We start from the raw sequence: 72,089 nt of genomic DNA, 5'->3' as shown, positions 1-72,089 counted from the left end.
AATAATATGATAATCCCAATAGATGCAGAAATAAGCTTTTTGACAAACTACAGCACCTATTCCTATTAAAAACACTAGAAAGCATAGGGATGAAAGGAGCTTTCCTTAAAATAAATGCTATCTATCCAAAATCTACCACAGGCGATATCTGCAATGGAGAGAAGCTGGATACATTCCCAATATGATCAGGGGTGTAACAAAGGATGCACATTATCACCACTATTATTCAACACTGAACTAGAAATGTTGGTTTTAGTTATAAGAAAAGAAAAAAAAAATAGAATAGGTAATGAAGAAATAAAATGATTATCTATGGCGATGATATAATGATATACAAAAAGAAAGTAAGAAAAAAACCTATTGGAAACAATTCACAGCTTTAGCAAAGCAGTAGCAGTAGTATATAAAAGAAACTCAGACACATCATCAGCATTTCTATATATTGCTGGCAAAGCCCATCAGCAAGAGATAGAGAAATTCCATTTAGAATTGCTATAGATAAAATAAAATACTTGGGAATCTATCTGTCAAGACAAACCCAAGGACTATATGAACATAATTACAAAACATTTCTCACACAAATAGCATCTGATCTAAACAATTGGAAAAAAATATATCAATTGTTCATGACCACGATGGGCTAATGTAATAAAAATGACAATTATGCTTAAATTTATCTACTTGTTTAGTGCTATACCAATCAAACTGCCAAATATTATTTTTTAGAACTAGAAAAAAATAATACCAAAATTCATCTGGAAGAATAAAAGGTCAAGAATATAAAGGGAAGTAATAAAAAATACAAAGGATGATGACTTAGCAGTAGCAAATGTAAAACTATATTATAAAGTAGCAGTCATCAAAACCAATAGGTCGTGGATAAGAAATAGAGTAGTGTATCAGTGGAATGGAATAGATACACATGACACAATAATCAAGATCTATAGCAATCTAATATTTGATGAAGTCCCAAACTCCAGCTTCTATAATAATTCAGCATTTGACAAAATTTTCTGGAAAAACTGGAAAATAATATGTGAGAAACTAAGCATAGAGATCTCACACCCCATACCAAAAATGTCAAAATGGGTACATGATTTGGGCATAAATGATGATACCATCAGCAAACTAAAGAAGAAGAGATAGTTTATCTATGAGATCTTTGGATAAAGGAAGGAATTCATGACCAAAGAAGAACTAGATAACATTATGAAAGGTAAAATGGACAACTTTTTCAATTAAAAAGTTTTGTACAAACAAAAAAAAGCAAAAAAGAAACAATATTTAAAATGATGTGCAAAGCTGGGCAAGTCTTTACAGCCAGCATTTCTGATAATGGTCTCATTTCTAAAATGTATAAGGAACTGTGTCAAATTCATGAAAATATAAGTCATTCCCCAATTGGTAAAAAGTTAAAGTATATGAAAAGACAATTTTCAGATGACAACATTAAAGCTAGCTATAGTTATATGGGAAAATTGCTCTAAATCAATATTGATTAGAGAAATGCAAATTAAAACAACTTTGAGTTACCACCTTACACTTCTCAGACTGGATAATGTGACAGGAAAAACTACTAAGAAATGTTGGAGGCATGTGGGAAAACTGAGACACTAATGCATTGTTGCTGGAATCATGAACTAATTCAAACATTCTGGAGAACAATCTGGAACTATGCCCAAAGGACTATAAAACCATGTGTATCTGCAGTACTGTTATTAGTTCTGTATACCAAGAAAATCTTAAAGGAGGGAAAAAGACTCAGATGTCCAAAAAAAATTTGTAGCATCTCATTTTGTGGTAGCAAAAAATTAGAAAATGAAGAGATGTCCAACCAGAAGAAGTTGTAATACATGAAGGTTATTATATATTGGCTATAAAATATGATGAACAAGCTGATTTTAGAAAGGCCTGGGAAGATTTACATGAATTGAGCAAAACAAGTAGAATTAGGTATACATTATACACAATAATAGCAAGAATGTGCAGTGATCAACTTTTGAAAGGCTTTGTCTTTTCAGTGATTCAGTAATCCAAAGCAGTCCCAGCAGACTTTGGACAGGAAATGTCATCCAGAAAAAGAACAAAGGTGATTGATTGTAAACCAACACATGCTATGTTTACTTCTTTTTTCTTCTTTTCTTTTTAATATCTCTCCCAGAGTTTTTCCCTTTTTGCTCTGATTTTTCTCTCCCAACATTATTCATAAAATAATATATGTTAAAATAAATAAATAAATGATCATAGCAATAATGCTAAAATAAATAAATAAATGAAATAACTTTCCTTCTTTTTTTTCCCCTTTCAAGCTAGAGAAGATAGTAGAGAGAAATCTGACAACTATGAGACATTACACTATCTCAGCCTACATAAGAGGTGCTCAAGGACAATAAACTTAGAAGCAACAAAGAAAAGATAAATTCCAATGAGCTTATCAACCATCATCAATAGATATTTTCATCAGCCCATCAGCAAATAAATGCTACTTTTCCAGTCAGCAGATAGACTCCAAAAAGAATCCTTCCTCTCAATGTAATCCCTTATTTTTTTTTTCACAAACTATGAGTGTGTGTGTTTGTGTGTGTATATATATGATATTTTTTCATATCGCAAATAATTCTATTTAGTGCTTTTTGATAGTCAGTGACTCACATTCGCCTTATGAAGTAAAATATGAACCATAGATCTTTCTTTCAATTATGAACTTAGTAGTTTTCATTTGCTCTCCATTTTCAAAGTTATTCATTTTAGAATTTTGTTAGCTATAATCTTTAAGGTTTTAAATAAGCATTTACATGTAAATGAGCCAATGAATAACAATGTCTTATAATCACCAGTGACCCAGTTATTTATGTCTCTTCAAATAAATAATCTTAGTAGCCTTCAATTACAGCTTTTGTCCCTTCTTACCACCTTATCTGTGATATTCACTAGTGGAATTTATTCATTTTTTAGACCTTTCACCACAAGCAAATCACATATAAATGGTGTATGTCTTTAAGGTTTTTGTTTTCTTCTCTTGTGGAGTAGGCCTGAGATAAAATTTTAAAGAAAAAAAAATAATTTAAAAGAGAAGAATCACTGAATAATGTATAAAATTCTAGCCTTAGAACCTGGAGGGTTTGAATCCCAACTCAGATTTATATTAGCTATGACATTTTGGGAAACTTCTTTTTTTAAAACTTCTTGACAAATCATAGGTTAAATTCTTATTTCACAAGCATAATTAGAGGAAAAAAGTTGCAAAATTTAATGAACTATGTAAATATCAATTATTATTATTATGTTCCTAGATCCATACATACCTGGTAATCCAATTCTTTCATGTTCTGTTCTTGCTACCTCTAGGCCTATATTTGGCTGTCCTTATTTAAGTCTTTTCTCTTCCAAAAAGCTTTAATAGCTTTGGCATTGAATCATAGATACAGAGTTAAAAGACAACTCAGGAAAATCCTTTTTTTTACCCCTGATTTTATAGGTAAGAAAAGTCAAGCACAATAACTAGTCCATATCATGGAGATAATATGCACCAAGACAGGGATTCATATTGAGATCATCTAATTGTTGACTAAGTACTTTTTTGAGGAAGAATATTGAATTTGCTGAATAGCAACATGGGTTCAAATTCTGAATCTTATTAGAGGTCACATCAAAACAATATTTCCTATAGTATGAAAAGCAGGAATAAGTATTAGAGTTATAATAATAGATATCTTAGAATTATGATTGAGAGCCCCTAAAAGTTATCTTTTTTATTTTTTCAAATAATAGCTTTTTATTTTTTAAATATATGCCAAGATTGTTTTCAACATTTTTTATTGGCCAGAACTCCAAAACAAGAATTCTCACGAGGTGTTAAGTCTGTGGAATTGATGATACAATGGTTATCTAGTTTAGCATGGTGATTAGTAGTTCTCTAAGTTCCGTGTGATTGATTTAGTCTTTCCTAGTGATATAATGATTGGTTTATACTCAGTGTAGAGCATGTAAGCTGGGAAACTCAGCCAGAGTCAGAGCCAGAAAAAACAAAGGATTGGAGGTGGGACCTCAAGCTCTCAGAGCCAAGGAGAGTGATTCATTTCTTCTTCTGTTGTGACTCTCCTGGAGGACCAAGAGACTCAGAGACAGATTCCTTCATCCCATCTCACACACTGTGGTGGTAAGACTGTCCTCCTGCATTTTCTCCACTGAAATGAAGTCCCCTCTGAAGGCCACATGAAAGCTAGCTAAGCATTAGGTGAAGGAGACAATAAAGGCTTTTGGACTTTAACTCCTGACTAGTCTTGTGGCGATTACTGAAGTGAAGGCTGCTTCAGAGACCTCCAGAAAACCAAGAACACTGCAAACATTAATCCTTGCAAAATCTTATGTTTTAAATTTTTCTCCCTCACCTTCTCTAGTTAGCAAATAATCCGATATTTTTGATCATGTACATTCTTCTGTACATATTTTCACATTTATCATGCTGCACAAGAAAAATCAGATTCAAATGGGGCAAAAAAAGGTGGATAAAGGAGAAAAAACAAAAAAGCAAGCAAACCACAACAAAAAGGTGAAAATACTATGTTTTAGTTTATATTCAGTCCTTAGTCTTCTTTCTGTAGGCAAGTGGCTCTCTCCATCACAAATTTATTGGAATTGGCCTGAATCATCTCATTGATGAAAAGAGCCAAATTCATCACAGTTGATCATCACGTAATTTTGTTGCCACTGTGTACAATGCTCTCTTGGTTCTATTCACTTCATTCAGCATCAGTTCATGTAAGTCTCCTCAAGTCTTTCTGAAATCTTCATGCTGATCATTTTTTTAATAAAACAATAATATTCAGTAGCAGTCTTATACCATAATTTATTCAATCATTCTCCAACTGATGGAAATTCATTCATTTCTAGTTGCTTGCCCCTACAAAAAAGGCTGATACAAACATTTTTGTTCATGTGGACTCTCCCCCTTTTTAGTGATCTCTTTGGGATATAGGCTTAGTGGAAAAATTGCTGGATGAAAGGGTATGGACAGTTTGTATCAAACTGTGCCCTTAGGGCATAGTTCAAAATTGCCCTACAGAATGATTGGATCAGTTTGCAATGCTACCCACAATGTATTAGTGTCCCAATTTTCCCACATACTCTTCAACAATTAAAAAAAAACACACAAATAATTACCTAAATAAGATATCCTTGAAATTCATTGGAAAAGGTCTGTTTTTGCTTGAGGGTGAGAACAGTTAGATCAGGCACAAACTGAAGATAGGCAGCAGCAGCACAGCAGACAAAGTAAGGCAGGCAGCTCACAGCTGAGCAGACCAGAGAGGGGTGTAGTGTGATCTCAGTCCTTTCTGTGGGGAGAGCTTTACTACAGTATTGGCTACTTTGCCCTGGCAGCAAGCCAGTAGACAAGCAGAGAAGCTAAAAAGACAGGGGGTAAAGACTATAACCCCAAAAAGCAAGTGTCTCTTGGTACCTGGCCACACCCACCTGCAGTGTCTCAGCATGCTCTCAAAATCTCAGAGGTCAGAAGCAGCACAGCCATGGCTGTCCTGCTAATGCCTTGCTGCTGCCCCCTGCAGTCTGTAGAGGAATTTCGGTAATACCATCCAGCAAATCCCGCCCCCCCACCTCCGAAAAACAAACAAAAACAAAAAAGACTGCATTTGTTTTTCTTGTTTTCTTTAATTCTTCTTTGACAAAATGAGCAAAAAATTTAAACGAAATCTTAACTATTGATAGCCTCTCTATGGATAGAGAGCAGTTTTTAAACCCTGAGGAGACTAAAAACAGACTGTCTCCAGATGAATCCAAAGGGGGATATGATCTGGTCCTCAACACACAAGAGTCTCATAGAAGAAATTTAAAAGGCTTTCACAAGAGAGGTAGAAGCAAAATGGGCAAAAGAAAGGGAAGCTAGGGAAGAGAGTCTGGAGAAGTAATCCCACTCATTTAAAGATGGAGTGGATAAAAAAATCAAATCCTTGAAAAACAGAATTAGTGAGTCAGAAAAAGAAAATAGCTCTTTAAAAAATAAAATTGGCAAAATAGAAAAAAGTTCCATAGAACAAAGCAACTCACTTAAAAACTCAATTGGACAATTAGAAAAAAAGATATAAAAAAATGAGTGAATAAAATAACTCATTAAAAATCAGAATCAAACAAATGGAAATGGATGATTCGAGGAGACACCAAGAATCAAAAGCAAAACCAAAAAAAATGAAACAATGGAAAAAATGTCAAATATCTTCTTGGGAAAACAACAGACCTTAAAAATAGAACTAGGAGAGACAATCTTAGAATTATTGGACTTTCTGAAAAATATGATAAAAAAAGAACCTGGACACTATTTTCCAGCAAATTATCAAAAAGAACTGCCCAGATGTTATAGAAACAGAGGGTAAAATAGACATTGAAAGAATTCATCAATCACCTACTGAAAGGTACCCTAAAATCCAAACCCAAGAAATAGAGTGGCCAAATTCCAGAACTATCAAATGAAGCAAAAAATACTGCACACTGCTAGAAAAAATCAATTCAAAAATAGAGGAGCCACAATAAAGATTATTCAGGATCTAGTAGCATCCACATTAAAGGTTCAAGGGCCTGGAATATGATATTCTGAAAGGCTAAGGAACTTGGTATGCAGCCAAAAATAACTTACCCAGCCAAAATGAGCATCTTTTTCCAGGGAAGAAGATGGACATTCAACTAAATAAGAGAATTTCATCTATTTTTGATGAAAAAAATGGAAGTAAACAAAATCTTTGATCTACAACTATAGAACTCAAGAGAAACCTTAAAAGGTAAAAAGAAATCTTGGTAACTATTTTTCTGTTATAAAGATATGTAAAGAACAAATGTATACTTTGTTCTAGAAACTAAAGGTGGAAAGGAAATTGTACCAGGAAAAGGGTAAAGTGGGGCTACTACATCTCAGGAAGATACAAAGGAAACCTATTATATATGAGAGAAAGAATGCAGGGGGATGAACATAGCCTGTAGCTTTACTGCCATCAGAATTGGCTTAAAGAGAAAAATATTAGACATATTTGATTTTTGGTGAAACTTCTCCGACCTCATTGAAAAGTAGGAGGGGCAAAGTGAAAAGGGAAGGAGTAAGATAAGTGGAAGGAAATACAGAAATTGTGAGGAAAAGGGGTAAGATGGGGGAGGAATTCTAAAGTAGAGGGAGGGATACTAAAAAGGAGGACGGTGAGAAGCAAGTAGTGCTCATAAGTTTAATATTGGGGAGGGGGGAAAGGGAGAAGGAAAGGAGAAAAGCATATGCAGAGGTTAACAAGATGGCACATAATACAGAATTGGAAATTTTAACCATAAATGTGAATGGAGTAAACTCCCCCATAAAGAGAAAATGGTTATCAGACTGGATGAAAAGACAGAATCCTACAATGTGTTGTTTATAGGAAACACACTTGAAGCAGGGCGATACATACAGAGTAAAAATATAAGGTTGGAGCAGAACCTACTATTCTTCATGTGAAGTCAAAAAAGCAGGTGTAGCCATCCTGATTTCAGATCAAACAAAAATAAAAATTAACCTACTTAAAAGAGATAAGGAAGGCCACTATATGTTGCTAAAGGGTAGCATAGACAATGAAGCAATAATCAATATTAAACATGTTCTTGAAAGAGAAATTAAGAGAGCTGCAAGAAGAAATAGACAGCAAAACTATAATGATGGGAGATCTCAACATTGCACTCTCAAAATTAGATAAATCAAACTAAATAAATAAGATAAATCAAACAAAATAAATAAGAAAGAAGACAAAGAGGTAAATAGATTACTAGAAAAGTTAGATATGATAGAACTTTGCAGAAAACTAAATGGAGACAGAAAGGAGTACACTTTCTTCTCAGCAGTTCATTGAACCTATACAAAAATTGACCATATATTAGAACATAAAAACCTCAAACTCAAATGCAGTAAGGCATAAATAGTAAATGCATCCTTTTCAGACCACAATGCAATGAAAATTAAATTCAATAAAAAGCCAAGGGAAATAGATCAAAAACAATTGGAAACTAAATAAGCTCAAACTAAAGAATGAGTGGGTGAAATAGCAAATCATAGACATAATTAATAACTTCACCAAAGAAAATGACAATAATGAGATGTCATACCAAAATGTGTGGGATGCAGCCAAAGTGGTAATAAGGGGAAATTTTATATCTCTACAGGCCTACTTGCATAAAATAGAGAAAGAGAAAATCAATGAATTAGGCTTGCAACTAAAAATGATAGAAAAGGAACAAATGAAAAAAAAAAAACCAGTCAAACACTAAACTTGAAATTCTAAAAGTAAAAGGAGAGATTAACAAAATTGAAAGTTAAAAAAAATATTCAATTAATAAAACTAAGAGTTGCTTTTATAAAAAGCGAAAAAATAATAGATAAAACTTTAGTAAATCTGATTTAAAAAAGGAAAGAGGAAAATCAAATTATTAGTCTTAAAAATGAAAAAGGAGAAATTGCCACTAATCAAGAGCAAATTAGAGCAATAATTAGGAATTACTTTACCCAGCTTTTGCCAATATATTCGATAACTTAAATGAAATGGAAGAATAGCTGCAAAAATATAGCTTGCCCAGATTAACAGAGGATCAAGTAAATTGGTTAAACAGTTCCATCTTAGAAAAAGAAATAGAACAAGCTATTAATCAACTCCCTAAGAAAAAATCCCCAGAACCAGATGGCTTTGCGTGTGAATTCTACCAAACATTTAAAGAACAATGAATCCCAATGCTATATAAACTATTTGAAAAAATGAGGATTGGAAAAGTCCTACCAAATTCTTTTTATGACACAGACATAGTACTGATACCTAAACCAGGCAGGCTAAAAGCAGAGAAACAAAATTATAGACCAATCTCTCTAATGAATGTCAATGCTAAAATCTTAAATAAAATATTAGCAAAAAAATTACATAAAATAATTCCCAGGATAATATACTATGACCAAGTAGGATTTATACCAGGAATGAAGGGCTGGTTCAACATTAGGGAAACTATGAGCATAATTGACTATATCAATAACCAAATTAGCAAAAAACATATGATCATCTCATTAGATGCAGAAAAAAGCATTTGACAAAATCCAACATCCATTCCTAATAAAAAACATTTGAGAGTATAGGAATAAATTGACTTTTCTTTAAAATAGTCAGGAGTATATATTTAAAACCGTCATTAAGCATCATATGTAATGGGGATAAACTGGAACCATCCCCAGTAAGATCAGGAGCGAAGCAAGGGTGCCCATTATCACCATTATTTTTCAATATTGTATTAGAAATGCTAGCCTCAGCAATAAGAATTGAGAAAGAGATTAAAGGAATTAGAGTAGATGATGAGGAAACCAAATTTTCACTCTTTGCAGATGATATGATTTTATACTTAGAGAAACCCAGAGGTTCTACTAAAACAATTTAGAAATACTTCACAACTTTAGCAAAGTTTCAGTATAAAAATAAATCCACATAAATCCTCAGCATTTTTATACATAACTAACAAAATAGAACAGCAGGAGATACAAAGAGAAATTCCATTCAAAATAACTGTCAATAGCATAAAATATTTGGGAATCTGTCTACCAAAGGCAAGTCAGGAATTATATGAGCAAAATTACAAAACACTTTCCACACAAATAAAGTCAGATTTAAATAATTGGAAAAAAGTATTAAATGCTCTTGCATAGGCCGAGCGAATATATTAAAGATGACAATACTTCCTAAACTAATTTCTTTAGTGCTATATCAATCAGTCTCAAGAAACTATTTTAATGACCTAGAAAAAAAGAAGAACAGAATTCATATGGAAGAACAAGAGGTCAAGAATTTCAAGGGAATTAATGAAAAAAAAAAATCAAATGAAGGTGGCCTAGCTGTACCTAATCTAAAACTATATTATAAAGCAGCAATCACCAAAACCATTTGGTATTGGTTAAGAAATAGATTAATTGATCAGAAGAATAGATTAGATTCATAGGGCAAAATAGACAATACGTATATAAATCTAGTGTTTGACAAACCCAAAGATCCCACCTTTTGGGATAAGAATTCATTATTTGACAAAAATGTCTGGGAAAACTGGAAATTAGTATGGCAGAAATTAGGCATGGTCCCACACTTAACACCATACACCAAGATAAGATCAAAATGGGTCCATGATTTAGGCATAAAGAACAAGATTATAAATTACAGGAACATAGGATAGTTTACCTCTCAGACTTGTGAAAGAGGAAGAAATATGTGACCAAAGATGAACTAGAGACCATTATTGATCACAAAATAGAAAATTTTGATTACATCAAATTAAAAAGCTTTTGTACAAACAAAACTAATGCATACAAGATTAGAAGGGAAGCAACAAACTAGGAAAACATTTTTACAGTGAAAGGTTCTGATAAAGCCCTCATTTCCAAAATATAGAGAGAACTAACTCTTATTTATAAGAAATCAAGCCATTCCCCAATTGATAAATGGTTAAAGGATATGAACAGATAATTTTCATATGATGAAATTGAAACTATTTCCACTCATATGAAAGAGTGTTCCAAATTACTATTGATCAGAGAAATACAAATTAAGACAACTCTGATATACCACTATATACCTGTCAGATTGGCTAAGATGACATGAAAAAATAATGATGAATTTTGGAGGGGATGCGGGAAAACTGGGACACTGATGCATTATTGGTTGATTTTGTGAATGAATCCAACCATTCTGGAGAGCAATCTGGAATTATGCTCAAAAAGTTATCAATCCGTGCATCCAATTTCATCCTTGAGTAGTAAGTAGTGTTACTACTGGGCTTATATCCCAAAGAGATACTAAAGAAGGGAAAGGGACCTCTTTGTGATAAAATGTTTGCGAAAGCCCTTTTTGTGGTGGCTAGAAATTGGAGAATGAATGGATGTCCATAAACTGGAGAATGGTTGGGTAAATTGTGGTATATGAATGTTATGGAATATTATTGTTCTGTAAGAAATGTCCATCAGGATGAATACAGAGATACTTGGAAAGACTTACATGAAGTGATGCTAAGTGAAATGAGCAGAACCAGTCATTATACACTTCAACAACTATACTGTATGAAGATGTATTCTGATGAAAGTGGATATCTTCAACAAAGAGAAGATCTAATTCATTTCCAATTGATCAATAATGGACAGAATCAGCTACACCCAGAGAAGGAACATTGGGAAATGAGTATGAACTGTTTGCGTTTTTGTTTTTCTTCTCAGGTTATTTTTACCTTCTGAATCCAATTCTTCCTGTGCAACAAAAGAACTGTTCAGTTCTGCACACATATATTGTATCTAGGATATATTGTAACATATTTAACATGTATAAGACTGATTGCCATCCACGGGAGGGGATGGAGGAAGGGAAGGAAAAATTTGGAACAGAAGTGAGTGCAAGGGATAATGTTGTAAAAAAAAAATTCCCATGAATAAGTACTGACTGGAATCATTTATTGATGCTGACCAAAACAAGCAGAACCAGAAATGCACTGTACAAAATAACAGCAAGAATGTGCAATGATAAAATATGGAAGACTTGGTTCTTTTCACTGATGCAATTATTCAAAGCAATCCTAAAAGACTTTGTACAGGAAATGGCATCTATATCCAGAAAAAGACCTAAGGAAACAAATGCTATGTTCTCTTTCTTTGTTTTTTTGTCTTTCCCATGTCTTTTTTTCTCTTGTTCTGATTTTCCTCTCCCAACATGATTCATAAATCAATATGTGCTTAAAATAAATAAATTTGCTAGAAAACTTAAAAATAAACCAAATGGAGTTCATTGGCAGGTTTGATTTGATTTTAATTTTTTTCAAAAAACAATTTTTTTTTGAATTCTCTCCAAACTTGTGCTGTACCATGAATATAATATTGGAGTCTTAAGAGTGATGTCTGTCAGTTTAACACAGGGCACAGTAGTTAGTTGTAGACTCAAATGAACAAATGCAGTGTTGTACAACAATAGCTGCAATTATTTTCTGTTTCATTATTGACGATACTATGATGCCTTAACTTTCCCTCCAAATTAGCAAAAAAATTGTTCCCACTCAGGGAAGCACTCTAATCTGTTGACATTAAATTTTCTGGTAGTATTTTTTTCCTTGGGAGTCACTGCTTTGGTTGAATGATTATTTGGCTTGGAGAGCACAAGTCTGTGATTAGTACAGTACTTTGTGCCATATATTGCATTAGTCACTTAGTGATTTCTCCTTACCATGACATTGTCTATTAAATGTCAATGTTTTCTCTGATGATGTATCCATGAAGTTTTATTGTGTTTATCTAAATGGAAGACAGTTTTGATGATGAGCTCATTATACCTACATTAGGAAGTAACTATCACTGTTGCTATTTGCAACTCCATTCCTCCTTTGACTGCATCATGATTTGTCATAGTACTAACATAATCATTGTTGATAATGGCATAATGTTTTCATCTAACTGGCAATTACATTATCATGAACCTGCTGTTTATGCCATTTGGTAGGCATATAAATTTGGCAACCAGATTAATTTTGATCACCAAACCTATACTAACTTCATGACATTCCCCCTCACTATTGCCACTCCAGAAAAACAAAAACAAAAACAAAACAAACAACATATCTATAGCTCCAACTTTAGCAAACTAGTCTCCATTTGTCAACCCTGTTTCACTCAGAATTGCCATTTGGATGTCACATCTGCTGAGTTAGCTCACAGCAATAGCTGTTCATTTTTCCGAGCTAGTCTATTTTGTTTTATCTATAAGGGCACACACATACCATATGCATATGGTGACTGGAAGCATCTTTTTAGAAGTTTTTGTACTTTGTTTTGTGCTTCAACTTTAGAGTAGGATTGCCCTATTGCCATAAAAATCAGGTCAAAAATTAGCCAGGCAGATACATTTTAAAGACCCTTTTTAGCCCCTTTCTCAAACCAGGAAGAGATCAATGAAATGTTTCAAAGGCTGTTCAGACTGCCAGGGAGCTGCCAATCACCATTACTCTTTTCAGGGAGAAAATGATCTTATAGCCTGGGATGCCTATCTACAGGATTGTGACTATAACTATCAGTGTACCTATGCCTTTTCTTGCATATAACCATAGGACTTTGAGATAGATAGAAATATTAAAATGATAGGGGTGATATCTTTTAACCCATGCTTAAATTGACTTTTATAGGAGAAGTGTTTCACAAAGCCCATGGCCTCACTTTCTCTTTCAAAATCATCCAGTGACAGGAAATAGTCAAAGTGATTGCTTATGACTCAAGATGCTGGGGATGGCCTTGTCATATTCAAAATCTATCCAAGCTTTCAGTACTCAACAGTATCTGCTTCAGATGCCTTCTTGGTTGTTGGAACAAATTGTACTCTTTGGCCTATTCTACCAATGTAGGTCTTCACATGCTTGAAAAAGGCATCCTCCTTACTCACTGAAGGATTTTAGAAGACTCATTTACCCTAAACCTAGTTCAACTAATCTGCTGACTTTTACTAGTTTTACCAGAGTATGGCCATTGTGCTTGCTACACATTCTTGAAGCCACAAGAAAGAATTAGGTGGATCATGTAGACATCAAATGTGGAAACCATTCCTAAAAATGGTGTCCCAGCCATTACAAGAAAGATACTAGATTTAACTAAAAACACTTCAAATACCATCATGTATTTATACTATATGAGTTAAATTTAAACTGTTTTCTGAAGAAAAAAGTCATGATTGAAACTCTGGGCTCAATTTTCTATTTTGTTGTTCTTGATCAACCAAATATAATATGAGACAATGTAATTTGCACCAGTAAAGTTTAAGAAAAGTGAAGAGTTTAAAAAAAATCTATGAAAGTAAAGATTATTAAGAGAGAAATCTACATTACAATAATCCAGAAGTTTTAATGGAGTGGAAATTAACTGAGACCAGAATGTGACATGACATCTAAAAACAGTTCATGAGAACTTTGCAATATGAAAGACTATCCCAAATTAGGGAATTAATGGTTGTGTCACGTTCTACATTGGTTAAACCATGTTGATTCTAGTAATAATAATAATAATGTATGAATAAGCTTTAACATGCCTGGAGGAAGAAATTTAGGGCATATGAGAAATCATCAAATTAAAATATTACTTACAAAAACTTGAAGTAACCATTTGAGATAGGGGAAGACATGAGAAGGGACATGATACTTCTCTTCAAGCTTTTAATAGGATTGTATAATCTGAAGTTGAAAGGGATGTTAGAAAACATGAAATTCACCTTGTTTTTTGTTTAAATTGAGGAAAAAAATTCACAGAGAATTTAAATTATTTTCCAAAGATCAAAAAAAAATTGATAACAGAGCCAATATTTAAAGCCACATTTGCTCATTTTAAATTCATCTTTTTGCTTTGCCTCCTTTCTTTCTATCATGAATCCATGATAATCTTTAGTCACTAAGCCTTAATTAAATATCTACTGGCTAATAATATTGTATTAGATATCATGAGGTATGCTGCAAAATAATAGGTATGCCCTTGAAAACTTATACATATGCTCCAAAAGTTATCAAACTGTCCATACCCTTTGCTCCAGCAGTGTTACTACTGGGCTTATATCCCAAAGAGATCTTAAAGAAGGGAAAGGGACCTATATGTGCAAAATGTTTGTGGCAGCCCTCTTTGTAGTGGCTAGAAACTGGAAACTGAATGGATACCCATCAATTGGAGAACGGCTAATAAGTTGTGGTATATGAATGTTATGGAATATTATTGTTCTGTAAACCAGCAGGATGACTTCAGTAAGGTCTGGAGAGACTTACATGAACTCATGCTGAGTGAAGTGAGCAGGACAACAATATTTTATGATGATTAATTCTGATGGACCTGGCTTTCTTCAACAATGAGATGAACCAAATCAGTTCCATTTGTTCAATAATGAAAAGAACCAGCTACACCCAGAGAAAGAACTATGGGAAAGGTGTATTAACCACAACATAGCATTTCCACTTCTTCTGTTTTTGTCCACTTGCATTTTTTTATTTCCTTCTCAGCTTATTTTTATTTTATTCTTAGTCTGATTTTTCTTGTGCAGCAAAATAACTGCATGGATATGTAAACATATATTATATTTAACATATACTTTAACATATTTAACACTTATGGGTCTACCTGCCATCAGGAGAGGGGGTGGGGGGAAGCTGGAACAGAAAGTTTTTCAAGGGTCAATGGTGAAAAATTACCCATGAATATATCTTGTAAATAAAAAGCTATAATAATAAAAAATAAATTAAAATAAAAAAATGGATGACCTTTAAATGTTCCTTCAAGCTCTAATTCTGTTATTTATGATTTGTGTAACTGCTGCTGGAAAAACACACCTCTTTCTTCTGTATAATCATAGTTTTATTAATAAACAACTTGCTTCTATTGAAACAGAAAGAAAGGTGCGGTGAGAATCAAAAAAGAAAAAAACTTATACAGATAAATGAATACAAAACACATAAAATGTGTCCAGAACATCAAAGTTCATAGATAACTTTATTTCTGCTCTCATTATATGCAAAAAAATTGTCTTTGACATTGTGGCCAGATTATTCAAACTGTCAAAGGGGCATTTTATCCAAAGAAAGATCAATTCAAGAGCTAATTTGCTTTTAAAGAAGTCATATTTTAATGAAAATAAAATACATAGCAGGTTTGAATAGCAAATTAGATGGAAATATCCCCATGGTATTATAATTCAACTTTTGAAACCAGTAGAATATACCTTCTTTAAGGTTGTTTCAAGTTATAAAATCAAAATAATTCTTATTGGTAAATGACATGAGAATGATAAAGATATTAATAAAAATCACTTTCTTTTCTGAATCTTCAGTAGTAAAATATCTGCTGAAGTGGTCTAGAGGCTTTGTATCCATAGAGGCTGCTTTCCAAATTAAAGATTGTGGATTTGACCTGGAAGCCAGATTCTGTTCTTAGTTGAGAGTTAAATGTAGTTAAATGCTCATAAATGGGACTGACAGTGATATGTGTGTGTATTTTATTTTGAGTGAAAAAGTGACGTGCAATGACATAAAATAATTTAATTGTATACATACGATAGATATTAAAGTAGGTTATTCTACTCTTGTTACAAAGTGTGTTCTTATTTCAAATTTGAATCTACTAACTTTTATGAACTTTCATATACTTTGTGTAAGTTACATAACTATCCAGCTTTGTTTTTGTTTTTGTTTTTTGCATCTTTTAAAATGACATTAGAATAAATTATTATTAAAGTTATTTCCAGTTCTTAATTATGTAATCACTATTCAAATTCTTTTATTTTACATATAAGGACATGTTAACTGATATTTATTTTCTTCTTTATGGTAAGTATGCATAGAGGCACTATAAGAGATAGAAATATTAGTTATAAAAAGAGCTCTAAGTATTCTAGGTAGCATAGTGGCACAGTGGAAAGATTTCTGCAATCAATGGAACTCAATTCAAATCACACCTATGAGAGTTAACATATCTGTGAAATTTATACAAGTCATTCCCTAAGTCATGGTGTTTTTTGTATAAAATGAGGAGATTGGACTGTATGGTCACTATAGATCCTTAGAGGTCTGGATTGATGCAGCACTGACATATAGCTAACTATACTGCATATCAAGTTAATTAAAGATGATCCCTAAAACATGCTTAGTGAATTCAACTCTCCTCAACATATTTTGTGAGGGTACATTTTATTCTATTCACCTATGATCCTAGTAGAGCTAGAAGAGCTAGAAAGATGATCCAACCCCAGGTTTTTCAGATTATACATGAAGAAATAGCCCAGAATGTTAAATGACTTGCTGAATGTCACCTTGATGATAAATAGAAGATTTAGAATTTGAAACCCACATTTATTGTTTTTTTTTTTCACTATTTCATCTGACTTTTCAAATGGTGAATTGAAAAGCTATATCTCTTATAAAAAAGATTTCTCAGATCAATGTGTAAACTTTGGGGGTGGCATTTTGTTAATGTAGAGGACCAGGTTCATGGAAGAAGTTTCCTGTATTCACTTCAGACAAGGAGACTAGAATAGACTATTAGCCAAAAAAAAGCAATTAGGATTATATGGATAGTAAAACAGCAGTAAAAACATAATTGAGTGGGATCAAAAGATCTGATTCCTATTTGAATCCATTATTCTGAGGCATAATATTTTCAGAGGACAACATTTTAGCATATCTTTGTGAAAGGCCAGGGACCAAGAAATACAGCTTTTAATAATACTTGAAAATAGCTTCACATGTTTGACCTTTCTCAAAGTTACTTCGAACATTCAACATTCAGCAACTGCAACATAATGATAAGAAACCATAGCAAAGAGACTTGGGAAAAGGAGATTATCAAATACCCAACAGTTAATTTGAGTACTCCCCTCCAACTCAGTAGGCAGCATTGATTTGAGTCTAAAGTTCTTTAAATTTGTGGGAAGAAAAAATAACTTAAAATTTGGATTTTCAGTGGTTACACATATGAGAAATTAAGAATAGGGCAATATAAGTTATTTACTTTTTTGAAATAATTTGCCCTTTTGAGATTTAAGGGCAGCTAGGTGGCATCTAGAGTTAGGAAGACTCATTTTCCTGTGTTCAAATATGACCTTAGAAACTTTCTAGTTATGTCATCTTCAGTAATTTTCTTAAGCCTGTTTGGCTCATCTCTTCATCTGGAGATGGAAAATGATCTGGAGAAGGAAATGGCTATCCATTCCAGAATTTTTGCCAAGAAAACCCCTAATGAGATTACAAAAACTCAGGCATTACTGCCCAATTCAACAAAAATCACAATGACTTTTCTCATGCCATCTAGTTTCACAGCAAAATTAGTGTAAAGCAAGAAATTTGAGAAGATAGGCAAATTAGTTAAGCACTTAGTCAATAAATTAAAAAAGAAACAAAAAAAAACTTTTAAATTTTCTGAAGTCAAGAATTGAGAAAACATTACGTGGTTATTCATGATCCTTTTGAAAATCTAATGTTGATATCATTTCAGTGAATGCAATTTTCTCAAAGGTCTGAGATTAACTATTTCTTTCATGGGGTAAAGTTTTGTAGTACTCTGCATAGAGCACTAAAATTGGAGTCAGGAAAACATGAATTCAAATCCAATTTTAGAAATGTATTATTTAGTCAGCTCCAAGCAAGTCACTTTGACTCTGATTCTTTTTCTGTAACTGTAACATAGACATTGAAATTGCCCCTACTTTGAAATTATATCTGGAAAGCAATCAGCACACTCCCTGGCAAATAGTAAGTAATGAATAAATGATGGCTTCTCTATGTGTGACCCAGGAGCTGAAAGATATATTGTGTTAGTTTTCTGCTCCACTGGAAACTATGAATAGGACAACACATTCTGAAAAGAAGTGTTTTGAATTAAGATAAAATAATCCATCAATGGAAAGTTAAGTCATTTTCCTCTGTCCCTAGTAGGTGACTTCATTCTCTACCAAGCTCTGCTTATAGTACACATTCAGATTTATCTATGTGCCTTAATCAGTAATTTATGAAAAAAAAAGATCAAGTACAGGAATGTGGATATGAGAATGATAAATTCCTTTAAGTGGATTCTATGGCAATTTGAAGAAGGAAACTTAAATCGCTTTTGGAAATTTATCTAACACATAGCCAAGAGAAGAATTAATTGTTTCATGCAGATGCACTACATCCATCAGGCAAAATTTTGATCATTGGTGAACACCAAATCATTGCATCACACCCCCGTAGTCCAAAAAGGCCTACACTACAGCATAGTCCTTTTCATTACATCAGAAGTTTTCTTTTTCGTAGGCTTTTTCTGAGCTTTTTACCACTCAAGCCTCTCCCCAGCTCTAGAACTAGGAGGTTGTTGACCTCCTGTAGGAATCCACCTCCTGAACCCACTAGAAGTCCCACTGTAAAACATAGCCATTCTTCTAGCCTCAGGCATCTCTATTACCTGAGCACACCATAGCCTAATAGAAGGTAACCATAAACAAATAATCCAGGCCCTAACAATTATTATTGCCTTAGGTTTATACTTCACAATGCTCCAAGCCACAGAATACTATGAAGCCCCTTTTACTATCTCTGATGGCATTTACAACTCAACATTCTTTGTAGCAACAGGCTTCCACAGTCTACATGTAATCATTGGATCTTTATTCTTAATTGTTTTACTCCTTCGACAACTCTTCTACCACTTCACATCTACACACCACTTTGGTTTTGAAGCTGCAGCCTGATATTGACACTTCGTAGATGTTGTATGACTATTTCTGTATGTCTCCATCTACTGATGAGGCTCCTATTTTTCTAGTATAATTAGTACTATTGATTTCCAATCATTAAGTTCTGGGTAAAACCAGAGAAAAATAATTAACCTAATATTGACTCTCCTAATCAACTCTGCTCTAGCAACCATCATAGTTCTTATTGCTTTCTGACTACCACAACTATATTTATACCTAGAAAAATCTAGCCCTTATGAATGCGACTTTGATCCCCTAGGCTCCGCCCATCTTCCTTTCTCAATAAAATTCTTCCTAGTTACCATCACATTCCTCCTATTTGACCTAGAAATCGCCCTCCTCCTACCCCTACCCTGAGCCATCCAACTATCTACTACCAACACCATACTTATCTTAGCATATTCCATTATCATCCTACTCATAGGAGGTCTCGCATATGAGTGGTTTCAAAAAGGCCTTGAATGAACCGAATAGGTTTTTAATCTAATTAAGATAATTGATTTTGACTCAATAAATCATGGTTCTACCCCATGAATACCTTATGCTCCCCATTAACCTAAACCTAATCGTAGCCTTCCTGTTAGCCCTTATAGGAGTTCTAATCTACCGATCACACCTAATATCCACTCTCCTATGCCTGAAAGGGATAATATTATCCTTGTTCATCCTTATAACCCTCCTAATTACCCACTTCCACATATTCTCAATATCTATAACCCCTTTAATTCTACTAGTCTTCTCAGCTTGATACCTCCTCAAAGCCATGCCTCAATTAGAAACATCAGCATGATTTCACGTTGCCAGCCTAACCATCATTAACATTTTCTGCTTATTCCAACTACAACTCACCGGTATTGAAATAATTTATATTTATCCTCCAGAAGAAATCCTCAAACTCCCAGAAATTCCGTTTCCTTGAGAGAAAAAATGAACGAAAATCTATTTGCCCCTTTCATCTGCCCTACTATTATATTATGTAAAACTATATTATAAAGCAGCAGTCACCAAAACTATTTGGTATTGGCTAAGAAATAGATTAGTTGATCAGTGGAACAGGTTAGGTTCACAAGACAGAATAGTCAACTATAGCAATTTAGTGCTTGACAAACCCAAAGATCCTTACTTTTGGGATAAGAATTCATTATTTGACAAAAACTGCTGGGATAACTGGAAATTAGTATGGCAGAAATTAGGCATGGACCCACACTTAACACCGTATACCAAGACAAGATCAAAATGGGTCCATGATTTAGACATAAAGAACGAGATTATAAGCAATTGGAGGAACATAGGATAGTTTATCTCTCAGACTTGTGGAGGATGAAGAAATTTGTGACTAAAGACGAACTAGATTATTGATCACAAAATAGAAAATTTTGATTACATCAAATTAAAAAGCTTCTGTACAAACAAAACCAATGTAAACAAGATTAGAAGGGAAGCAACAAACTGGGAAAACATCTTCACAGTTAAAGGTTCTGATAAAGGCCTCATTTCCAAAATATATAGAGAACTGACTCTAATTTATAAGAAACCAAGCCATTCTCCAATTGATAAATGATCAAAGGATATGAACAGACAATTTTCAGATGATGAAATTGAAATTATTACCATTCATATGAAAGAGTGTTCCAAATCATTATTAATCAGAGAAATGCAAGTTAAGACAACTCTGAGATACCACTACACACCTGTCAGATTGGCTAAGGTGACAGGAAAAAATAATGATAATTATTGGAGGGGATGCGGGAAAACTGGCACACTGATACATTGTTGGTGCAGCTGTGAAGGAATCCAACCATTCTGGAGAGAAATCTGGAATTATGCCAAAAAAGTTATCAAACTGTGCATACCCTTTGATCTAGCAGTGTTTCTACTGGGCTTATACCCCAAGGAGATACTAAAGAAGGGAAAGGGAACAGTATGTGCCAAAATGTTTGTGGCAGCCCTGTTTGTAGTGTCTAGAAGCTGGAAACTGAGTGGATGCCCATCAATTGGAGAATGGTTGGGTAAATTGTGGTATATGAATGTTATGGAATATTATTGCTCTGTAAGAAATGACCAGCAGGATGAATACAGAGAGGCTTAGAGAGAATTATATGAACTGATGCTAAGTGAAATGAGCAGAACCAAGAGATCATTATATACATCAACAACGATACTGTATGAAGATGTTATCTGATGGAAGTGGATTTCTTTGACAAAGAATCCCAATTCAGTTTCAATTGATCAATGATGGACAGAAGCAGCTACACCCAAAGAAAAAACACTGGGAAATGAATGTAAACTGTTTGTATTTTTGTTTTTCTTCCCATGTTATTTTTATCTTCTGAATCCAATTCTTCCTGTGCAACAAGAAAACTGTTTGGATCTGCACACATACATTGTATCTAAGATATACTAGGACATATTCAACATATATAGGACTGCTTGCCATCTAGGGGAGGGGGTGGAGGGTGGGAGGGAAAAATCGGAACAGAAGTGGGTGCAAGGGATAATGTTGTAAAAAAAATTACCCTGGCATGGATTCTGTCAATAAAAAGTTACTATAATAATTAAAAAAAAGAAAAACTATCAATGCATATGTTCTGAAAATAAAAAGCTGTAATAAAAAAAGTTCAGAGGAAAAAAAAAAAGAAAATCTATTTGCCCCTTTCATCTGCCCTACTATTATAGGCATCTCTACCCTACCCATTATCATACTTTTCCCTTGTCTTGTTTTTACAACACCCAAAGGTTGACTCCCCAATCGAATCCAAATTCTACAAATCTGGCTCATCCGACTCATTATCAAACAAATAATAACAATACATAATAATCTTGGTCGAACATGAGCCCTTATTTTCATAACTCTTATCCTATTTATTGCTACCACAAACCTTCTAGGACTCCTCCCTTACTCATTCACCCCCACAATACAACTCTCCATAAACATCAGCATATCCATCCCCCTTTGAATAGGCACTGTGGTTTTAGGCTTTTGCAATAAACCAAAAGCTTCACTTGCTCACTTCCTACCACAAGGAACTCCAACATCTCTTATCCCTATACTAATTATCATTGAAACAATTAGCCTCCCCATCCAACCACTAGCATTAGCAGTACGACTAACAGCCAACATCACTGCCAGCCACCTATGAATTCACCTAATCAGCTCTGCCGCTCTAGCACTCATATCCATTAACATCGTACTATCCTCAATTACACTCATCATCCTTTTCCTCCTTACCATTTTAGAACTTGCTGTAGCTATGATCCAGGCCTATGTCTTTACCCTACTAGTAAGCTTGTACTTACACGATAATACATAATCATATAATAAAATCATAGCTATATGATGACACCTAATGACCCACCAAACCCATGCTTACCACATAGTAAACCCTAGTCCATGACCACTAACAGGAGCAATATCAGCACTCCTCCTTACTTCAGGAATAATTAATAATTTCACTTCCACTCCACCCTACTCCTCTTCATAGGGATTACAGTGATATCCTAACAATATTCCAATGATGATGAGATATCGTACAAGAAACTTATAGGAACCAAAAATTTTGGTGCAACTCCAAATAAAAGTAATTAACTATTTATTAATTTTTTCCCTACTCCTAGCCATTATTATACTTACTTTCCCTCTAATCTACAACATGCTTCTCCTACACAAAACCAGCAATTTACCACTATTATGTAAAAACACAGTCAAACTGGCCTTCTTTACTAGCCTCATCCCATTAGCCCTCTTCATCCACTCTGGACAAGAAGCCACAATTACAAACTGACAGTGATTCTCAATAAATACATTCAACCTAACAATAAGCTTTAAGCTAGATTACTTCTCCATCATCTTTATCCCTATTGCATTATACATCACATGATCCATTCTAGAATTCTCAATATGATATATGCACAAAGACCCAAACATACAGCGCATTTTAAAATACTTAATTATCTTCTTATTTACCAAAATCATCCTTGTATCCGCAAATAACCTATTTCAGCTATTCATTGGATGAGAAGGTATAGGCATCATATGATTTATGCTCATCAGATGATGATTCGGACGAACCGATGCAAACACTGCTGCCCTCCAAGCCGTCCTATACAACAGAATTGGAGACATTGGATTCATGATAGCCATAGCATGCCTGATAATCAATAGTAACTCCTGGGACATCCAACACATCTTCATAACAAATATCGATACCCTAGCCCTGCTTGGACTAATCCTTGCTGCAACTGGGAAATCAGCCCAATTCGGCCTACATCCATGACTACCTTCAGCCATAGAAGGCCCTACTCCCATATCAGCATTACTCCATTCTAATACCATAGTTGTTGCAGGCATCTTTCTATTAATCCAATTTAACCCTGTTATACAAAACAACCAAACAGCCTTAACTACTATACTTTGCCTAGGAGGAATCACAACTCTATTTACTGCCATCTGCACTATCACTCAAAATGACATCAAAAAAATCGTAGCTTTTTCCACATCAAGCCAACTAGGCCTAATAATGGTAGCACTAGGCTTAAATCAACTTCACCTGGCCTTCTTACATATCTGCACACACGCCTTCTTTAAAGCAATACTATTCCTATGCTCCGGCTCCACCTCAATGACGAACAAGATATTCATGAAATAGGAGGACTACTTATACTTCTCCCAACCACATCCTCCACAATCATACTAGGCAGCTTAGCTCTCATAGGAACCCCTTTTCTAGCAGGATTCTACTCAAAAGACACAATCATTGAAGCCATAAACACATCACACTCAAACACTTGAGCCCTATGCATAACTCTTATTGCCACTATACTTACAGCCTTCTATAGCATGCGAATAATCCACTTTGCCCTTCTAAAAGAACCCCGATTCCTACCTTTATCTCCAATAACCAAAGATATCCCAAACATGACTAACCCTATTATACGACTAGCCCTTGGAAGTATCTTCCCAGGCTTCCTCCTCACAGCTAACATCCCCCCCACCACAATAATTCCAATAACAATACCCACCTTAACAAAACTCTCAGCCCTAATAGTAACTATCATGGGCATCCTAATCGCAACAGAACTTAACACACTGACAAACAAAATACCAGTCACATCTCTAATCCATACACACAACTTTTCATACACACATCTTCCACCGACTAAACTCCCTAGCAAGTCTACAAATAGGTCCACACATTGCTACCATACTAATTGATCTAGGATAATATGAAAAGACCAGGCCAAAAGGCCAAGCCAATTTACACAGTTCCATATCTTCTGCCACTACTTCTATTCAAAAAGGACTTATTAAATCTTACTTCCTCTCCTTCATAATCTCCATAACATTAATTCTCCTAATCTTATAACTAAAGACCACAAATAACTTCCAAAACTACTAAAATAATAATAAATGAAATCCAACCTAATAATACCATTGCCCAACCCCCACAACCATACAACAAAGACACCCTATTCCAATCCTGACCTACAAAATAATTACCCAATGAGTCAAACCATTCAACAGCTGTGACCACCTCAACCTCACCCGACACCATAAATCAAATTATCTCCATTAACCAACTAAGGAACAACATACTAAAAGCGACCATATTACCCACCCAACTCTCAGGATATTCCTCCGTAGCCATAGCAGCTGTATAACCAAACACCACTAACATTCCTCCCAAATAGACCAAAAATATAATTAACCCCCAAAACATGCTATTTAAACTCACAATAATCACACAACCCAGTCCCCCACTAACCACAAGACTTAAACCCCCGTATGCGGGAGAAGGCTTAGAAGCAAAAGCCACAAACTCAAAAATTAATAACAATCATTGATTGATTGATTGAAAAAACAATGATACTCAAGTGTACATACACTTTATTGTCTAGAGAAGGCAATGAACTGTTTCTTAACCATAAGGAATGTGTAATAGAGACCTTCTGCTGTTTGGCATAAATATAGAAATGCCTCTGGAAATGTTAAGGCTTTTTATGTTATCAATTTCTGCAGACATTTTAAATAACTTTTGAAGCTCAAATTCTCTTTTTAATTTTTTTTAAATTAAAGTGTTTTTATTCTGAAAACATATGCATACAAAAGTTTCAAAATCTTGGTTTCCATATTTTTCTCTCTTCCTTTCCTTCCTTCCCTAGTCAGCAAGTAATCCAAAATGTGTTAAACACATTCAATTCTTCTATATATATTTCCACAATTATCATGCTGTGCAAGAAATATCAGATCAAAAAAATGAGAAAGAAAACAAAATGCAAACAAATAACAACAAAAAATTTAAAATATCATATTGTGTGCCACAACACAGTCTCCACAGTCCTCTCTTTAGGTGCAGATGGTTCTTGTCATTATAAGACCATTAGAACTGACCTAAATCACTTCATTTAGGTCAATTTCTTTAATGAATATTGATGCAAAATGTTGAACAAAATATTAGCAAGGAAATTATAGCAATATATCACAATGATTATACACTATGATCAAGTGGGATTTATTATGGGAGTGTACATTTGGTTCAATATTAAGAAAATCATTACCAAAATTGACTATATAACAAAAAACACGGAAATATTATGATTATCTCATAGATGTTGATTTTTTATTATTAAAGCTTTGTATTTACAAAGAATATGCATGGGTAATTTTCCCAAAATTACCTCTTGCGTAACCTTTTGTTCCTAATTTTCCCCTCCTTTCCCACCCCCACCCCTAGCTGGCATGTAATCTAAAACATGTTAAATATGTTGAAATACATGTTAGATTCAATATATGTATACATATTTATACAGTTATCCTGTTGCGCAAGAAAAATCAGATCAAGACAAAAAAAAACTGAGAATGATAACAAATGCAAATCTCTTTTAAAAATAAAAAAAATTGGGGTGAGGCAGGTAGGAGATAAATTAGAAAAAAAATAATTACTCATGGTTATTTTCAGTCTTTTTTTTTTTCCTGTTGAACATATAAATTTTAACAAATGACTTGGGATAACATATTTTTCATTATTTTCTGAGCTGTAATTTTTTTATTTGTTTAGTTTTCCATCTGCTTAACAGAAAAAACATGAATTAGTAGATGATTTTTAATAGTTGGTATAGCAAAAAAAAAAAAGCAAAACTAACAACCTTGCAGTCAATAACCAATCTGATGATAAGCCTCACCATAACTAGTTAAGCAAGTATGAAAAAGAAAATAGATCCATGATTCAACTCAAACTGAGACAATATATGGCTTATTAGGATCTCATACTGCATTTAGCGTAATTAATGATCACTTCTTTATCACACTAAAGATAGTATGGCTTTAGTTGAGATAAAGGCTTCATCTGAAAAATAATTGTCCAAAGTTTTCTTTATGATTTCCCTGTGATACAGACCCAATTGTGGCACAGTTGGGTCAAAGGTTACATATAGTTTTATAGCCCTTTGGACATATATCAAATTGTTCTCCAATATGGATAGATCATTTCACAACTCCACCAACAATGCATTAGTGTCCTAGTTTCCCCACATCTTCTCCAATATTTATTATCTTTTCTTATTATCTTAACTAATCTCTGAAGTGTGAAGTGGTACCTCAGAGTTGTTTCACTTTGCATTTTCCTAATCAATAGGGATTTAGAGATAAATAGAAATTTAAAGCTAAAGATAGCTTTAATTTCTTCATCTGCCTTTGGGGCATAACAAATTTTTCAGTTGTGAATGTTCCTGATCTGCAGTGATCTTCCAGGATGATCACCTTTCAAGAGTATGCATAAAATTCCAAAAAATATATAGTTTGATAAGGAGTTTGAAGAAGAATTGGTCATTTTAGTGTTGTTTTTTGTATTTTAGTCATTTTTCTCTTACATCTGAATCTTTGTGACATTTGGAATTGTCTTGGCAAAGATACTAAAATATAATCCAAGACATGTTAAATATGTTGAAATACATGTTAGATCCAATATATGCATACATATTTATACAGTTATCTTGTTGCACAAGAAAAATCAGATCAAGAAAAAGAAAAACTGAGAATGATAACAAATGCCAATTCTCTTTTAAAAATAAAAAAAAAAATTTGGGGGAGTCAGGGAGGAGATAAATTAGAAAAAATGTCCTTCTCTAGCTCATGAGAAAATGGAGGTAAATAGAATTCAATTACTTACCCAGGGTCACATAACTAGTAAGGATTTGAAGTCAGATTTAAACTCAGGAATATGAGTCTTTCTGACTCCAAACTTAGGATGATGTCCACTGTACCACATAACTGCCTAGCATTAGTCAATCAATGAAAGAAAACAAACAAACAACACCTATGGATTTCAAAGATTTCATATTTTAATGGAAGGGAAAATGTGAAAACAACTATATACAAATAAGAATTTTTTGGGAAAAACAAAAATAATACTAGCATTCTTGAAGGTGATTCAGAAAGGCTTCTTACTGAAGCTAGGATTCTCATTGATCTTTGAAGGAAATCAAGGACATTAAGAATTGATGATGAGAAAGAAGAAAAGTCCAAGCATGAGAGAAAAACAGTGAAAATACCCAGTTATGAAATGGAGGATTTTCCCAAAGAATATAAAGAAGACCAGTGTCATTAGATCAAAGAAGACATTGAAGGAGGAAAGATAAACTGTATGAAGACAATAAGGGTTGGAGAGGCAAAAGTCATAAAGGACATTTAAAGTAAGAATGTTTTATATGCAATCCTTGGAATGGTAAGAAGACATTAGAGGGTCTCTGAATATGCAAGTAATCTAATCAGAGCTATGCCTTCAGAATAGCAATTTTATAGTTAAATGGAGAGTGAATTGGAGTGAGGAAAGATTTGAGTCAAGGAAACAAATTAGCAAGTTATTGAAAGAATCTACATGAGTTGATTAGGATCTGCATCATGTTTGTGGCAGAGTCAGAGGAGAAAGGGGGATGATGAAGGAAGAAGGAAATAGCATTTATAAAGAATCTATAATATTCAGGCACCACACTAAGAATTTTAGAAGAATTTTAAAATGTTTACCCTGTGGTAAGAACTCTTCATTCCTCACCTGACTGCATTGCTTTGAAACTTAAGAATTCTTTGACTTAATAAATCCACTTTGTGGAAAACTTAATCATCCTGAAGAATCCATTAGGCTTACTTTGCCATTTCATCCCATCACTCTTTGTGAACTCCAAAATCTCCATATAAGGAAGGAGCTCAGATCAAACATCTTTTTATTTCTAATCTTGATGCACTAATTTGAGAAATTTCTGAATTCCCCCTAATCTCTTCTCACCTTCTCTGGTCAGGTAATTTCTTCCTCTCATTCTACCTTGTCCATGTGTTTTTTCCCTATATCAGATTGTATGCTCCTTGAATGCAGGGGCAGACTTTCTCTGTTTTGTATTTGTGTCACCAACTTTTAGCACAATCTACATAGTACATAAAAGAAAAAATAATAAGTATTTATTAATAATGGACTAAAAGTACTGTCTAATTTGAGCTCCATAATAATCAAGTCAGTATTATTATAAGTGCCCTTTTTGATTGATAAAAATAGCATAGCTAACTTCCAGTGGTGGAACCAAGATGGCAGAAATGGCACACATTTTTCTGTGACCTTCTCTATAATTCTCACACTAATTAAGAAATTCAGCCTCTGAATTATCTCTAGCCCGGTAGAACCCACAAATATTGGGAGTGCAACAAATTATCAGCAGAAGATAATGTCAAAGATCTCAAGTAAAGGTCTGTTTCATTTGGAAACAGGAGGGAGGCAGCTAGCTCAAACAACTGAGTACAAACCCCAGTGCAGACAGCACAGAATCAAGGGGTGGTACAGTCTCTATATGATGGTGCAGACTCTGCTTGGCAGAGAATCTGTGGGGAGAATACAGACAGAAAAAGGTATTTTTTCAATCAGAAATGGGAGGGAGATAGAGATGCACAAGCACTTGAGTATAAATGTCAGTGCATACTGTGCAGAGTCCCAGGACATTGCTGACTACACATGGCACAGAATCTGAAGGGAGGAATCTACAGGAATCTACAACAGTGTTGGCTACTCTGTCCTGGTTGTGAGCCAGTAGACAAGCAGAGAAATTAGAAAACATCCAACACAAGCACAAAAGATAAATAGTGAACTACAAAATGCTATGACTACCTAGCACCAGGAGTGAATCTCACCTGCCACAGCTGTGGTCCCATGGAAAACCTCCCCACCCTAAAGACAGATCTTATTTTTATGAGTAAAAAAACTAAATAGGACTCTGATGATATACAGCTTTTATGGCAAAGTAGAACAGATTTCAAACCCTGGGGAGACTAAAGACAGATTGTCTCCAGATGAAGCCATAAAAGGTGATATAACTTGATCCCCATCACACAAGGCTCTCCTGGAAGAAATTTAAGATGAGAAGAAATCTCTCATCTTAAAAGAGAGCCAAAAGAAAAATGAGGAAAGGAGAGGAAAAATTTGCAAGAGTGTTTGGAAAAGTTAACACAGAAACTATTTGAAAACAATTCACTACAAAATAGACTTAGTGAAATAGAAAAAGCATATAATTCATTAAAAGATAGACTTGATAAAATGGAAAAAGAAAGCAACTCCCTCAAAAACAGAATTTGTGAAACAGAAAAAGAAAATAACTCCTTAAAAACAGAATTTGTAAATTGGAAAAAGAAAATAACTCCTTAAAAACAAAATTTGTGAACTGGAAAAAAATTTTTCCATAGAACAAAACAACTCATTTAAATATTCAATTGGACAAATACAAAAAGAAGTAAAAAAGTAAAGGAAGAAAATAATTCACTAAAATTAATATTTGAAAAAATAGAAATGAATGACTCAATGAGACAAGAAGAACCACTAAAGCAAAAACAAAAACAAAGAAAGAATAGAAAAAAAATGTAAAATATCTAATTGGGAAAACAGAGGACCTTGAAAATAGATCTAGGACAGACAATCTAAGGATTATTGGACTCCCTGAAATACATTATGAAAAAAAGAGCCTACACAATACCTTTCTTTTTTTTTTAAATTATAGCTTTTTATTTACAAGTTATATGCATGAGTAATTTTACAGCATTGACAATTGCCAAAACTTTTGTTCCAGTTTTTCCCCTTCTTCCCTCACCACATCCCCTAAGTGGCAGGTTGACCAATACATCTTAAGAATTCTGCATTAATATTCATTATAGAGTTTGGTTTATAATTTTCTTTCTCTGTTTTCATCCTAACTGCTTTAGAAATCAGTACCATATGTGTGCTATAAAAGGAATGTGGTAGGAGTCCTTCATTCCCTATTTTTTCAAATAGCATATATAGTACTGGAGTTAATTGTTCTTCAAATATTTGGTCCTTATAGTGGTTCTCATGTCTCCTTTATAAGGGTGACACTGGTTGAGACTGGCAGACTGACAGACTGCTGAAAGAGCCTGGGGAGAGTCAGTCAGACTGTGAATCAGATTCTTGGAGGAAACTGAGACATTGAGACTGGGTCAGACTATGACAGCCCCAGACTATGACAGCCACAGCACTGACAATTGCCAAAACTTTTGTTCTAATTTTTCCCCTTCTTCCCCCATCCCGTCCCCTAAGTGGCAGGTTGACCAATACATCTTAAATATGTTAAAGAGACAATAAAGACTTTGGAATCTATTCTTGTCCATTCTTGTGGTGGTCTATCCTGATGAGGACCTCCAGAAAGCTACTTGCCTCAAGCAGTCCTCCTCCTTTAACAAACTTCCCCCTTTCTTATGCTTTCCCCTACTATTTCTCATATCCTTCTATTTAGCCTATCCCTTTCCTTTTCCCCTTTCCCCTCCCTCTTTTCTATAAGATAAGAGATATTTCTTGATGAAATCAAATATATCTAATATTCTTTCTTTGCACCAAATCTTATGAGAGTAAGATTCACACAATATTCGTCATCCTTCCTTCTTTCCCTCAATTATAATCTGTTTTAAAAGGTCAAGACTTTCAAGAGAACTAATGAAAATAAATCAAATGTAGGTGGCCTAGCTATACCAGAAATAAACTATATTATGAAACAGTGGTCACCAAAACCATGTGGTATTCGCTAAGAAATAGACTATTTGATCAGGGAAATAGGTTATTTTCAAACCTATGTTCAAAAGACAAAATAGTCAATAACTTTAATACTCTACTGTTTAACAAACCCAAAGACCCCAGCTTTTGGGATAAGAACTCACTATTTGACAAAAAAATTGCTGCAAAAATTGGAAACTAGTATGGCAGAAACTAAGCATTGACCCACACTTAACACTGTATATACCAAGATAAGGTCAAAATAGTTTCATGACCTAGGCATAAAGAATGAGATTATAAATAAATTAGAAGAACATAGGATAGTTTACCTCTCAGACCTGTTGAAGAGGAAGGGATTTATGACCAAAGAAGAACTAGAGATCATTATTGATCACAAAATAGAAAAATTTGGCTATATCAAATCGAAAAAGGTTTTTGTACAAACAAAATGAATGAAGACAAGATTAGAAGGGAAGAAATAAATTGGGAAAACATTTTTATAATGATAGGTTCTGATAAAGGCCTCATTTCCAAAATATAGAGAGAATTGACTCCAATTTATGAGATCAAACCATTCTGCAATTGATAAATGGTCAAAGGATATGAATAGACAATTCTCAGACAAAGAAATTGAAACTATTTCTAGCCATATGAAAAGGTGCTCCAAGTCATTATTAATCAGAGAACTACAAAGTAAAACAACTTTGAGATACCACTACACACCTGTCAGATTGGCTAGAATGACAGGGAAAGATAATGGTGAATGTTGGAGGGGATGTGGGAAAACAGGGACACTAATGCATTGTTGGTGGAATTGTGAATACATCCAGCCATTCTGGAAAGCAATTTGGAACTATGTTCCAAAAGTTATCAAATTGTGCATACCCTTTGATCCAGCAGCGTTATTACTGGGCTTATATCCCAAAGAGATTTTAAAGAAGGGAAAGGGATCTGTATGTGCAAGAATGTTTGTGGCACCCCTCTTTGTACTGGCCAGAAACTGGAAACTGAGTGGATGCCCGTCAATTGGAGAATGGCTGAATACATTGTGGTATATGAATATTATGGAATATTACTGTTTAGTAAGAAATGACCAAAAAGATGATTTCAGAAAGGCCTGGAGTGACTTACATGAACTGATGCTGAGTGAAATGAGCAGGACCAGGAAATCATTATATACTTCAACAACAATACTATATGATGATCATTTCTGATGGACGTGGCCATCTTCAGCAATGAGATGATCCAAATCCGTTCCAATGCAGCAGTAATAAATTGAACCAGCTACACCCAGGGAAAGCACTCTGGGAAATGACTATGAACCACTACATAGAATTCCCAATCCCTCTATTTTTGTCCTCCTTCATTTTTTATTTCCTTCACAGACTAATTGTACACAATTTCAAAGTCCATTTCTTTTTGTACAGCAAAATAACTGTTTGGATATGTATGCTTATATTGTATTTAATTTATACTTTAGCATATTTAAGATGTATTGGTCAACCTGCCACTTAGGGGACGGGGTGGGGGAAGAAGGGGAAAAATTGGAACAAAAGTTTTGGCAATTGTCAGTGCTGTGTCTGTCATAGTCTGTGGCTGTCATAGTCTGACCCAGTCTCAATGTCTCAGTTTCCTCCAAGAATCTGATTCACAGTCTGACTGACTCTCCCCAGGCTCTTTCAGCAGTCTGTCAGTCTGCCAGTCTCAACCAGTGTCCCCCTTATAAAGGAGACATGAGAGCCACTCTAAGGACCAAATATTTGAAGAACAATTAACTCCAGTACTATATATACTATTTGAAAAAATAGGGAATAGAGGACTCCTACCACATTCCTTTTATAGCACACACATGGTACTGATTTCTAAAGCAGTTAGGATGAAAACAAAGAAAGAAAATTATAAACCAAACTCTATAATGAATATTAATGCAAAATTCTTAAATAAAATATAGATTTTACGGATTACAGATTACAGATTACAGATAATCATCCCCAGGATAATACACCATGACCAAGTAGGATTTATATCAGGAATGCAGAGTTGTATCAATATTAGGAAAACTATTTACATAATTAACTATATCAATAACCAAATTAGCAAAAACCATATGATTATTTCAATCAATGCAGAAAAAGCATTTGATAAAATCCAACATCCATTCCTATTAAAAATACTAGAGGATATAGGAATAAACAGACTTTTCCTTAAAATAGTCAGGGGCATCTGTTTAAAACCACCAGCAAGCATCATATGTAATGGGGATAAATAGAACCATACCAATAAGATCAGGGTTGAAACACATTGGCCCACTATCACCATTACTATTCAATATTGTATTAGAAATTCTAGCCTTGGCAATAAGAGAAGAAAAAAAAAAGATTAAAGTAATTACAGTAGGTAATGAGGAAACCAAATTATCATTCTTTGCAGATGATATGATGATATACTTAGAGAACCCCAGAGAATCAACTAAAGAGCTATTAGAAATAACCTACAACTTTAGAAAAGTTGCAGGATACAAATTAAATCCACAAAAATCATCAGTATTCTTATACATCACTAATAAAATCCAACAGCAAGGCATTCAGAGAGAAATTCCATTTAAAATAACTCTTGATAATATAAAATATTTGCAAATTTATCTGCCAAGGGAAAGTCAGGAACTATATAAGCAAAACTATCAAACAATTTCCACACAAAGTCAAATCTAAGCAATTGGGAAAAATATCAAGTGTTCATGGATAGGTTGAGTGAATATAAGATGGCAATACTCCCAAAATAATATATTTGTTTATTGCTATGCTAATCACACTCCCAGACAACAATTTTAATGAACTAGACAAAAAAACCAACAAAATTCATCTGGAAGAACAAAGGTCCATAATTTCAGAAGAATTAATGAAGAGCAAAGCAAATGAAGGTGGTCTAACTCTACCAGATCTAAAATTATTATTATAAAGCAGCGGTCATCAAAATCATTTGATACTGGCTAAGAAAAAGAGAAGTTGATCAGTGGAATAGGTTAGTTCACAGAACAAAATAGCCAAGTACTATAACAATCTTGTATTTGACAAACACCAAGTCCCAGTTTTTGGGATAAGAATTCACTATTTAAACAAAAAAACTGCTCAGAAAATTGGAAATGAGTATGGCAGAAAATAGGCATAGACCCACATCTAACAGCATATATCAACATAAGATCAAAATGGGTTCATGTTCTAGACATAAAGAATAATACCATAACAAACTAGAAGGACATAGGATAGTTTACCTCTAATATTTGTGGAGGAAAAAGGAATTTGTGACCAAAGAAGAACTAGAGCTCATTATTGATCACAAAATTAATAGTTTTGACTATATTAAGTTAGACGTTTTTGGACAAACAAAACTAATGCAGACAAGATTCGAAGGGAAGGAAAAATGGGAAAACATTTTTATATCCAAAGCATCTGATAAAGGCTCATTTATAATATATATATATATATATATATATATATATATATATATACGTATATATATATATATATATATATAAATAATATATATATATACGTATATATATATATATATATATATATATACATACAGAGAGAGAGAGAGAGAGAGAGAGAGAGAGAGAATTGATTCAAATTTATAATAGTTCAAGCCATTCTCTAATTGATAAATGGTCAAAGGATATAAGCATACAATTTTTAGATGAAGAAATTGAAACTATCTGTAGCCACATGAAAAGTTGCTTCAAATCACCATTGTTCAGAGAAATGCAAATTAAGACAACTCTGAGATACTACAACACATCTTTCAGTTTGGCTACTTTGACAAGAAAAGATATGTTGGAGCGGATGTGGGAAAACTGGGACACTGACACATTGTTATTGGAACTGTGAACAGATCCAACCATTCTGGAGAACAATTTGGAACTATGCTCAAAAAGTTATCAAACTGTATATACCCTTTGATCCAGCAGTGTTTCTACTGGCATTACATCCCAATGAGATCTTAAAGGAAACAAAGGGACACACATGTGCAAAAATATTTGTGGCAGCACTCTTTGTAGTGGCAAGAAACTGGAAATTGAATGGATACCCATCAATTGGAGAAAGGCTGAATAAATTATAGTGTATGAATGCTATGGAATATTATTGTTCTGTAAGAAATGACCAGCAGCATGATTTCAGAGTCTTGGAGAGACCTACATGAACTGATGCTAAGTGAAATGACCAAAACCAGGAGATCATTATACACAGCAACAACAAGAGTATATGACGCTCAGTTCTGATGGACGTGGTTCTCTTCAACATTTAGATGATTCAAAGCAGTTTCACTTGTGTAGTGACGAAAACAATCATCTACACCCAGAGAGAGAACCATGGGAATAGAGTGTGGAACACACTATAGCATTCTCACTTTCTCTGTTGTTATTTGCTTATATTTTATTTTTTTCAGTTTTTCTTTTTCATCCTACTTGACTGATTTTGTTGTTGTTGCAACAAGATATCTATATCAATATGTATACATATAATGGGCCTAATAAGTATTTCAACATATTTAATATGTCTTGGACCACCTGCCAGCTAGGGGAGGGTGTGGGAGGAAGGAGGGTAAAATTTGGAACAACAGGTTATGCAAGGGTCAATGCATATTCTTTGTAAAAAAAAAAAAAAAAGCTTTAATAAAGAAGATAGATGAAATTCTTACTCAAAAGAAAAAGCAGTAGCCTAATAAATCCAGGCTGGTGGAGCATTTAGGAGAGTTGTTATAAAGGAAGAAAGCACAAGACTTAGCAACAGACTAGATATGGGAGAGAGAGAGAGAGATATTCACATACACACAGATGAAGGAGGATGGAGGCGTGGCACTTGGGTTGTGAGTTTGTATTACTGGGAAAATGATATACCCTTGAGAATGATTGTTGAGGCAGCCAAACAGTGCAGTGAATAAAGGACTAGCCCTGAAGTCCAGAGATCCAGAGTTCAAATCCATACTCAGACAATTAACATTTACTATCTTTGTGATCCTAAATAAGTTACTTAACCCTAACTGCCTTGCCAAAAAAAAGAAAGATAAAACAAAATAAGAGAATGATTGTAAAGGAAGAAGAGGTTTAGAGGGAATAATAAAGTTTCACATCTATCATGGAATCATTGTATTTCAGAGCTGACAAGGTCTTCATCTGTATCAAGTGAATTCATCTCAGTTAACAAAAATCATGAAGTCTTAGATTTAATCCTATTTCAGATACTATTTAGCTAGGTAACCTCTCAGTTTTAGCTTCCATTTCTATAAAATGGACATAGTATTTACTTTAGAGAATTATAATAAAAAACCAAATGAAATCATATATGTAAAGCCTCTTGAATATTTTTGTTCCACATGAATAGCATAGTGATGATGAAGAAAGATAATGATGCTAGTAGTGATGGTTAACAGATTAGTGATTTTTTGGCATTATGAAAATGAGGGAGATCTAACCATGACAAAAGGGAACATAGCCCCCTAGTACTTTTTCAAACTGAAGATGTATTCCTGCATAAAGCAAAAAGCACCTGCCTTACACAAAAGTCAGGTGCTGCATCTTTCACATGATCTGTTCAGATAAGCTAAAGTTTCAAAGGAGTCATGGTATTTTTTGTCTTCTTTATTTTAAATTAAATAATAAGTATCACCTGGCCAAATCCATGTAGCCAATGACTCAGGTTATGAAATGGACTTTTATTAATTAATTTATTAATAGCATGGGAGAAATGGAATATAAGAAAACATGCCTTGCACTTGACAAGCATTTATGCACTCTTTTAAGTTTTAAAGAACATTTACTTGCAATTTGCCAAGGCTTTTTCATAAAAAGTACAATCTTAGATCATAGGTCTGGGATCCAGGAAATAAGGGCAAGTCACGTAAGCATGCAAAGTCCATTTCCTCATCTATAAATTTGGAAACATAATATTAATTCCAACTGCTTTAAAATGTTGTGAGAAAAGTGCTTTATAAGCCTTAAAATCCTTAAAATGCAGATTTTTTTATTATCTCAATTCTTTGTTACAAAAATAGATTGGTTATATTATCCCCATTTTTCAATTGAATAAACAGGTTTAGAAAGTTAGAGTGATTTGCTCTTGTGACATAGGTATTGTCAGAGGCAGGATTTTATCACATGCCTATTCTGTATGTGAATCCAAATCTAAGAATAAAAGTCATTTTGCTTTAGCATATAGCTTTTCTAATGGTTTGATTAGCAGTGTTCAAGTAAGTTAACTCAAAGCTAAATGGTTTATCAGAAAGGCAATAGAAAGTCATGGAAGGTTGGTTATTATTTTTGTTATTGTTGTTGCTGCTGCTATTGATTTTGTTGTTCTTTTGTTTTTCTTTTCTGATGTTTTTGAGCAGGGAAGTGATGTTCAAATTAGGAAGATTATTTTGCAAGTTTTGTAATGAATAAATGAAAAAGAAGTAGTATCTGCTAGGAGGGATAACAAGCTATAGAATGTTGTTTTTGATAGTAGCCCAGCAAAGAAATGATGATAGAGACTGAACTATGATGATAGTTGTGTAAGGGGAGAGATATTGATAGATGCAAGGGATATAGTAGATCTAGGATCAGTAATACTTAACAACTGTGTGTATGGAGAAGGAATAAGAGAATAATAGATAGAGGAAGATTAGGAAGAGAGGTATAAGATATAGGGCAAGAGATGATTTCATCATTAGGAATATTTAATTAGAGGATACATAAGCAGTGTTAAAATCAATTTCTTAAGTTACTGCAGTCTAAATCTTGATATAAATAAATTTAAGTAATTTAAATTAGTCTATTTGAGTGGAAAAAGTCAGCTTTTTAAATAAAGCAAAGCAAAACAAAAATTACACAGATATCACTTTACAGAGAAAAATAGCCAAACTGTTTAGCTAGGAGAAAAGAGAGGATTACTTGTGATCATTTCTAAAATTTTGTTCAAGAAAATTCTATTCTTTAAATAGAATAATTTTAGGTGAAAAAAATAAGTCTTAGAAATTTTACTAGTTTCCCTTTGCTGCACTATCTGTAGATATGTCAGTAAACAGAGAAGAAAATAATGAGTATAAGTTGGTGAGGTTCCCCAGTGGCACAAAATCGATCAGCAAGTCCATTTCTTGCTGCCTTTTTCTCACTCATTATACATACCTGCACAATAGTCCTTAACTTAAAGCAGGCAGCTTTTAAAAATCTATTAACCCTGACATTCCTTTTAAAAATGTGAGGCATGCGTGGAGTGAGGGAACTTGAAACAATTCTAAGGAGCAAGTTTAGTGGGAAAGATCAGGTGGGCAGTTTCTTCTGGTTTTTCCTTCCCTTTTTGAAAAAGATTCCATTCTCTGGCATATTAAGTGGTGCCTCTGGGATGGGAAGGAATTAATTACAACTTCCCCAGTGAATGGCATACTAAGTGTGAATCTCCTGAATGCCTTTTAAATGTTCCTCAGGGTAATGTCTTCCAATTAAAATGGGTTATTTAGAGAGTTCATCTGAAGGCTTAAAGAAATAATATTCCCCAATCTAGTGGCCCTTCTGGGATTTTTCCTTTGAAGCTGATGAAATGGATTTTTAAAAATAGGTTATCACCAAAGAGGTGTGCTCTCATGCCACTTGGTTACTTTGCTATATATTGGCTTTATCCATTTTCAACATTATGGCCTTCCAAGCCTCAATTTGAGAGCATGTTTGCAGTAAGGAAGAGTACACACACACACACACACACACACACACACACACACACACACATACACACAAACACCAGATAGCAACTTAAATAATTTACACAGATTTTTTTTTAGAAACAGAAAAAAATGAATAGAAAACATTATGCTGAATAAAGAATAAAGGACAAATCCAATCCAGCAATTCCATATTAAGGTTCTATGGTGTTCAAAGTATTTTGTTCTCTGTTGGCATAGCAAAACTACAAAACAACAGTCTCTGGTCTGATGGAACATTCTTGAGGTATGCTGCATGAAAGTGATATGCCTTTAGATAAGAATAAATCAAAATTGGATTTAAAATTGATAGGAACCTTAGAAAATAACTAAGTTTTTTTCATTCTACAAGTAACAAAGTCGAAATTCATAGACATGAACTGTTCAAAGTTGCACCATTATTAAAACTCAAAGCGATGGAACTTTTAGCCTTCTTTTGATATTCTGGGAGAAGGTTTTTTTTCCCTGAAAAGAACAAGGAAAAATTCCAGTTTGAAAGAAATAGTTGGGACTTCCAGCCAAGATGGCGGCGAGGAGGCACACAGCTGTGTAAGCTCCACATTTTCTCTCAGAATCCATCTCATTACAAGTCTCTGAATTCATGCCTAACTGAAAAAAAAAACCCACAAATATTTACCAAGAGAAGACATCCTTGAGATTCAATGGGAAAGGTCTGTTTTTGCTTGAGGGTGTGACAGTTTTAGATTGGGCACAGGCTGAGGGCAGGCAGCGGCAGTGAGAGTTCAGCAGGCAGCTCACAGCCGAGCACACCGGAGGAGGTTGGGGTGTGATCTCAGTTATCTCTGTGGGAAGAGCTTTGCTACAGGCTTGGATACTTTGAACTGGGAGCAAGTCAGTAGCCCAACAGAGAAGCTAAAAACACCGGGGGTGAAGAATACAACCCCAAACAGCTAGAGTTTCCTGGGACCTGGCCACCCCTCCCCCACAGCATCTCAGCACACTCTCACAGTCTCAGAGCACAGGCACAGCACAGTCCTGCTAATTCCTCGCTCCTGCCCCCACAGTCTGTAGAGGAAGCTCAGTAGCCCCACCCAGCCCCTCCCCCCAAAAAACAGATTCAATTTGGGATTTTTTTTCTTTTTTTCTTTGCTAATTTGTCTCTGATTCTTCTCTGACAAAATGAGCAAAACATTGAAAAGGACCTTAACGATTGACAGCTTTTATATGGACCGAGAGCAGACTCTAAACCCTGAGGAGACTAAAAGCAGATTATCTCCAGGTGAATCCCCACAGGAGGAGATCATCTGTTCCTCAGCACAGATGAATCTCATAAAAGAAATTAAAAAGGCTCTCACAAGAGAGCTAGAAGAAAGATTGGTAAAGGAGAGGGAGGCTTGGCATGAGAGTCTGGAGAAATTGTCCCACTCACTTAAAGACAGAATGGATAAAGAAAACAAATCCTTGAAAAGTAGGATTAGTGAACTGGAAACAGAAAATGGCTCTCTAAAAAACAAAGTTGGTGAAATGGAAAAAAATTCCATAGAACAAAATAATACAATTGGACAATTAGAAAAAGATATAAAAAAGTGAATGAAGAAAATACTTCATTGAAAATCAGAATCAAGCAAATGGAATTGCATGACTCAAGGAGACAAGAAGAATCAGTCAAGCAAAACCAAAAAAAAAAATCAAACAATGGAGAAAAATGTGAAACACCTTCTTGGGAAAACAACAGACCTGGAAAATAGGTCTAGGAGAGACAATCTGAGAATTATTGGACTCCTGAAAAATATGATGAAAAAAAAAACCTGGACACTATTTTCCAGGCAATTATCAAAGAGAACTGCCCAGAAGTCATAGAAAGAGAGGGTAAAATAGACATTGAAAGGATTCATCGATCACCTACTGAAAGAGATCCTAAAATCAAAACACCAAGAAATATACTGGCCAAATGCCAGAACCCTCAAATGAAGGAAAAAAAAAATACTCCAAGCAGCTAGAAAAACCCAATTCAAATATAGAGAAGCCACAATAAGGATCACCCAGGATCTAGCAGCATCCACATTAAAAGATCGAAGGGCCCAGAATATCATATTTTGAAAGGCTAAGGAACTTGGTATGCAACCAAAAATAACTTACCCAGCCAGAATGAGCATCTTTTTTCCATGGAAGAAGATGGTCATTCAACAAAATAAGTGAATTTCACCATTTTTAATGAAAAAACCAGAACTTAACAAGAAGTTTGATCTACAAATATAGAACTCAAGAGAAACCTAAAAAGGTAAAAAGAAATCTTGGGACTATATTTCTACTATAAAGATGTATAAAGAATACATGTATACCTTGTTCTAGAAATTATAGCTGGAAAGGACATTGTACCAGAAAAAGGGTAAATTGGGGTACTACATCTCACGAAGAGGCAAAGGAAACCTATTATATCTGAGAGAAAGAATGGAAGGGGATGAATATAGTGGGTATTTTACTGCCATCAGAATTGGCTTAAAGAGAAAAAAATTTAGATATATTCAATTTATGGTGAAACTTCTCCCATCTCATTGAAAAGTGAGAAGGGAAAAGTGAAAAGGGAAGGAATAAGCTAAGCAGAAGGGAATACAGAAACTGTGAGGGAAAGGAGTAAGATAGGGGGAGGAACTCTAAGGTGGGTAGGAGGGATACTAAAAAGGGAGGGCTATGAGAAGCAAGTGGTGCTCACAAGTTTAATACTGGAAAGGGGGTAAGGGTGAAAGAAGGGACAAAAGCATAAACAGGGGTTAACAAGATGGCAAGTAATGCAGAATTGGTCATTTTAACCATAAATGTGAACTGGGTAAACTCCCCCATAAAGAGGAGGCGGTTAGCAGAATGGATTAAAAGCCAGAATCCTACAATATGTTGTTTACAGGAAACACACCTGAAGCAGGGAGATATATGCAGAGTAAAGGTCAAAGGTTGGAGAAAAATCGACTATGCTTCAGGAGAAATCAAAAAAGCAGGGGTAGCGATCCTGATTTCAGATCAAGCAAAAATAAAAATTAACCTATTTAAAAGAGATAAGGAAGGGCACTATATGTTGCTAAAGGGTAGCATAGACAATGAAGCAATATCAATATTAAACATGTTCTTGAAAGAGAAATTAAGAGAGCTGCAAGAAGAAATAGACAGCAAAACTATAATGATGGGAGATCTCAACATTGCACTCTCAGAATTAGATAAATCAAACCACAAAATAAATAAAAAAGAAGACAAAGAGGTAAATAGATTACTAGAAAAGTTAGATATGATAGATCTTTGGAGAAAACTAAATGGAGACAGAAAGGAGTACACTTTCTTCTCAGCAGTTCATGGAACCTATGCAAAAATCCTAACTTTTGGGATCGTAACTTTTGGGATAAGAATTCATTATTTGACAAAAACTGCTGGGATAACTGGAAATTAGTATGGCTGAAATTAGGCATGGACACACACTTAATACCGTATACCAAGATAAGATCAAAATGGGTCTATGATTTAGACATAAAGAATGAGATTATAAATAAATTGGAGGAACATAGGATAGTTTATCTCTCAGACTTGTGGAAGAGGTAGAAATTTGTGACCAAACATGAACTAGAGACCATTATTGATCACAAAATAAAAAATTTTGATTACATCAAATTAAAAAGCTTCTGTACAAACCAAAACTAATGCAAACAAGATTAGAAGGGAAGCAAAAAAACTGGGAAAACATCTTCACAGTTAAAAGTTCTGATAAAGACCTCATTTCCAAAATATATAGAGAACTGACTCTAATTTATAAGAAACCAAGTCATTCTCTAATTGACAAATGGTCAAAGGATATGAATAGACAATTTTCAGATGATGAAATTGAAACTATTACCACTCATATGAAAGACTGTTCCAAATCATTATTAATCAGAGAAATGCAAATTAAGACAACTCTGAGATACCACCACACACCTGTCAGATTGGCTAAGATGACAGGAAAAAATAATGATGATTGTTGGAGGGGATACAGGAAAACTGACACACTGATACATTGTTGGTGGAGTTGTGAACAAATCCAACCATTCTGGAGAGCAATCTGGAATTATGGCCAGAAAGTTATCAAACTGTGCATACCCTTTGACCCAGCAGTACTACTACTGGGCTTATACCCCAAGGAGATACTAAAGAAGGGAAAGGGACCAGTATGTGCCAAAATATTTGTGGCAGCCCTGTTTGTAGTGGCTAGAAACTGGAAAATGAATGGATGCCCACCATCAATTGGAGAATGGTTGGGTAAATTGTGTTATATGAATGTTATAGAATATTATTGTTCTCTAAGAAATGACCAGCAGGATGAATACAGGGAGGCTTGGAGAGATTTACATGAACTGATGGTAAGTGAAATGAGCAGAACTAAGAGATATAAGAGATATACGTCAACAATGATAGTGTATGAAGATGTGCTCTGATGGAAGTGAATTTCTTTGACAAACAGACCTAATTCAATTTTAATTGATCAATGAGGTACAGAAACAGCTATACCCAAAGAAAAAAACACTGGGAAATGAATGTAAATTGTTTGCATTTTTGTTTTTCTTCCTGGGTTATTTTTACCTTCTGAATCCAATTCTCCCTGTGCAACAAGAAACTGTTTGGTTCTGCACACATATATTGTATCTAGGATATACTACGACATATTCAACATATAGAAGACTGCTTGCCATCTAGGGGAGGGGGTGGAGGGTGGGAGGGAAAAATTGGAACAGAAGTGATTGCAAGGGATAATGTTGTAAAAAAAATTACCCTGGCATGGGTTCTGTCAATAAAAAGTTATAATAAAAAGAAAAGAAAGAAATAGTTGGTTTGGAAGCTTTGTACTAATGATGCATGCAAGAAGTTGAATTTGGGGAAAAATCTTTTATAGAATTTTGAAGACATTTAAGAAAATTTGGAAAAGAAGCATCATTTGGTCCAAGTGGTTTCAACTCATCTTCCCTAACTGATCGAATCCAGAGCTTAAAAGCCTTGCCTTCCATTCTTAATAATTTGAGTCAGCTTTTTTTTCTTTTTTCTGGAGGTGGACCAGAATACATTTCTTTCCAAATACATTTTCCTTCACTTACTAATGTCTTATTTGTATTATTTTTAAATGTACTTTCTAAACTTATTTTGCTTACAAGTTTATTATTAGTCCCTTACTTATGTTACCCACTACCTCTTCATTTTTTATGTTTTTATTTTTAGTTCTTTCTTCATTTGATCATTTCCTATTTAAATTTGTATGTCATTTTATTCCTCCCTCAAGTAAAGAATAAACTTGTTTCTTTAACTTATCTTCAAATTTTCTGAAAATTTTCTCCTCTGAACTGCTTTTGGAGTGACAGAATTCATAAATATTTGGAGTAAAAAAAATTCCCAGTAGAGGATAATTTGGAAAAACTTAAGATAAAATCTGTTTCAATTGCTAAGGGGGAGAGGCTGCTGAGCCCAGACCGCAGCACAGGGAGGCCTTGGTAAAGAGCTCTGAGTTGGTAAAGAGTCAGAGACTTGAGGTACTGGGGAATCTCCTGTGAAGGTTTAAGGCTACTCTGTCCTGATTGCAAGCTGGTGGTTTAGCAGATTTGCTGGGAAACACCCAAAATCTAATACCAAAGGCAAGCTATATGCCACTGAGCCCTGGAAGAAAACTAAAATTGGCGACAATTACAAAGCACTGGAAGTCAGTCAGCAGAACTTCCCTAGGGCAAACTAAAGTATCTCTCAGCCCTTTGCATCAATATCAGACTGCAACACTTAAAATTAATCAAAAAAGTAAAAAATAATTCTGATCATATATAACTTTTATGAAGAGATAGAAAAACAGAGTTCAAACTGGCAAGTACCTATAAGTAAATTAGATACTGATAAAGCACCAACGGATGCTATGAGCTGGTTCCCATTTCACAAGATTCTATTGTGAGAATTCAAAAAGCATTTTAAAGGAGAGTTACAAGAAAAATGGGGAAAGATCTTTGCAAGAAGTAAGAAAGGAAAAACACAAATTATCTGAAGAAAACTCCTTACAAAATGGATTTAGTGAAATGGAAAAAAAGCATATAACTCCTTACAAATTAGATTTGAAGAAATAGAAAAAGAAATAACTCCTTACGCAATATATAGGAAAAAGAAATCAATTAATTGAAAAGCAGAAATTGTGAAATGGGAAAAAAAAAAAACAATGAACAAAACAATTCATTTAAAAATTCAATTGGCCAAACACAAAAGGAGCTTTAAAAGGTAGCTGATGCAAACAACACACTAAAATTAAAATTGAACAAGTGAAAGTGAATGACTTAATGAGACTTCAAGAATCAGCCAAACAAAACCAAAAAAAAAAGAAGAAGAAGAGGATGAAGAAGAAATGAAAAAAAAAAAAGAAAACAATGTGAAATACTTCATTGGAAAAACAACGGACCTGGAAAATAGATCGAGGAGAGACAATCTAAAAATCATTGGATTTCCTGAAAACCACGATGAAAAAAAGAGCCTATTCATAATTTTTAGGAAAACATCAAGGAAAACTGCCCCAATTTCCTAGAATTAGAAGGAAAAACAGCCATTGAAAGAATTCACCAAAAATCTCTTGAAAGAAACCCTAAAAGAAAACTCCAAGGAATAGTATAGTAAAATTTCAGAACTATCATATCAATGAAGAAATATTATAAGAAGCCTAAAAGAAACTATTTCAATATTGAGGAGCCACAATCAAGATTACCCAGAAACTATCAGCTTCCACCTTAATGGTTCTGGAATCTGATATTTCAAAAGGCAAAGGAATTTGAATTGCAGGCAAGAATTAACTATCCAGCTAAATTGAACATTATCTTTCAAGGAAGAAGATGGACATTCAACAATACAGGTGAATTTCATTAATTTCTGATGAAAAGATCAGAGTTGGCCAAAAAAAATTAATCTCCAAATACAGAACTCAAAAGGAGCATAGAAAGGTAAAAAAGAAAGAACTTTTGAGAATTATACATCTATTAGGGGTATACATAGAAAGTGTAGTTATAGCTTGATTTTGGGGGGGTAATATGAAAAAGAAACTAGAGGTGGAAAGGGGATTGTATTGGACAAAGAAGGAAATGGAGGTAAAATGAAGAGAATTGCATCTTATGAAGAGTCAATGACTTATTATACTTGAGGGAAAGAAAAAAGGGGGATGAATATTGAATGAATCTTATTCTCATCAGATTTGGGTGAAAGAGAGAATGCCGAATATATTTGGTTTCGAAGAGAAACTTCTCTCATCTTATAGTGAGAGGAAAAAGAGGAAAGGAAAAAGGGAGGCTAAGAGAAGTGAAAATAGAAGTGGCAGGGGAAAGGTATAAGAAAGAGAGGGGGCTATAAAGGAGAAGGGCTTTTTTGAGGGAGGTAGTGGTCAGAAACAAAAAACTGAGGAGGAGGAAGAGGGGGTAAAGAAGGAGAAAAATATAACTTAAGAAAATAAGATGGCAGGAAATACAGAACTAGTTATTTTAATTGTAAATGTGAATGGGATGAACTCTTCCATAAAACCGAAGTGGATAGCAGACTGGATTAAAAGCCAAAATCTTACAATATGTCATTTACAAGAAGCACATTTAAAGCAGAGTGATACATTCAGAGTAAAGGTGAAAGACTGAAGTAGAATCTATTATGCTTCAGGTGAAGTAAAGAAAGTATGGGTAGCCATCTTGAATGCAGATTAAGCAAAAACAAAAACAGATCTAATTAAAATGCATAAGGAAGTTAATTATATCTTGCTAAAGAGTACCACAGATAATGAATTAATATCAATACTAAACATATATGTGCCAAGTGGTATAGCATTCAGATTTCTAGAGGAAAAGTTAAGAGAGCTGCAAGAAGAAATAGACAGCAAAATTATAGTACTGGAGGATCTCACACTTGCTTTCTCAAAACTAGCTATTATCAAAGAAACAAAATAAAAAAGAAAATTAAGGAGATAAATGGAATTTTAGAAAAGTTAGGTATGATAAGTCTTTGGAGAAAATTGAATTGAGACAGAAAGATGTATACTTGTTTCTAGGGAGTTCATGCAATCTATACAAAAAATGGACATGTATTAGGGCATAAAACCTGAAAATCAAATGCAGAAAGACAGACATAGTAAATCCATTTTTTTCAGATGATGATGCAATAAAATAACATGAAATAAAAAGCCAGAGGAAAATAGATCAAAAATTAATTGGAAACTAAACAATCTAATCCTAAAGAATAAAGGAGTATAAAAAAAACAAATAATAGACACAATCAATAACTTCATCCAAAAGAATGACAATAATGAGACAGCAGACCAAAATATTTGGAATGTGGCCAAAGCAGTTATTAGGAATATTTTATATCTCTAGATGCTTACTAGCTACCAAAAAAAAAACCAACCCAGAAAATATAGAAAAAAAAAACAAATTAAAAACCCCTAATTAACACATTTGAACTTCTGGTAATAAAAAGGAAGATTAATAAAATTAAAATTTAAAAAGCTACTGAATTAAAAAATAAAACAGTTAATTTTATGAAAAAAAAAACAACGAAAAAGATAAACCTTTAGTGAATTGATTAGATAAAGAAAGAAGATTTAAAAAAAGTAAAAGTGAGAACTTTCCATCAATAAAGAATAAATTAAATTAATAATTAGGAATAATTTGCCCAACTTTATGTCAATAAATTTGAAAATCTAAATGAAATGGAGGAATTCCTACAAAATATATAGATTGCCAATAAGAGCAAATAAATTACTTAAATAGTCCCATTTTAGAAAAGGAAATAGAAAAAGCTATTAATCAGTTCCCTAAGAAAAAAATCTCCAGAGCCATATGGATTTACATGTGAATTCTATGAAAAATTTAAACAATTAATTCCAATACTATGCAAACTATTTGAAAAAAAAACAAGAAAAACAGGAGTCCTACCTAAACCAGGTAGGAGTCAAACAGAGAAAGAAAAGTATAGACCAATTTCTGAAATGAATATCTGTAAAGGGTTGAAACTCTGAGTAGGTACACTGGAATCAGACAACCACACTTAAGGCTAATTATCCATTGGACAATACTCTATTAGCATATTCATGGAAAATGGTCCTTCCCACTATTCTGTGCTGACCCAATCTTTTGGTGTATACAGATAATTGGAGGGATTAGGGGGTAAGTGAGACAAGCCAGAGTCATTTTTGTGGTGGATGAGGAGAAGGGAGGTTGTGGAGATCTTGTTTTCATTCCCTTCACTCTAAGGACCAAGAATAAAGACCAAGGGCTTTTGCTAATCTTGACTTCAGCTGATTCTAAGGCATCCAGGATGGATTCGTTCACAGCTCCACCAACAATGTATCAGTGTCCCAGTTTATCTGCATCCCCTCCAACAGTCATCATTATTTTTTCCTGTCATCTTAGCCAATCTGACAGGTTTGTAGTGGTATCTCAGAGTTGTCTTAATTTGCATTTCTCTGATTAATAATGATTTGGAACACTTTCATATGAGTGCTAATAATTTCAATTTCATCATCTGAAAATTGTCTATTCATATCCTTTGACCATTTATCAATTGGAGAATGGCTTGGTTTCTTATAAATTAGAGTCAGTTCTCTATATATTTTGGAAATGAGGCCTTTATCGAACCTTAACTGTGAAATGTTTTCCCAGTTTTTTGCTTCCCTTCTAATCTTGTTTACATTAGTTTTGTTTGTACAGAAGCTTTTAATTTGATGTAATCAAAATTTTTATTTTGATCAATAAGGTCTCTAGTTCGTCTTTAGTCACAATTTCTTCCTCCTCCACAAGTCTGAGAGGTAAACTATCCTATGTTCCTCCAATTTGTTTATAATCTTGTTCTTTATGTCTAAATCATGGACCCATTTTGATCTTATCTTGATATATAGTGTTAAGTGTGGGTCCATGCCTAATTTCTGCCATACTAATTTCCAGTTATGCCAGCAGTTTTTGTCAAATAATGAATTCTTATCCAAAAAATTTGGATCTTTGGGTTTGTCAAATACTAAATTGCTATAGTTGACTATTCTGTTTTATGAACCTAACCTGTTCCATTGATCAACTAAACTATTTCTTAGCCAATACCAAATGGTTTTGGTGACTGCTGCTTTATAATATAGTTTTAGATCAGGTACCGCTAGGCCACCTTCATTTGATTTTGTTTTCATTAATTCTTTTGAGATTCTTGACCTTTTATTATTCCATATGAATTTTGTTGTTATTTTTTCTAGATTATTAAAGTATTTTCTTGGAAGTCTGATTGGTATAGCACTAAATAAATACATTAGTTTAGAAAGTATTGCCATCTTTATTATATTTGCTCGACCTGTCCAGGAGCACTTAATATTTTTCCAATTGTTTAAGTCTGACTTTATTTGTATGGAAAGTTTTTTGTAATTTTGCTCATATAATTCCTGACTTTCCTTTGGTAGATAGATTCCCAAATATTTTATGCTGTCGACAGTTATTCTGAATGTAATTTCTCTTTGTATTTCTTGCTGTTGGATTTTGTTGGTGATGTATAAAAATGCTGAGGATTTATGGGGATTTATTTTATAACCTGCAACTTTGCTAAACTTATGGATTATTTCTAATAGCTTTTTAGTAGAATCTCTGGAGTTCTCTAAGTATACCATCATATCATCTGCAAAGAGAGATAGTTTGGTTTCCTCACTGCCTATTCTGATTCCTTTAATCTCTTTCTCGACTCTTATTGCTGAGCCTAGTGTTTCTAATACAATATTGAATAATAATGGTGACAGTGGGCAACCTTGCTTCACTGCAGATCTTACTGGGAAAGATTCCAGTTTTTCCCCATTGCATATGATGCTTACTGATGGTTTTCAATATATGCTCCTGACTATTTTAAGAAAAAGTCCATTTATTCCTATACTCTCAAGTGTTTTTATTAGGAATGGATGTTGGATTTTATCAAATGCTTTTTCTGCATCTATTGATATGATCATATGGTTTTTGTTAGTTTGATTATTGATATAGTCAATTATGCTAATAGTTTTCATAGTATTGAACCAGCCCTGCATTCCTGGTATAAATCCTACTTGATCATAGTGTATTATCTTGGGAATGATTTCCTGTAATCTTTTTGCTAATATTTTATTTAATATTTTAGCATCAATATTCATTAGAGAGATTGGTCTATAATTCTTTCTCTGTTTTCAGCCTGCCTGGTTTAGGTATCAGTACCATGTCTGTGTCTTAAAGGAGTTTGGTAGGATCCTTCAATCCCTATTTTTTCAAATAGTTTATATAGCATTGGAGTTAATTGTTCTTTAAATGTTTGGTAGAATCCATGTAAATCCATCTGGTCCTGGGATTTTTCTTAGGGAGTTGGTTAATAAGCTTTCTATTTCTTTTCTAAGAAGGGACTTTTAGGATATTTACTTCTTCCTCTGTTAATCTGGGCAAAGCTATATTTTTGAAGAATATTCTTCCATTTCATTTAAGTTATTTGAATTATTGCCATAAAGTTGGGCAAAGTAATTCCTAATTATTACTCTAATTTCCTCTTCATTAGTGGCGAGTTCTCCCTTTCCATTTTTAAGACTAACAATTTGATTTTCCTCTTTCCTTTTTTTAATCAGATTTAGTAAGGGTTTGTCTATTTTGTTGTTTTTTTCATAAAACCAACTCTTAGTTTTATTAATTAATTCAAGTTTTTTTACTATCAATTTTATTTATCTCTCCTTTTATTTTTAGAATTTCAAGTTTAGTGTTTGACTGGGGGTTTTTAATTTATTCCTTTTCTAGCATTTTTAGTTGCAAGCCCAATTCTTTGAGCTTCTCTTTCTCTATTTTATGCAAGTAAGCCTCTAGAGATGAAATTTCCCCTTATTACCCTTTGGCTGCATCCCACATTTTGGTATGATGTCTCATTATTGTCATTTTCTTGGGTGGAAGTTATTAATTATGTCTATGATTTGCTGTTTCACCCAATCATTCTTTATTATGAGATTATTTAGTTTCCAATTATTTTTGGTCTACTTTCCCCGGCTTTTTGTTAGTGTAATTTTTGCATCGTGGTCTGAAAAGGATGCATTTACTATTTCTGCCTTACTGCATTTGAGTTTGAGGTTTTATGTCCTACTATATGGTCTATTTTTGTATAGGTTTCATGAACTGCTGAAAAGAAAGTGTACTCCTTTATGTTTCCATTTCTTTTCTCCAGAGGTCTATCATATCTAACTTTTCTAGTATTCTATTTACCCCTTTGACTTCTTTCTTATTTATTTTCTGGTTTGATTTATCTAATTCTGAGAGTGCAATGTTGAGATCTCCCACTATTATAGTTTTGCTATCTATTTCTTCTTGCAGCTCTCTTAATTTCTCTTTTAAGAATTTAGATGCTATACCACTTGGTGCATATATGTTTAATATTGATATTGGTTCATTATCTATGCTACCCTTTCGCAAGATATAGTGCCCTTCCTTATCTCTTTTAATTAGATCAATATTTGTTTTTGCTTGATCTGAGATCAGGATGGCTACCCCTTTTTTTGACTTACCTGAAGCACAGTCGATTTTTCCATCCCCCTTTACTCTGAGTATCTCCCTTTAGTGTGTTTCCCAAACAACATATTTAGGATTCTGGCTTTAATCCATTCTTAATCCTCCTCTTTTTGGGGAGATTACCCCTTCACATTTTGGTTAAAATTACCAATTCTGTTTGCTTGCCATCTTTTAACCTGTTTTTTTTCTTCTTTCTTTCCCCTTCCCCTCTTTATATTAAACTTGTGGCACCCCTTCTCACAGCCCTCCTTTTTATATCCCTCCTCCCCACCTTAGGTTCCTCCCTTCTTCCTCCTTTCCCTCACGTTTCCATTCCCCTTCTGGTTGCTTTTCCTTCCCTTTTCCTTTTCCTTTCCTTTTCAATGGGATGGGAATTTACCTTAAATGTCAAAATTTTTTCTCTTAACGTCAGTTCTTAGGCATAAAATCCCTTATTCATCCCCTTTTCTTTCTCTCAGATATAATAAGTTTCCTTGCCTCTTTGGAGGAATGGTACCCCCCACTTTACCCTTTTTCTGATCAATTTCTTTCCACCTCTAATTTCTAGAACCAAAGGTATACATGTATTCTTTATACATCTTTACAGCGAAATATAGTTCCCAAGATTTTTTTACCTTTTTGGGTTTTCTTGAGTTTTATACTTGCAGATCAACCTTTTTGTTAAGTTCTGGTTTTCCCAAAAATATAAATTCCTTATTTTGTTGAATGACCATTTCTTCCCTGGAAAAGATGTTCATTCTGGCGGAGTTATTTTGGGTGCAACCAAGTTCTTTGCCTTTCAGAATTATTCCAGGCCTTATCTTTTAATGTCAATTTTTTTTAACTTTTATTTTTTCAGATCCTGGGATCTATTGTGACTTTCTATATTTATTGGGTTTTCTGCTGGGGTTTTTTTCCTTCATTTGAGGCTTCTGGCATTTGGCCACTATATTTCTTTTTTTATTTTGGGATCTTTTCAGTGGTATTCATAATCCTTTCAATCCAATTTACCCTCTCTTTCTATGACTTCTGGGCAGTTCTCTTTGATTTGCCTGGGAAAATAGTGTCAGGTTCTTTTTTCATTATTTTTCGGGGTCAATATTCTCAGATTGTCTCTCCTAGACCTATTTTCCAGGTCTGTTGTTTTTCCAAGAAGGTATTTTACATTTTTCTCCATTGTTTGATATTTTTGGTTTTTCTTGACTGATTCTTCTTTTCTCCTCAAGTCATTCAATTCCATTTGTTCTATTCTGATTTTCAATGAAGTGTTTTCTTCACTCACTTTTTTTATATCTTTTTCTAATTGTCCAATTTGTGCTATGGAATGTTTTTCCATTTCTCCAATTTTATTCTTTAGAGAGCTATTTTCTGTTTCCAGTTCACTAATCCTATTTTTCAAGGATTTGATTGCTTTATCCACTCTGTCTTTAAATGAATGAGATGACTTCTCCAGTCTCTCTTGCCAAGCCTCCCTCTCCTTTTCCCATTTTTCTTCTAGCTCTCTTGTGAGAGCCTTTTTAATTTCTTCTATGAAATTCATCTGTGCTGAGGAACAGATGATCTCCTCCTGTGGGGATTCACCTGGAGATAATCTCTTTTTAGTCTCCTCAGGGTTTAGAGTCTGCTCTCGGTCCATATAAAAGCTGTCAATCGTTAAGGTCCTTTTCAAATTTTTGCTCATTTTGTCAGAGAAGAATCAGAGACAAACTAGCAAAGAAAAAAAAAGGAAAAAAAAAAACAAATGGAATCTGCTTTTTTTTTTGGGAGGGAGGGGCTGGCTGGGGTTACTGAGCTTCCTCTACAGACTGTGGGGGCAGCAGCGAGGAACTAGCAGGACTGTGCTGCCCCTGTGCTCTGAGATTGTGAGAGTGTGCTGAGATGCTGTGGGGGAGGGGTGGCCAAGTCCCAAGGAACTCCAGCTGTTTGTGGTTGAATTCTTCACCCCTGGTGTTTTTAGCTTTTCTGCTGGCCTACTGACTTGCTGCCAGGACAAAGTATCCAGGCCTGTAGCAAAGCTCTCCCCCCCTCACTCTGCAGAGACGGCTGAGATCACACACCCCCTCAGGTCATGCTTGGCTGTGAGCTGCCTACTGTACTCTCACTGTTGATGCCTGCCCTCAACCTGTGCCCTATCTAAAACTGTCCCACCCTAGAGCAAAAACAGACCTTTCCTGGCGAATCTCAAGGATGTCTTCTCTTACTAAATATTTGTGTTTTTTTTTTTTCAGTCAGGCATTAATTCAGAGGCTTGTATTGTAATGAGATGGATTCTGAGAGAAAATGCGGAGCTTACACAGCTGTGTACCTCCTTGCCGCCTTGGCCGGAAGTCCTAGGATTGTTTTTTCTGTTATCATATAACTAATCTAGGTTAGATAATTTCCCCCATTTTTCTTATTTCTTCTCCCCTCTCCCTTTTTATCAGTCTTCACTTATTTTTTAATCATTCAAGCATAATTGAATCACACTCACAAAGTTCTGAGAGAATGCACTTTTTGAAGTAGTTAGATGATGCAGTGGATAGAGCACTGATTGTGAAGCCTGGAGGAGCTGAGTTCAAATCTGGCTTTAGACACTTCACACTTACTATCTGTGGGACCATATACAAGACAACTAATCCCAATTGTTTCTAAAAAAAACAAGAGAGAGATTACATGCTTCATCATTCCAAAAAGTATTATTAAAATGTATGATACTACTGTTTAAAAAATATTTTTGTATCAAATTCATGGTTACCTTTTATGTTTCTCTTTATTCTTATTTTTGAATGACAAAATTTCTATTTAGTTTTGTCCTTTTAATCAAGAATGCTAGACAATTCTCTTTCATTAAATTTTACATTATTTATTTCTATAGGATTACACTCATTTTTTTCCTTGGAAAGATTATTCTTTGATTATAACAATAACTCTAATGTGTTATTATATTCCAAGAATTGTGTTCCTTTACATTGATAGCTGATAAATATTCTATGATCTTGTTTATTGTTGCAAAGTATTTAAATTATTTCTGGTTGCCAACAATATTTTTTTCTTTGACCTGTTATTTCTGTATTTTGTCTGTAATATTCCTGGGAATTTTTATTTTGGGATTTCATTCAGGACAAGCAGATATTTTGAATTTTTTTCTTTGCCTTCTTATTCTAAGAAATATATGAAGTTTCATTTTATAATTCTTTGAAATTTTATATCTAGTAACTTCTGTCCCTCCTCCCTCAGCTTTCATTTTGAATAATATATTGTAAAATTATTTTTCATCAATCTTTTCTTTATAAGTTCCCTTCCTATATTACCTATATTCTTATTCTTTTTAGTGGTTTTTTTTTGTATATCATTGAATTATTAGCTCCCATTGGGCCAATTCCTTGTTTTTGAAAGTTTTTTTTCCTTCAATAACATTTTGTGCCTATTTTATCCTCTGGCAAATTATGATGCCATTATCTTCTGTGTTTGTATTTGATATTCCTTAACACCTTTAAAAAATATTTAGGTCTCATAATTTTGCTACTGTTAGTTCATTTTAAGGTTGATTTCTTGAATTCATAATGTATGTTAGTGTTGGGCTCTACTCACCTCTGAAGACTTGGGAATATCTGGTCTCAGCATCTTTTATATTTTTTTTTTCAGTTTGGGATCCTGTAAATTTTTGATGATTTCAAAGTAAAAGGATCCTTGAATTCTTGGGATCATTACATCTCCTTCCCTCCCTGGAATATGATCTAGAGCTAGGTAATGGTTCACAAAAGCTCCAAATGGCACCCATGTATAGACCCAATCCTAGGACAATGGTATCTTGGGATCATTATGTTGACTTGTTCAGGACCCATAAGATTATTGGCCTTGACCTTTTACCTTATGCTATTGCCATTGCTTATTGCCACTTCAAACTTCTGTGAGACTACTGATGCTGCTGCACTGAGGCCTGCCCAGCTCTCACTCCCCTCCCCAGTTGTCTCCCCTTTCCTTCTTTATAAGTTGTACTTTAATAGAAAAATGGCATTATTTAATTTACTATGATTTTCTTTATCAAAATTCAGCTGGTACATTGTATAAATTGAGGAGGATGTGTATTCAAAATGTTAGGCTAAAAATTCAGACAACTCTGAGATACTACTAAATACTTGTCAGATTGGTTAAGGTGACAGGAAAAAGTTAATGATGAATGTTGGAGGAGTTGTGGGAAAACTGGGACACTGATACATTGTTGGTGGAACTATGAACGGATCCAACCATTCTGGAGAGCAATTTGCCAACTATGCTCAAAAAGTTATCAAACTGTGCATACCTTTTGACCCAGCAGTATTTCTACTGGGCTTGAATCCCAAAAAGATCTTAAAGGAGGGAAAGGGACCAAATTTGCAAAAATGTTTGTGGCAGCCCTTTTTGTAGTGGCTAGAAACTGGAAATTGAATGGATGCCCATCAATTGGAGAATGGCTGTGTAAATTATGGTATATGAATGTTATGGAATATTATTGTTCTATAAGAAATGACTGGCAGGATGAATATAGAGAGCATTGAAGAGACTTACATGAACTGATGCTAAATGAAATACACTTCAACAACAATACTATATGAAGATAAAGTCTGAGGGAAGTGGCTATCTTCAGCAATGAGAGGATCAAAATCAGTTCCAATTCATCAGTAATGAAAAGAACAACCTATTACCCAGCGAAAGAACACTGGGAAATGAGTATGGACCACAACATAGCATTTGCACTCTTTCTGTTGTTCTTTGCCAACATTTTTGTTTTTCTTCCCAGGTTATTTTTACCTTCTTTCTAAATCTGATTTTTCCTGTGCAACAAAATAACTGTGTACACACACATATATTGTATTTAACATACACTTTAACATATTTAGCATGCATGGGACTGCCTGCCATCTAGGGGAGTGGGTGGAGGGAAGGTGGGGAAAAGTTGCAAGTGTTTACAAAAGTAAGTGTTGAAAAATTACCCATGCATATGTTTTGTCAATAAAAAAGCTTTAATATAATTAAAAAAAGAAAATACATTTTTTAAAAAAGGAAAGACACGACCAGCAGGATGATTTTAGAGAGGCCTGGAGAGACTTACGAAGTGATACTAAGTGAAATGAGCAGAAAAAGGAGATTATTATACAAGGCAACAAGACTATGCAATGATCAATTCTGATGGACATGACTCTCTTTAACAATGAGATGATTCAAACCAGTTCCAATTGTTCAGTGATGAAGAGAGCCATATACACCCAGAGAGAGGACTGTGGGAGCTGAGTATGGACCAAAACATAGCATTTTCATTGTTTTCATTCATGTTTGCTTGCATTTTGTTTTCTTTCTCAGATTTTTTTTCCTTCTTGATCTGATTTTTTTTTGTGTGCAGAAAGAGAACTGTATAAATATGTAGACATATATTGGATTTAACATATATTTTAACAAACTTAACATGTCTTAGACTACCTGCCATCTAGGGGAAAGTGTGAGGGGAAGGAGGAAAAAAATTGTAACAGAAAGTTTTGCAAGGGTCAATGTTGAAAAATTACCCATGCATATGTTTTGCAAATAAAAAGCTTTAATATAATTTTTTTAAAAATTAAAAAGAGAATGTTAGGCAAAAATACTGCCTCTTACTACACCATCACCATTAGTGATCCTAAATATAAAACACCTTGAAAAAAACATTGGTTTAATATAATAAAAACAGAAATCTATTTTCTTAAAAATCATTTTCATCTTTTTCTCTCCTGTTTTTGAATTTTTGGACTTAAAGAGAGATTTCATTTGATTTTTATTTTAATGCTTAGGCGCTTCCTGCTCAGGCTAGAAGAGCAGCACTACACTTAGTGGTGGGTGGGGTTGTGCAGGATTCTGCAAATTAGGCATATCAGGAGCCAGCTTGAATTTTGCCAGGTCTGGGCCAGGATGGGGACAAGGCCCCAATGGGATTTGCAGTGGGCAAGCCAAGGTCACCCTAGGGAAATGGCCTGTTTTTTTGTCTGTTTTTCTTTTTCTCCCCCCATAATATACATAAGTTCATACAAATTTTCTCATGACTCTGAATTCTTCATGTTAATCATTCCCCATAGATCAATGAAATTCCAGTTTTCATATATCAGTTTTGTTATGCATTTCCCAATTGATGAGCATCCACTTTGTTTCATACATTTTTCCCCTTCTATTTCCCAGATGATTACAAATAATCTTATTTTACAGATCATTTCTCCCCCTCCTTAATTGGGAAAATACTGCATAACAAATATCTCCATAGATTATTTCCACTTTTAGCATGTTTTCCCCTTGTTATAAACTCAAGACAGAGAACTCATTTTAATTTATAATATATCTTATTTTATTAAGGAATTGAAATACTTAAATGATATTATTTTCACATTTTCTTTTGGAGTTCAGTTGCATTCTTTTAGAAACTATAATCATAATTTAGTAGAAATTATCAAATGAAATTGTAAATATTTTTTTGCAAAGAAGATTTATATGAAGATATTTTAGCTGTTATTTTTTTTTCTTTTTTCTTTTAACTTTGTTTGTTATGTACTTGAAAAAAACCTAAATTTTGTACATTTTTCTTATATGTTCTCATGAATCTATTTTGTGTTAATTCTTTTCCTCTCCAGATATAATTGTCAATAGTATGACCTTTAATTCCTTCTATTTTATGTCTTTTTTAATCATTTGGAATTCGATGTGGTAGAAAATAGATCACCTAAAATTATTTTGTATGAAACTGTTCATTTTCTAAAAACAACATTATTATTAAGAAATTTAAATTCCATTCCTATTGTTTGTATTATTTTAACAAACCTCTAGTGGATTTGAATTGTTCCTAGATTGTGATTATTTAGAATAGAGCTGTCAAATATATAGCCTGGAGGCACATTGGAATCCACAATTCTGTCCAAGTAAAGCACAAAGCAGATTAAAGTGTCTAAACTTATATTAAAATATAATAAAATACAATGAACATTATCTTGTTTTCTGAGTCTATTTGTGACCCCTATGAATTATGTCCAATTTAATGGCTCCTATTTTAATTTTTTTTTGATACCACTAATTTAGACCACGCCATTATTTCTATTTTTAACCATTGCCAAACCATTTTGATAATTACTTCATGTTAATTTGCATTTTCTAAATCCACATCAATTATATGCAACATTTTTCCTTTACTTCTTTTTAATTTTTTTATTTACTGCTTAATATAATAAAATATATCTACATCAATAAAACATACCAATTTTGGGGGAAAACTTAGTTTATTGTTAAATGAATAGAAACCTTGCTTGCTAGTTTTTGGTTTTTTTTTTTTTTTTTTTGTACTTTTACCATCTTTATTGTAATGATATTGTACTGATAAAACCCAGGCATGAACACTATTTCCTTGTTTGTTGAATCATATTTAAAAAAAAAAAAAACTTTCATTGAATGCATTAATCTTCTAAAATCTCTGTCTACCTTTGTCTCTGTCCCTCAAGATATAGAGAGCATTGTGACTGTAAAATGAATAATTATGTGTGTAATAAACAATTATGACTACATCAAGTTTTTAAAAAGATCTTTTCAAATGAGACTAATATAGCCAGGATTAAAAGGAAATGAGAAAATGGGGGCAATTATAGACAGTTTTTCACACAAAGACCTCATAACTCAAATATATAATGTCAAATTCATTTAAAAATACATATATGTCATGTATCAATTGAGAAATCAGGAGACATTCATAGGCAAATTTGGAAGAAAAACAATCAAAACTATACAGAGTCATGTGAAGAAATGTTTATTATATGTTAGAGAAATGAAAATAAAAATAATTCAGGTACCATCTCACAATTATCAATTTGGCTAAAAATGATAAAATGGGGAAAATGGTAATTTTTGAAGGGATATAGACAAATTGGACCATTAATACACTCTTAATGGAACTATGAACTGATCTAAATATTTTGGAAAACAAATCTGGAATTATGTCCAAGATTTAAAAAAAAAAAAAAAACTGTATATCACTTGACCATCAGTGTCACTATTAGGTCTGTTTCCCAAGGTGATCATGAAAAAAGGAAAAGAATCTATGAATTCTAAAATATTTATAGCAGCTATCTTTGTGGTAGAAAAGAACTGGAAATGGAAAGGATACCCATCAATTAGGGATGGCTAAAAAAAAAGTTGTATCATATAATTGTGATGGAATACAAATATGTTATAAAAGTAGGATGATTAAAAAAAAGGATGTGGAAAGATTTGCATAAAATAATGATGAATAAAATAAGCAGAATCAAGAGAACATTGTGTACAGTAACAACAAAGGTAGAAACAATCCCTTTCCATCCACATTGTGCTAATATTCTAGTGTAACTGGTCTTTTGGCATAAGGTGTTGCTCAACCTCATCTATTAAGCATAAGTAGTTTCCTCAATGAGAATACTCTATGCATATTATTTGTTTGATTTTTTTTTGTTTCTTTTTCCTAGTGTGATATTTTTCTTAGTTATAGGAAAGAAATTTGTTTAACAAAAACAATTGTGTAAAGAATAGCTATGAATGACTAAGCTATTCTGAGTAATATTACTTAGAATAACTTTTTCATTCATAACTACTTAAATCAACCAAAGCACTAATGAAGGAAAATATTATGTACTTCCAGAGGGAAGAAAATGATTTGTGGAAGTATGTATTGTAGGTTCATGTGTATATCTCTGCCAAATATTGGCTTTTTAAAGTCTAGTTTTGTAAAGGAAGAAATCAGACACCTGAGAACTAATATATAACCAATGATTAAATAAAATATTTCAAAATATCAAGTTTTTCAAGGTTTTTTGGGAAGATATAGACAATAATTTCACAGGAGGAGTAGGATTGGGGTAACTTCAATGTGGACCACTCAAAGAAACATATATATAAATGAAATTATGACTTCAGTGAAGAATTGACATAGGAACAGTTATAGTAGTTAAATAAGTAGGTAAACTAGTCATAGTTGTACAGAACTTCTACTACAATGTTGTAGTTGTACAGCATTAGCTAACAAACTAGTCAGATTTTTTCATAAATCCCCAAAAGACTCCAAAAAATAAAGACAAGTTTTCATAGAATTATGCTTTCCTTTGTGAAGTTTTCATATAATTTGGAATTTGGCAGGAGGTGCTAGTGAGGTGGTTCCTCCTGTCCCTTAAAATAATCTTGTTCCTTAGATTTGGGAAAGTGTGTATCCTTAGAATTGGAAAAAGTATATATGTATATGAGTAGATAGATTATAAACATACATACATTGTAAATGTGAGCACACATATATAAATTTATACAGATAAATACAAATATATAGATTTGAGGAAGGATGTTTGTGTGTGTGTATGTGCGTGTGTATGTTTGTGTTTGTCTGTGGGGAGAGAAAGAGAGAGGGAAAGAGGAAGAGACAGAGACAGAGAGAAATGTATATTGAGATATATCAATTTACACAGTGTACACATATACATGAATATATTATGCACATATAGATTTATTTATGTCAAAAATTGGTAACCTTTTCCCAAAAAATATAAAAATGAAAAGGAAATATGCATTTTTTCCTGGATAACTGAATATGTTTGGAGCCTCCTTGAGCATTTGCTAAGGGGGAACTATGGGGAAATTTGACTTAGAGAAAGTCATGGACTCAGGATGAAATGTGAGTCAGATAACTTTAGACTCTACTTTTTACCCTTAGTATTTTGCATGTTGCTGGAAAAATCCAAGTGACACTGTGGAATACACAATTGTTTTTCTGACCAGTCATCCTATCTGTTTTGATCATACCTTTGATGTTGAAAATAAATAAGCCATATCCATTTGTTTCTTTCATCTATTTCTTGATTTCTAACTATTCTATTTCTGAGCTGTCTTGAATGCGAATTAATTTTGACTGTGCATGCCCATGGACTGGTGAGAGAATGTCTTCATGCATGAAATTTCTGCTATTTTTCAGGGAGTCTCAACATTATTGCTTCTTAAACTTCTTTGGGGAGCTTGAGGCTTTGAGGGAAAAGATAGAGAGCAATAGACCATGCACAGTACTTCAATCAAGCAAGGAATCAGACCCTGCACTTTTTAAATAATAGTGAGAAGAATGAAGAGGATACAATTGTTATTTTTGGTTGGATTGACTAAAAGAGCTACAATATTTTCTCCTTTCATTTACTCTGCAGTTCCAGATTTGTGTTAGTAAAATTTAATCTATGGAGAGACAAGAATGCATTTTCCCAAGTTATAGGAGAGCTTGGTGATGAAAGTTTGACAAATAGAGTTATGGGTCTTCTTTTCTTTAATATTGAAAGATTATTCTATATGGCAAAGAGATTATTAAAAGAAATAAAACTATGAATACTGTATTTTTAGCTTTTCAAAGTATCATCAAAAACATTATTTTATTTAATCTTCTAACTCTATGAAATGCCTTGGTTAGATCACAGATTAATATTCTCATTTCACAAATAAGGAAACATAAGAATTATTTCTGAAGCCTTAGATTAAACTGTCTCTTCACTTCTCCTGGAAATCTTCACCTTCCTTCTACTCTCAAATTAGATATCATTTCCTTGCAAAGCCTTTTCTAGTCCTCCAACATTCTATAATTCTATCTCCAAGTTGCCTTGGTTTGTAATTTTTCTGAGTAGTAGTAGTCATTACTGTGTAGTAATGAGTGTATACATGCATGCATGCATACATACATAACATTCATATATAATGTGCCTGTGTGTTTCTGTGTGTATATTTAAGGTTGACAAAATACTTTACAAATAGTCACTTATTTTATTATCAGAATAACCTTTAGCAATACTCTACAGATCATAAAATTAAGACAGCTTGATATTAACTTGTAATGTCCAAGCTAGCTTTCTGGAGAATTTCTGGATGGGCCTTGGTCTTTAGGTGGAGAAGTGATGATGGCAGGAGAGCCACCACAAGGCTGAAATCTTCTCTGTGTCTGTGACTGAGAATCAAGTCCTCTCAGCCCTTATATACCTCAGTATGATTATATCACTACAGCAAATGAGCATGTGCCAACTGTCACCCTATCACAGTAAGTATATGCCAACTAGAGTAATTGCATCATTATCTCACATTAAGTATATGTTTAACTACAGAACCATTATCCATCAATCACACTGAGTAGGTACTTAACTATAAGCACTCCGCTGTCCTTCATTCTCACTTTCCAGAGTTCTGAGCCTCTACATTAACTACTTGTTCAAAGTCCCAGACTTAGTAAATGTCTGAAATCAGATTTTAACTTGGGCCTTCCTGATTTAAGGTCAAGTGATCTATTTCCTGGTAGAATGCAACATGTAAAATATAAATTTCATGAGCAAAGGAAGAGCTTTTCCTTTCCTTATACTTCCAGGATCTATTGGAGCACCTTGCTCATATAGAACATATGCAATAAATACATATTGAATTAGAATTTGAAGAAGTTTAAGTGGTTTGCTCAAGATGTTACATAGCAGTTGGTTCTGGACAAGTTTTATATTATTTTATTTTTTAGAGAAAGTTCTTAGTAAACTTTAAAGTGTCAAATTAAGATACATTCTCCCAACTCTCCACAGTTTCAGGATTTTATCTTCTCTACAATAATCTTGCCTGATTGGGTACTTGTATGCTTTTTCAACTCACCTTTTTGTGTTATCTTCCCCATTAGAATTTAAACTTCTTGAGAATTGAGATAGTCTTAGCTATGTATCGCTGGAAGTTAGCAAAATTACTAACACAAATTAATCATATAATAAATGTTCCTTATTTATTATTTATTTATTTATCCACCTTATCCTTTTCCTTCTAATTTTCTTTTTTTTCCCCTTTTTTTGTTTTTCTTCTTTGTTTCTCTTCCTTGTTTTTCTCTTTAGACTATTCATTATCAGCAATGTTATTTAACATGAATATATCTGGAAAGGAAATCCACTTTTTGCTCAGGTGTTCAACTGATCAGCTACTCCTAATTCTACATGGTTTTCTATGCAGATGTATACTGTATATGTAAAAAAGCTGAAAAAGTACTCACTTTCCAAATTGATTTGTTGATATCAACAAGTCTTCTCCCAAGAATCTCTTTAAGGATCTGTAAAATCAGGAACTTCAAAAAGCTAGAAATTGGACTTCAGAATTAATCCTGCCCTAACCTATCTTAATTTCTTGGAATACTGGAGTCAGAAAATACATTTAGAAATTAGAATTAAAATACATTAGAAATACATTTTAAAGATAGGCAAATTCAGTCCCACAGAGTTTAAGAAGTTTTCCTGCGGCCACAAAAGAAGCAACAAGCAGAATTAGAACTGAAAACAAAACTCTCTTCTATGATATCCTCCCCTTCAATATCATATAACTTAGACTATAATTGAGTTAATTCAAACTTACTAGATTTAAATGCATTTCAGGCATAGAATAACTGATATTTTCTCATTGATATTGAATAGATTTGGAAGACATTAAAGTCTATCATTGAATCTTGCTACACATTCACTTTTAGTAGAGCTCAATATAGAATACAGCTTTCATTGGGCTATGGAAAATGTGATTCAATATATATAATCATTTCAAGAGTCAGAAAGCATTAATTATCTACCCTAAGAATCGTTCCTTAATTTTATGAGCAAAATGTATCTTTCAGTGATGAACAAAGATAAAAATAGTTAACATGGAATCATTAATGCTAGCATTTAAGATGATCCATACCAGTGTCATGATGAATGATAGGAAATTAGATTATGAAAGTGAAATTAACTCTTTTTGCATTAACAAGCATTAAACATATATTTCACAAACTGAAAAAAAATGAACAAAAGGAATGAGGAATCTATGGGGAAGCTTAAAATTAAAGGAGTTATCCAAATATACCCAAAATTATAGTAATTAAGCTAGGCTATGATTGCACAGAACAATCTGAAGCAGGCCTTTGGACATTATCCAAAAATACTGGCAAATGTTGACAGCCAAAGCATACTTTAGAACTTGAATTGTCCCTCATGGCTTTCAAGTTTCCTCAGATGCATCAGAACTTCAAAAAATTTCACCTTTACTTATGTTCTATAAAGTCATTTTTTCAACTGATGAGCCAAAAAAAAAAAAAAGGCGGGGGGGAGGGAGAAGATTTTTTTCTTTAAATTTCCAAAGAGAAAGGGCTTCTGGAAATGCATATTTAAGACTAATTTTTCTTTTACCAATGTAATAGCTAAAACTTATTTTTCTCTTTCATTTATATAATGTATTTTGAATCTGTAAAAAATGTTTAAGGCCATGATTTTTCTACCTAGCACATCAGAAACTTCCAACATAATAAATTGGTATATAAGCTCATAATGAATCTCTAGACATTAAAAGTATACTCATGATTTACCTTTTCATTTTGTCTTTTCTAAAAGTAGTTAAATTAAGAATGTTAGATGAACAAGCAAAAGCTGTCATATTTCCATATGGGATAGGCCTTATATAATGTTAAGGATAAAATGAGATTTTATGTGGAACATATCTAAAATTTATATCAACTAATTTTATTTACATCTATTTTCCATTATTTACATATAATGACACAATATAAAAACCTATGAGATGCAGTCAAAGCAGGTTTTAGGGGAAATATTATGTCTCTAAATAGTCACATGAATAAAATAAAGAGGAGATAAGTGAATTGGGCCTGCAAATAAAGATGATAGAAAAAGAACAAATAAACCCCTAATTAAGTACTAAATTGGAAATACTGAAACTCAAAGAAGAGATTAATAAAATTGAAACTAAGAAAAATATTAAACTAATTAATAAAACTAAGAGTTGTTTATTTAAAAAAAAGACTGTAAAAAATTAGTTAATTTGATAAGAAAAAGGAAAGAAAAAATCAAATTATCAGCATTAAAAAGGAAAAGGGTGAACTTACAACCAATGAAAAAGAAATTAATACAATGATTAGGAGCTATTTTGCCCAACAGTATGGCAGCAAGTCTGACAATCTAAGCAAAATGGAGTATTTACAAAAATATAAATTGTCTAGATTAAAAAAAAAATAAAAGAATTACCTAAATAACTCCATTAAAAAAAAAAATTGAAAAAACTGTCAATGAACTCCCTAAAAAAATCTCCAGGACCAAATGAAGTGACAAATGAATTCTATCAAACTTGTAAAGAACAATTAATTACAATAATATGTAAACCATTTGGAAAAATAGGGAAATATAATTCCTGCTAAATCCTTTCTATGACATAAATGTGGTAATGGCACTTAAACCAGGAAGAGCCAAAACAGAGAAAGAAAATTATATACCAATCTTCCTAATGAATATTGATGCTTCTTTTTTTCTTTTGGCTGAGGAAATTGGGGTTAAGTGACTTACCCAGGGAATGTTTAGGAAATGTTTAGTGTCTGAGACCAACTTTGAACTCAGGTCTTCCTGACTTCAGGACTGGTGCTATATCCATTGCACTAACTAGCTGCCCCCCAAAATTTTTAAATAAAATATTAGTAATAGCATTATGTCAACTTTTCAGCAGGATAATACATTGTAAGCAATTGGGATTTATACTAGGAATTCAGGACTGGTTCAGTACCAGGAAAACTATTGCCATAGTCAACCATATCAATAACAAAACCAACAGAAATTATATTATAATCTGAATAGATGCAGAAAAAGCTTTTTTACAAAATACAGTACCCATCCCTATTAGAAAGACTGGAGATCATAGCAATAAAGGGAGTTTTCCTTAAAATAACAAACAGTAACTATCTAAAACCTACAGACAACATTATTTGTAGAAGAGAGAAGCTATATGCATTCCCTATAAGATCATGAGAGAAATAAAAATGGCCATTATCACCACTATTAAAATTGTTTCATAATTGTTGGCTTTAGCAATAACAACAAAAAAAAGTAATTAAAGAAATTGGAATAGGCAATAAGGAAATAAAAATATTACTCATTGCAGAGTATATGATGGTATATTTAGAGAATCCTAGAAAAATTACCAGCATTATTAATGTTGGAAGATATAAAATAAACCCACACAATTCATCATTTCTATATCTTACTGATGAAGACTAGTAGCGAAAGATAGGAAGGGAAATTCTATTTAAAATAACTGTAGATAAAATAAGATATTTGGGTGTTTATCTGCCAAGACAATCCCAGGGTCTATATGAATGAACACAATTAAAAAATATTTCTCTCATGAATTCAGATCTACACAATAAGAAAAAATATCAATTGTCTTTGGGTAGGCTAAACTAATATAATAAAAGTTACAGTTCTATGCAACTATTTTTATTGCCATACAAATTAAACTATCAAAAACTATTTTATACAACTAGAAAAAATAATAACAAAATTCATCTATAAAAAAAAAAAGGTTAAAATCTCAAGGGAATTAATGAAAAAAATTCAAAGAATGATGACGTGGCAGTACTAGACTCAAAACTCTAGTATAATGCAATATTCATCAAAACCATTTGGTACTGTCTAAGAAATGGAATGGTTGATCAGTGGAATATGTTAGACACACAGAACAAATTAATTAATGACTATAGTAACTTCATATTTGATAACCCCCCAAACTCCAGCTTCTAGGATAAGAACTCACTATTTCAAAAAATTTGGTGGGCAAACTGAAAAATATGTCAGAAATTTGACATAGACCTACATATAGCACCCCATATCAATATAAGTTCAAAATAAATTCATGATTTGGGAGCAAGGTTTACAGTAGCATCAAATTAAAAGAGAAAATGATAATTTACTTATCAGATCTTTGAAGAAAGGAGGAATTTATGACTAAAGAAGAACTATAGAAAATTATGAAATGCAAAATAGACAACTTTGATTATATTAAATTAAAAGTTTTTTCATAAACAAAACCACAGAAATAAGATTAAAAGGAAAATAAAAAACTGGAAAAAATTTATAACCAGTATTACTCATAAAGGTTCCATTTCTAAAATATATAAAGAACAATGTCAAATTTATAAGAATACAAGTCATGTTTCAATTGATAAATGGGCAAAACATATGAAAATACAATTTTGAGATGACAAAATTAGTCATCTATAGTTATATTAAAAATGTTTTAAATCACTATTGATTAGAGAAATGCAAATTAAAACAACTCTGAAATACCCAACCACACTTCTCAGATTGGCTAAGATGACAGGAAAAGAAATTAATAAATGTTGGAAGGGTTGTAGGATTACTGGATACTAATGCATTGTTGGGTAAGTTCTGAAATGATTCAACTATTCTGGAGAGCAATCTGGAACTGTGCCCCAAAGGCCATAAAACTGTGCATACCATTTGATCCAGTAGTACCATTAATGATTTTGTTTCCTAAGGAAATCCTAAAGGAGGGTAAAGGACCCATATATGCAAAAACATTTCTAGTATCTCTTTTTGTGATAACAAAAAATTGGAAAATAAGTAGATGCTCATCAATTGGGGAATGGCATAAGCTGTGGTATATAAAGGTAATGGAATGTTATTGTTCTATAAAAATTATGGACAAGATGATTTTAGAAAGACCTGGGAAGATTTACAAAAAATGATGCTGAGCAAAACAAGCAAAATCAAGATTACATTGTGCACAATAACATCAAGAATGTGCATTTGGTTCTTTTCCATAATTCAGTGATCCAAAGCAATCCCAAAAGACTTTGCACAGAAAATGACATCTGCATCCAGACAAAGAACTATGGAGATTGAATGTTAATCAATACATGAAATGCTGAAGTTTTTTTGTTTGTTTGTTTTCTTTTCCTCTCACATGTTTTTTTTTTCCCTTTTTTCCTGACTTTTTTCTATCCCAACATGATTGAAAAAAGCAATGTGTACTAAAACAAATTAATTATTTAAATAAATTTTAAAAAACATAAAAAACTGTGTCAAATTTATAAGAATACAAGTAATTTCCCAATTGATAAATGGTCAGTGGTTATCAATAGAAAATTTTCAGATGATAAAAATAAAGCCATATATAGTCATCTGAAAAATTACTCTAAATCACTATTGATTAGACAAATGCAGATTAAAACAACTCTAAGTTACCACTTCACACTTCTCAGATTGTATAAAATGGCAGAAAAAATAATGAGAAGTGTTGCAGGGGGTGTGGGAAAAGTGAGACACTAATGCATTGTTGGTGAGACACTAATTCATGAAAATGATCCAGTCGTTCTGGAAAGTAATTCTGAAAAGTATACATACAATTGTGCATACCATTTTTCCCATCAAGACCACCACTGGTTCTATATCCCAAAGAAATAATAAAGGAGAGTAAAGGATCCACATATGCAAAAATATTTATAATAGATGTTGTTATTGTAGAAAAGAATTGGAAAGTGAGAACATGTCTATCTACTGAAGAATTGTTATGGGCCAGAACTCTGAACTTGAAGAAAAGATTCTTACAAGGTGCTAAATCAGTGGAATTGATAAATACAATGGCTGTCTAGTTTTGCATGGTGCTTAATAATTCTCTAAGTTCAGTATGAGTGATTTAATCTTACAACAAATAATGGATTCCTAGTAATACAATGCTTTGTTTATATTTAGAATAGAGCATATAAGCCAGGAGAGCTGCAGAAAGAGATTCATTATATCTTCATCAGCCTTGTGGTGGCTGGCCTGGCCTCCCGCACTTCTCCACTGAAATCAAGATTCCAGAAGGCCTCAAGAAAACTGACCCAGGCCCCAGGAAAGGAGACCAGATTGTAAAGGAGATAATAAAGGATTTGGACTTTAACACCTGGCTATTCCTGTGCTAATTACTGAACTGAATTGAAGCTGTTACAAGACTTCCAGAAAACCAAAGGAGAACATTACAGAGAATGGTTGCATAAGTTTTGGTACATGAAGGCAATGGGATATATATATATATATATATATATATATATATATATATATATACTGAGTTTAAAAAAGGCCTGGAAAGATTTATATGATATTATAATTATTAATTATGATTATTAATATGATATATTAATTATAATAAATTAAACCAGCAGCACCAGAGTTACATTGTACCCAGATTGTGTGATCAACTATGAAAGACTTGGTTCTTTTCAGTAGTTGAGTGATCCAAAGCAATGTCAATAAACTTTGAATAGAAAATGCCTTCCATACCCAGAAGGAGAACTATGTAGATTGAATGTAAATCAACACATGCTATGTTCACATGTTTTTTTTCTCTTTTTCTCTCCTGTGGTTTTTTCTTTTGTTCTGATTTTTCTCTCAATCTCCTTCATAAAGATATGTGTACTTAAAATTTTAATATATGTATAACTAGAATTTTAATAAAACAATTTTTAAAAATGATGAGCCATGCTTGCCATCTAGGGGAGGGGGTGGAGGGTGGGAGGGAAAAATCGGAATGGAAGTGAGTGTAAAGGATAATTTTGTAAAAAAAATTAACCTGGCATGGATTCCGTCAATAAAAAGTTACTATAATAAAAGAAAAAAAATTAAAAAAAAATAATGAACCAGAAAATTTCAGAAAAAGTATCTGTAAAAGCTTAAAAGATCTTATGATGAATGAAATAAACAAAACCATGGGAACATTGTACAATATAATAGCAACATTGTGTGATGATGAACTATGATAAGCCTAACTCTTTTCAGCAATACAATCAAATAAGATAATTTCAAAAGACCAATGATGTAAAATGTTATCCACATCCAGAAAAAGAACTATGGATCCTGACCAAAGATTGAAGCATAGTATTTTAATTTTTCATTTTCATGTGTTTTCCTTTTTGGATTGATTCTTCTTCCATAACATGACTAATGTTGAAATATGTTTAACATGATTGTACATATACATACAAAGTGGAATAACAAAAGAAGCAGATCCAAATGTTGTGTCAGACTGTCCTTCCTGATTTGAATATAAAAGTTACATTTCAAAAACTATACCTTTTATGATACATTCATATCCATTTATATAATCTTAGAATTTTAGTATCTGCAATCATTCCCAGTTCTTCCACCAAGGTATAATAATAATAATAATAATAATTAGGTCCACAATGTTTGAGGAAAGAAGTGTATTCAAATATGAAGGAAAGAAAATAGAACTTCAATAAGAAAGCTAATGAAATTTTGATATCTTTAGATGGAACCACCCTCCAGAAAGTGTTTGGACACATAAGTCTCTAACATATGATTTCCTCCAAAAACCAAGCTTCACAAGACTAAGAGAATGAAAGTATATCTATATATAGTTCTTTGGAAGAGAGGGCATTTAAGAGACTTCATTGTGATATTATAAGGAAAAATATAATTTACCCCTGAACCACAGTAAAAGAAGTATAGCATCTAGGTCCATAGAAGTGCTTGTCTTGATGTAGTCTTTCCTGGTTAATCTATTCCTGAAATATTGCCTGTAAAGGGCTGAATCTCTGAGCAGATGCACTTGGATAACCGAGCACTCAAGGCTGATTACCAATTGGACAATCCTCTATTAACATATGCTTGGAGAAAGAATGGCCCCGTCCACTACTCTGTGCTGGCTTGATCTGTTGGATATAGTCAGACTTGGAGGAGGGATTAGAGGGTGGAGTAGAACAAGCGAGTGTGACTCTAGGAGGTAGAAGAAAGAGAAGATTCCTGTGCCCACTCTCTCTCCTCTCCCTTAGACAAAGAATAAAGATGAAGGTGAAGGACTTTTGCTTATTCTGGACTCACACTGATTCTAAAGTATCCAGGGTGCTAATATGGTCATCACAATTGCCTTCATTTCTGAGAACCACAGATATCACCTATTAATAAGATAGAGACTACTTAAAGGTCAGGATGATAAAATGTCTCCTGTCCATGTTATGTAAAATTCCTTAGCTATTATTGGGATCTTATCTTAAAGGAGAGAAAAAGAACATCTGAGGAGTTGTTTTTATTACTGATCAATCATTTCAATTGTATCTGAGTCTTCATGATACCATTTTAGGCTTTTATTGCCAGAAACTGGAATGGTTTATCTTTTTCTTCTCTGGATCATTTTATAGATGAGGAGACTGAAGCAAATAGGATTTAGTGATTTGCCCAGGATCATATACCTTGTAAGTGTCTGAAGACATATTTTAATTCAGGCCATCTTGACTCAAGGATCCAACATTCTATTTACTATGTGACCTAACAGTTCCCATTTTAGGAGTTCATTTCACAGCTTTTCAAATATTAGAAGAAATTCATGGGAGTGACTTTTTTTCTTGAAATGCTTGAAAGACTGTCAAGGGGAAGAAAGAATAGATATATTCTGAATGGCCAGAAATGAAAGAACTAAAAACAAAGGGTCAGAGTTGCAAATTTCAACACTTAGTGTACACATAAGGAAAAACTGTGTAAGAGGCAGGGCTAGGAAATAATGGAATGCCTTAGAATATAGGAACTTTACTCTAATGAGTGCCCATCAATAAAATGTTGATTGGCCACACTTTGTATATATTCTGGAAACAATTTTTGTTGAGATTAAGGTTATACTTTATGGGTTTTTGTTGTTGTTACTCTAAGATTTAATAATTCCATGGATTTTAAAACTGAGGTCCAGAGAAATTAGAAATTTATGTATTTCAAATTCCCACAATAAAATGGCAAAAC

The sequence above is a fragment of the Sarcophilus harrisii genome, chromosome 2 (genome assembly GCF_902635505.1).
Source record: "Sarcophilus harrisii chromosome 2, mSarHar1.11, whole genome shotgun sequence".
Lineage (NCBI taxonomy): Eukaryota > Metazoa > Chordata > Mammalia > Dasyuromorphia > Dasyuridae > Sarcophilus > Sarcophilus harrisii.
This window is presented reverse-complemented; position numbering follows the sequence as displayed.